Source organism: Eulemur rufifrons, chromosome 2 (genome assembly GCF_041146395.1).
Source record: "Eulemur rufifrons isolate Redbay chromosome 2, OSU_ERuf_1, whole genome shotgun sequence".
Lineage (NCBI taxonomy): Eukaryota > Metazoa > Chordata > Mammalia > Primates > Lemuridae > Eulemur > Eulemur rufifrons.
In genome coordinates, this window is record NC_090984.1 from 100,322,614 (window position 1) to 100,384,431 (window position 61,818).

General features: G+C 43.4%; 3 protein-coding genes and 1 pseudogene across 4 annotated transcripts; 3 read left to right on the forward strand and 1 right to left on the reverse strand.

Annotated features, from left to right (window-relative positions):
* Positions 1–1,093: 1,093 nt before the first annotated feature.
* On the reverse strand, positions 1,094–1,701 carry LOC138398611 (small COPII coat GTPase SAR1A pseudogene; annotated as a pseudogene).
* A 707-nt stretch (positions 1,702–2,408) lies between these two features.
* Positions 2,409–9,860, forward strand: LOC138398617 (bestrophin-2-like). The gene is given in 8 exon segments (XM_069492963.1): positions 2,409–2,493; positions 7,291–7,524; positions 7,606–7,757; positions 8,087–8,164; positions 8,681–8,833; positions 8,920–9,000; positions 9,190–9,344; positions 9,797–9,860. Coding segments are annotated over 8 exon segments (1,002 nt in total).
* A 1,452-nt stretch (positions 9,861–11,312) lies between these two features.
* ACOT4 (acyl-CoA thioesterase 4) lies at positions 11,313–15,325 on the forward strand. The gene is made up of 3 exons (XM_069465100.1): positions 11,313–11,769; positions 13,554–13,756; positions 14,547–15,325. The coding sequence occupies exons 1-3, from the start codon at positions 11,313–11,315 to the stop codon at positions 15,150–15,152; spliced, it is 1,266 nt and encodes a 421-aa protein (XP_069321201.1). The 3' UTR covers positions 15,153–15,325.
* Positions 15,326–28,855: 13,530 nt separating this feature from the next.
* On the forward strand, positions 28,856–52,603 carry LOC138395751 (peroxisomal succinyl-coenzyme A thioesterase-like). 2 transcript variants are annotated; one of them, XM_069488662.1, is made up of 4 exons: positions 28,856–29,079; positions 47,184–47,589; positions 50,230–50,432; positions 51,686–52,603. In XM_069488662.1, the coding sequence occupies exons 1-4, from the start codon at positions 28,897–28,899 to the stop codon at positions 52,289–52,291; spliced, it is 1,398 nt and encodes a 465-aa protein (XP_069344763.1). In that variant the 5' UTR covers positions 28,856–28,896; the 3' UTR covers positions 52,292–52,603. The 2 variants fall into 2 exon arrangements, with proteins under 2 accessions (XP_069344763.1, XP_069344772.1); XM_069488671.1 differs by lacking the exons at positions 47,184–47,589; positions 50,230–50,432; positions 51,686–52,603 and adding exons at positions 31,613–31,815; positions 32,606–33,384 and having other exon boundaries at positions 28,856–29,482.
* Positions 52,604–61,818: the final 9,215 nt, after the last annotated feature.

Genomic DNA, 61,818 nt, shown 5'->3' on the forward strand with positions numbered 1-61,818 from the left:
TTGGTCTCCCAAAGTGCTGGGATGAAAGTCATGTTTTATAATTGAAAATGAAAAAGGAAGGTGCTGTAGAGAGAAATGAAATTTCACAGCAGTAGAAAAGCAAAGACTGGCTGAAAGTTTAACTTTTTAAGTAAAAATAACAACAATAATAACCCACTGTATAATTAACTCCTCCATAGTGGACAATCTGCCACACATTCCATGATGAGGAATGACACCAGCTTACTACAGTGGAAACCTACTGCAACTGCAACTGCAAGGCCAGGGTTCAGCCCCCTTTCTAGTTCTTTGTACACAAGCTGATGCCACCTACTATATACAAGGCAGTTAAAGAGACAAGTGAGCTCAGAGGAGCGTCTCTCACCTACCTGCTAACTCAGCAGGAGTAAGTTCACCCAACTGAGCTCTGGCCTCCAATGTGTATCTGTACATAATTTTATAAAGTATCTAAATGCCATTCATTAGTTTAAAAAAAAGAATAGAAAATTCTTTTTTTTTTTTTTTTTTGAGACAGAGTCTCGCTCTGTTGCCCAGGCTAGAGTGAGTGCCGTGGCGTCAGCCTAGCTCACAGCAACCTCAAACTCCTGGGCTTAAGGGATCCTCCTGTCTCAGCCTCCCGAGTAGCTGGGAGTACAGGCATGCACCACCATGCCCGGCTAATTTTTTCTATATATATTTTTAGCTGTCCATATAATTTCTTTCTATTTTTTAGTAGAGGTGGGGTCTCGCTCTTGCTCAGGCTGGTCTCGAATTCCTGAGCTCAAACGATCCGCCCACCTCGGCCTCCCAGAGAGCTAGGATTACAGGCGTGAGCCACCGCGCCCGGCCAAGAATAGAAAACTCTTGACCAATAAATTGCGAACTTAAACAATTAGGAGGTATACCAATTACATTAACAGCATTTTCTTTAAAAAACCGAATCACTTTCTTTTGAAATAAACCACAGTAGTGAGAAACATTTTTCTTTTCAGGTGCCCCATGATGGCACAGAACTCTACCTGGCAAATCCTGCCACCTTTCAAGTCCTGGGATACTGACCTGCACCAGCACATGGGGCAGCATTACCTCCCAACAGTGTGGAGAAGAGCACATGTCACCACTGGGCAATAACAGAGCTTACAGAGACTTTTGGCTTCTCAAAGCCACACGTAGTTGGAGAGCTTTCCTTGTTCCATGAACATTTCCATGGGGCCAGCCCAGCATGCATCTCCTTCAGGGTCACATTCCACTTTCCAGTGGTCTGTCCATAAAGCCCAAACATCTCATGAAGTTTTTCTTCACTGATTGCACCTGTTCTGTCAGTTTTGTTACTCAAGTTAAAGATTGGCACCTTGGATATTGTTTCATCAGTCATTAAAGCATTAGCTCAACTTTGGATTCCATATTATCGTTGAGAATGATCTGCACAGTCCATTAGAAAGACAATCCCATTCATTGCTGGTAGATAATTTTTCCAAACCCAACATGCTTGCTCATGTCCACCAAGATCAAATGTTGTAAATGTCATTGCAGCAACTGTCAGCTCTTCTGACGTCAGAGGTAGTGCTGGAACATATTGACTCAATCTATCATCTTTGAGCACATGGTTTTGCCTGCATTGCCCAAACCCAAGAATACAAGTTTTCCAGATTTTATGTAGAGTCCTGGGAACTGGAGCACATTGTTGAGGCCATTGTAAATCCACTCAAAAATGAAAGACATTATTTTTTTTAATTATTATTATTTTTTTTTGAGACAGAGTCTCGCTCTTTTGCCCTGGCTAGAGTGCCGTGGCGTCAGACTAGCTCACAGCAACCTCAAACTCCTGGGCTCAAGCGATCTTCCTGCCTCAGCCTCCCAAGTAGCTGGGACTACAGGCATGTGCCACCATGCCCGGCTAATTTTTCTATATATATTTTTAGCTGTCCATATAATTTCTTTCTATTTTTAGTAGAGACGGGGTCTCACTCTTGCTCAGGCTGGTCTCGAACTCCTGAGCTCAAACAATCCGCCCGCCTCGGCCTCCCAGAGTGCTAGGATTACAGGCGTGAGCCACCATGCCCAGACTGTGTCCAATATTTTGTTTCTGTTTTTTCTTAGTTTTGTGGCGATATTACCATAGAATTTTTTTTTTTTTTTTGAGACAGAGTCTCACTCTGTTGCCTGGGCTAGAGTGCCATGGCGTCAGCCTAGCAAACAGCAACCTCAAACTCCTGGGCTCAAGTGATCCTTCTGCCTCAGCCTCCCAAGTAGCTGGGAGAAATAAAATATGGGCTTAATAGGAATTATGACTATTAATGGGGAAAATTAAGAAATCTGGAACTTGGAGGTTGACTTTGAGAAGATTGTGGTGTATTTAGATTTGAACATAGAAAACATACGGTGGAAAACAAGAAGAAATTAAACACATAGCAGTATTTCACTGCAAGATGAAAATTCTTCCTCAGTTTATCTTCTACCCTGAACATCAAGTGGGCATGAGATACCCTGTGGAAACAACTCAGGTGAGACAAGGTAAACCCATATGTGTTCCTAGCAGAAATTTTATTGACATCAGAATAGTAATAAGTATTGAAATAGAGCAAAACAAGTGGATGTTGCCAAAAATGAGAAGGAGGCAAGAAGTGTGTGTCAAAATACAATAGATTCTATTCTTTTTTGTTGTTGTTGTTGTTGTTTTTTTTTTTTTTTTTTTTTTTTTGTTGAGACAGAGTCTCACTTTGTTGCCCAGGCTAGAGTGAGTGCCGTGGTGTCCGCTTAGCTCACAGCAACCTCAAACTCCTGGGCTCAAGCGATCCTACTGCCTCAGCCTCCCGAGTAGCTGGGACTACAGGCATGCGCCACTATGCCCGGCTAATTTTTTCTATATAGATTTTTAGGTGTCCATATAATGTGTTTCTATTTTTAGTAGAGACGGGGTCTCGCTCAGGCTGGTCTCGAACTCCTGACCTTGAGCAATCCACCCGCCTCGGCCTCCCAGAGTGCTAGGATTACAGGCGTGAGCCACCGCGCCCGGACTGTTGTTTTTTTTTTTTGAGACAGAGTCTCCCTCTGTCACCTGAGCTAGAGTGCTGTGGTGTCAGCCTAGCTCACAGCAACCTCAAACTTCTGGGCTCAAGTTATCCTCCTGCCTCAGCCTCCGGAGTAGCTGGGACTACAGGTGCACACCATGACACCTGGCTAGTTTTTCTATTTTTAGTAGGGATGGGGTCTTACTCTCACTCAGGCTGGTCTCAAACTTCTGACCTCAAGCGATCCTCCTACCTCAGCCTCCCAGAGTGCTGGGATTTCAGGTGTGAGCCACCTGGCCTGGCCTAGAATCTATTTTTGATGAATCTCCAAACATGTATATTAAATACTCTTGTCAGTAGGCTCAATGAACACTCTGTCCTGATACCCTGAAGAGCTGATGCAGAGAAAAAAATGCCCACGAATGACTGGCAGCAGGTTATGGGGCTGAAGAAATCATCTATTTTTCTACACCAGGTGGGGAATCATTCAATTTTTCTATATAGGCAGGAAATGAAATAAAGTCAATATTCTCTCACACCTGTAATCTAGCACTTTGGGAGGCCGAGGTGGGTGGAAAATTTTCCTTTCTTGCTTGAAATTTTAAAAAGCTATCACTACCAGTGAGAAGTTTCCTCCACCATAGTCATAGATATTATCAGGTGCCTACTCAGCATACATTATCCCTTTCCCTTTTATAAGCATTCCTGATTTGCATTCAGGTATTGCCCTTCCCCTTGCAACTGTGGGTTTCAAGGAATGCTATACTCCACTCCAATCCAGGGGGAAATGATGGTGATCTCCAGTCTCAACATTCCATGATAGGAGAAAGAATGTGAGTTAATGCTTACTTGGAAATCTGGACATTCTCTCCGCCACTAAACATTAACAAAGAAGCACGAACGCTGATTACTCTGGCAGCCACCTTATCACATCGTGAATGGCAGAGCAGACAAAAAGAACCAGTTCTTAGTGTCATCCTTGAGCCACTGGATCAATCAAACATGAAGGGAGACCTACTCCTGACTTTTCAGCCAATAAATTTACTTATTCTGTAAAGTTTTATTTTTTAGAACAGTTTTAGGTCCACAGCAAAATTGAGCACAAGGTACAGAGATTTCCCATATACTCCCTTCCCTCAACCCATGCACAGTTCCCTTCCGTCCACCAACAACATCTCACACCAGAATGGTACATTTGTTACAACTTATTAACCTACAGTGACACATCATTATCACTCAAAGTCCCAGGTTTACTTTAGGGTTCACTCTTGGTGTCGTGCATTTTATACCTCTGGACAAATGTCTAATGCCATATGTCCACCATTATGGTATTACGGTGTAATACAGAATAGTTTCACTGCCCTAAAAACTGCCTGTGCTCCAACTATTCATCCCTCCCTCCCCCAACCCCTGGCAAACACTGATCTTTTTACTGTCTCCATAGTTTTGCCTTTTCCAGAATGTCATATAGTTGGAATAATACAGTACATAGTCTTTTCAGATTGAGTTCTTTCACTTAGTAATATGCATTTAAGGTTTCTCCCTGTCTTTTCATGGCTTAATAGCTCATTTCCTTTTAGTGCTAGATAATATTCCATTGTCTGGATGTACCACAGTTTAATTATCTATTCACCTATTGAAAGACATCTTGGTTGCTTCCAAGTTTTAGCAATTATAAATAAGGCTGTTATAAACATCTGTGTGCAGGTTTTTTGTGTGGTCATAAGTTTTCAACTCATTTGGGTAAATACCAAGGAGCCTGACTGCTGGATTGTTTGGTAAGAATATGTTTAGAAGGTGAGAAACTGCCAAATTGTCTTCTAAACTGGCTGTACCATTTTGCATTACCATCAGCAATGAATGAGAGTTCCTGTCACTCTACATCCTCACTACCATTTGGTGGTGTCAGTGTTATGGATTTTTGCCATTCTATTAGGTGGGTAATTTCTTTTATTTTTGTTTTGTTTGTTTGAGACAGAGTCTCACTCTGTCACCCAGGCTGGAATGCAGTGGCAAATTCATAGGTCACTGCAACCTCAAACTCCTGGGCTCAAGTGATCCTCCTGCCTCAGCCTCCCGAGAAGTTGAGACTACAGGTCCGCACCACCATGCCTGGCTAATTTTTCTATTTTTTTGTAGAGATAGCATCTCACTCTTGCTCAGACTGGTCTCAAACTCCTGACCTCAAGCAATCCTCCTGCCTTGGCCTCCCAAAGTGCTAGTATTACAGGTGGCAGCTACCATGCCCAGCCTGAATTATTTTTTAATTATGTTGTTGTTACTTGCACTCAGAAGAAGCCTAACTAACTTAACTGACGTGGTCATGGAATTATTAAAAGACCAACTTCATTCAAGAGGAATAAAGGGAGGGGAGAAAAAAAAATAAAAAATAAAAAATAAAAAAAAAAGAGGAATAAAATTTTAACTGATAAAAATAAAGTCATATGACACTAGAAGAAAATAAAATAGAACAAATTTAATAATGCTAGGTAGAGGAAGGTATTTCTTAACATGACACACAGCCCAGAAACCATAAAGGAAAAGACTAAGAAATTCAACATCATAAAATTCAAAAATAGGGCACAAGATAATTAATAGACAAATTACATAATGGGAGAAAACATAGCATATAACAGGTAACATATGAAAGGATATATAAAAGGTTTCTACATAGTAATAAAGAATATGGGCAAAAGATTAAAAAACACAGCTTTCAGAAGGAAAGTATGGGTTGATAATAAATATAGGAAAATAATATTGGCTCCGCTTGATGGACTAAATTCATCACTCTTTTTCCACAAATTCCTTAAAATGAAAGCAAAGACAAATTTTAAAAAAGGAATAATTCATAACAATCTTAGAAGATGAAAAAAGAATGCTATTTAATGTCCAGAAAGAACGAGGATATAGTATCCCAGAATATAAAACCAGAAGAAATGAGATCCAAAGGAATGGAGGATGTCAGAGGCCAAATATGTGCAGGAAAAAGCTACTCAAAATGGAAAAATACCACTGGGCACAGTGGCTTATGCCTGCAATCCCAGCACTTTGGGAGGCCGAGGCAGAAGGATCAGTTGAGGCCAGGAGTTTGACATTGCAGTGAACTATGATCATGCCACTGCACTCCACCCTGGGCAACAGAGCGAGACCCTCTTTCAAAAAACAAAACAAAGCAAAGCAAACAAAACAAAACAAACCCCACAAGGACATCTCTAGCCAATTGCCTAGGGCAAGGTAATTGTGTTACCCAAGTTATGCTATGCTATGCTGTGCAATCGGTGAAATCTCAGTGGCTTATGACAACACAGTTTTATTTGTCACTCTTCTCACAATATGCAACATGTTGCACAACAGTACCTATCCTCAGTAACTCTTACTCAAGCATTAATTTATGGGTTCAGGTATGTTCTATAAATGTAGCTATATCGTCTGGAAAACACTGGTTGGCTTCCAAAATTGCCATGGAAAAAGGGGCAGGGAATCATGATTTATGACCGGTGGAGAAATAGGATGTTATCATTTTTGTTCTGATCTCATTAGTAGAATTTATTTTTTTTATTTTTTTTTTATTTTTTATTTTTTTTCGGATGTCACCTGGTCATCAAGACCCCTGAGGTGTCTCCCTGATAGCTCTATCTCACCCATAAATTTATTCCTAGTCACCTCGGGGATTCTCACCTGTGTCTGCATGTGATTACTAGTGTCCCCCACCACATGCTGAGCCCCAGGGGCATGCACCAGGGACCCCATATGACTCCATACTGAGGCATTTCTCTGCCAAGTCCTGGGACCCAGACCCCAATGACCTCATGTGACCCCAGCCTCCCTCCCACCTCATGAATGGGGTGACCAGCCTATCCAGCGCTCCCTGATGGAGACCCTGTGCCCAAACCCTTCAGTAGTTCCTGGCTTAGGGGTCTTGTGTGGCTTTTGTGACAAGCCTGTCCAGGTGCCCCTGATGTAACCTCCACAAACCAGGTGCCCCCTCCTCAAGGACTAGGATGACAACCTGTCCATGTGTCCCTAACATAGGCCCTGTGGCTCCATCCCCATACTGTGATCCAAATCCCCCATCCCAGGTGACTCCCAAGTAGCCAGAGTGACTCAACCTGCTTCGACCTTTCTGACCTCAGGGCTGGATCCTCAAGCTCCCAGCCCAGAGGCCCCGCGTGGTCAGCGTGACCAGCCTGCTCGGGTACCTCTGACGGAGACCCTATGTTGCCCCTCCTCCCACGACCTGGGCCCTCAAACCCCAGGCCTTGGTGTCCCCGCTGATCCCCTATTCCTGGCTCGCCTGCAGGGTTCTACGTGACGCTGGTGGTGCACCGCTGGTGGAACCAGTACCTATGCGTGCCGCTGCCCAACGCGCTCATGTGCGTGGTAGCGGGCACGATGCACCGGCGCGATGAGCGCGGCCGTCTCTATCGGCGCACGCTCATGCGCTACGCCGGGCTCTCGGCAGTGCTTATCCTGCGCTCGGTCAGTACCGCGGTCTTCAAGCGCTTCCCCACCATAGATCACGTAGTGGAGGCGGGTGAGTCCCCGGCCGGGGGCGGAGCAGGGGCGGGCCAAGGACGGAGGGCGGAGCGAGTAACCTCTGACCTCGTTCCTCCAGGGTTTATGACCCGCGAGGAACGCAATTAGTTCGAAAACCTGAATTCGTCCTACAAGTACTGGGTGCCCTGCGTCTGGTTCTCCAACCTGGCGGCGCAGGCGCGGCGCGAGGGCCGCATCCATGACAACAGTGCCCTTAAGCTGCTGCTTGAGGTGGGCCCACCAGAAGGTCATTCATAGAGAATAACGGGGATATTATACCCCTGGAGTTGCGTCAATAGCAGGCCACGAGGCAGATCCCAGCACCCCTACCCGGTGTCCCCCAGGTGCCCACTATCACCATGGGACAGATTCCAACACCTTAAAGGGCAGCCCGTAGGTACACAGTGCTGTCACCCCAGGTGTACACTCACCACCAAATACCTTCCCTGGAACCTCCAGAAGCGCAATCCCACCTCCCACCAGGTGACCACCCACCTCCATCCCAGGTACCCACAATCTTCATGTGTTCAGGCCCCCTCATGACCTGATCCGCCCCGCAGGAGCTGAATGTGTTTCGGGGCAAGTGTGGGATGCTCCTCCACTACGACTGGATTAACGTACCCCTCGTCTACACCCAGGTAACCCCGACATGCCTCTGTTTATATTTGGTGTCAGAGATCTTGATGCACCGCTCTCAAGGGGAAACTGAGGGTCAGCTAAGACCCCATCACAGGCCAGGTGCGGTGGGTCGCGCCTGTAATCCCAGCACTTTGGGAGGTCCACGCGGGAGGGTTGCTTGAGGCCAGGAATTCAAGACCAGCCTTGGCAGTATAGCGAGAAACCATCTCTACAACAAATAAGAAAAATTAACCAGGCGTGGTGGCGGGGACCTGTGGTCTAGGTACTGGGACGAGTTAGGTGGGAGGATCGGTTGAGCTCAGGAGTTCCAGGCTGCCCTGAGCTATGGTCCTCCCACTGCACTCCAGCCTGGACGACAGAGCTAGACCTTGTCTAAAAAAAAAAGAGAGAGGGAGAGAGGGAGAGAGAGGAGAGACCCCATCTCAGTGACGCCCAATCCTGGCCCGGCTCTCTCAACGCCCCCCTGAGGCCTGGAGAAAATCCTGACCTGCAGGCCTGCCCTGCCCTGGTCCCAGGTGGTGACCATCGCAGTGTACAGCTACTTCCTGGCTTGCCTCATCGGCCACCAGTTCCTGGACCCCGCGCAGGGCTACAAAGACCACAACCTGGACCTGTGCGTGCCCATCTTTACCCTCTTGCAGTTCTTCTTCTACGCTGGCTGGCTCAAGGTGGGTGGGGTCTCCGAGGCGGGGTTCCAGGGCTGGGGCAGGCGGGGGTCCTCAAGTTTCCCCTGAACTCCCCCCTCTCCACTCAGGTAGCTGAGCAGCTCATCAACCCCTTCGGAGAGGACGACGACGACTTTGAGACCAACTTTCTGATCGACCGCAACTTCCAGGTGAGACTCCGAGTGGCGACAATCCCGGAGCGCCCAAAGTGGTCGTGGCCCCAACCCCTGCCAAGACTTGCCCAGGCCTCGCCCCAAGCCATCCGTCACTCTTTGGTCCTCACGCACCTCGAGGGGTCCATCCCGCCGTCCTGGCGTGCTGCCCAGCCCCCACCCCGCCCTGCACCTCTGTACCCGCAGGTGTAGATGCTGACGGTGGACGAGATGTACGACGACCTGGCCATGCTGGAGAAGGATCTGTACTGGGATGCCGCCGAGGCTCGCGCCCCCTACACGGCGGCCACCGCCTTTCTGCTGCAGCAACCCTCTTTCCAGGGCTCCACCTTCGACATCGCGTGAGCCAGAGGGCCGGACAGGGGGTGGGGGGCCTTAAGGCTCAGAGAGCGTGTCTTATTGAAAGGGGCTAAATTCTAGAGATTGGGATGAGAGATAAAGTCCCTAAGGATTATGAGGAGGGCAGAGGGTGAGCTAGAGTCAGGGGGCGGGGCCAAGGTCTGAGACTGGGCCACTAATTGGAAACAGAGCTAAGGGGTAAGGTCGGAGAGGACTGGAAGGGTCAGAGGTGGTACCCAAGGAGCCCGGGCGGAGCCACAACTGAGACTTTGAGGTCGAAGTTTGAGCAGAGCCATAGAATGAGACCAGGCTGTGGGTGGAGGGGACAAGGTCTCTGGGGATAAGTGAGACAAAGGGATGGGCGGAGCCAGGAAGACGAACATGCCTTGGACCCTGTTCAGTCAATCAACGAGAGGACCGAGGCCAAAGCGCTCACCCACTGTCGGTCCTGCAGGCTGCCCAAAGAGGACATGCAATTCCAGAGAATCGAGGGCTTGGATCTCATTAGTAGAATTTAGTCATTCAAACCCAGCAAGTCTACAGAGGAGGCTGGGAACTATAGTCATCCCAAGCGCCTGGAAAGAGGAAATGAACTGGTAACAATGAATTTAAAAACTGCATTCAGAATGGTGGGGCACTGGGAACCAATCAGGCTCTTCTGCAAAGACACACATAACTGAACTGCAGACCCCTGTGGCATTTAACCTTGGATTATACCTGAGACTGTGCTCTATAAAAAGTGAAGAATCTTCCAGAAGGATCTTAGTTATAAATATATAGAGGCTTAGAGACAGAACAGATCTTAAAGTTACTTAAAATCTCCACAATAGAGGGAGGTGGGTGGAGAGGGAAAGGCAGCTCTTCCTTGGGCCACTATACTATCAATAAATACCTCCAGTTCAAGAGTTATGTAGTAAACTCCTCTGGTTTGGAAATAGGGGAGAGGTTGTCCCCAGCCAGCTTGCATGCTCAATGACCAGAAGTTAAGCCTGATACTGACATTCACATGGGGTACAGATTTACACAGAGCGTATTCAGTCACTTCCCATTCAGGAGAGACCCCCAAGTGGATGCCAGAAACCGTGGACAGTACCGGACGCTACATATACTGTTTTTTCCTACACATACATTCCTATGATAAAGTTTAATTTATAAATTAGCAACAGCATTCTTGCACTTTGGGGTCATTATTAAGTAAAATAAGGGTCACTTGAACCCGAGCCTTGCAATACCTCCATGTGGATCTGATAACCTTGATGGCTGCTAAGTGACTAACAGGCGGGTAACCTATACAGCCGGAATAATCTGGACAAACGGATAATTTATATTTCGGGCCAGATAGAGCAGGACAGCACGAGATTTCATCACGCTACTCAGAACAGCCTAAAATTTAAAACCTATGAATTGTTTATTTCTGGAATTTTCCATTTAATATTTGTCCACCCCAGTTGACCACTGATAACCAAAACCACGGCAAGTATGTCTGTTGGGCTTGTGAAAATTCACTGAACTGTACACATAGGATTTGTGCATTTTTGGGGTATGCAAGTTATACTTTATTAAAGCTTTAAAAAAAAAAAAAAGCTGCCATACAGCCCACGAAGGGACTGGAATTTGGCTTGATCTCACTCACCTCTGGTCTCAGCAGGAATGTATCTCGCAAGAACTTTCGCTCCGAGAGTGGTGTGGGGCAGAGAAGCGTTCTGGGGGCCGGTTGGGGCCACACCCAAAACCTCTAGAGGCGCCTGCTCGCCCGGCCCCAGATCTCAAGAATCCTATTTCTTTTGCCTCAGAGGAGACCGGCCGTCGGGTCCACGGGTTCGAAGTGACCAGACGTCTCTCAGGGCGGCTCAGCCACCGACCGCTCCTGGTGCTGGGGAAGACAGACTCTGTCAGGAGTCAAAGCGCTCGCCTTGACCTCCGACTGGCCTCAAGACCTCGCCCTCCGGATCACCTGCTCCGGGTCCGCGATGACGGCGACACTGATTCTGAAGCCCGCGGGCCGCTGCTGCTGGGACCAGCCGGTGCGCATCGTCGTGCGCGGCCTGGCCCCCGAGCACTCGGTCACGCTGCGCGCGTCCCTGCGCGACGAGAAGGGCGCGCTCTTCCGCGCCCACGCGCGCTACCGCGCCGACGCCGCCGGCCAGCTGGACCTGGCGCGCGCGCCCGCGCTGGGCGGCAGCTTCGCGCGGCTCGAGCCCATGGGGCTGCTCTGGGCCCTGGAGCCCGAGAAGCCTTTCTGGCGCTTTTTGAAGCGCGACGTGCGGACGCCCTTCGCCGTGGAGCTGGAGGTGCTGGACGGCCACGACCCCGAGGGCGGGCGGCTGCTGGGCCGGGCGGTGCACGAGCGCGACTTCCTGCCGCCAGGAGTGAGGCGGGAGCCGGTGCGCGCGGGCCGGGTGCGCGCCACGCTCTTCCTGCCGCCAGGTGAGCCAGGGTGCGGGAGTGTGTGAGGGTCAGTGGCCTGCGCCACCGGTGGCCTCCGTGCTGCTCTAGCTGAGGTTTGGCTCTGGAGCAAGGTCAGACAAGCTGGCATTGGCTGTCAATAGCTGCTCAACCAAAATGGAGGGTTTTAATGATAGGCTCTGCACTGTGCACCTTACTTGCATTCTATCATTTAATCTCTGTAATATCCCAATGAGGTGGGTGGTGTTATTCTGCAGATGAAAAGCTAGGGTCAGACTGGTAGGTACATTGTCCTCTTTGCTATTAATCACTCCCCTACAGATCCCTGCAGGCATCAGCCCGACTGGCCTTAGGCAAAATGCTGACAGTCAAGGAGGCTGTTGCCATGTCCCCTTCTCTAGTGTCCTGGGCACACTGGGCCCCTTCTCCACTTCTTCATGTCCCTCTTTACTGCAGATCAAGTTCAGACTTCACTGCCTTCTAATCTAAAGCCATCTTTGGATATTTCTTTTTCTTTCCTCATTTTTAAGTAGACATCTGAAATAACAGTACACAGAAACGCTGAGGGTTGACGCAACACGACATAAGCTTCATTTTAAATTCTTAATTCTATGTCCAGTCCTCCAACAGAGCACTCTAAGTCAACACCATCTAAAATGTGAAATCCGTCCTTCCATGATATTTTCATTAACAAAAGACTTTTTTTTATTTGAATCTTCTAAACTGTATTTGGAACTGATAAAATGCTTGGAAATGACAAAATCTTCCTAGAGACAAGATCTTGAGCACAAAGTCTGTCTCCACCATGAAAGTTTTACATATGCTGTGCAGAACAAAATCAGCAACGAGTGATCTTTGGCACTGGAACAGGTAATTCCTTAGATATTCATGCAGTATCCAAACTGCACACCACATTACATCAGATTGCTAGATAACAGTTGAATTTTACATTTAAATGATCTTAAAAAGTTGGAAGTCCTAGCTAACTTTTTCGCATCAGTATGCTAACCTTATCATAACACTTAGTGCCTGAGGTAGAGACTGCTGTAAGAGATTTAAAAAAACACAGTTGAGAGTACAATAAAGAAAACCATTTTCAATCTTGGAAGCATATAGCTAAATGTCTTCACCTGGTTCAACACACCAACTCTGAAAGGCAGAATTCTTTTTATCTCTGTAGAGATTTTACACTGGAGTAGATCTTTTATTTGGACTCCTGGATTTTGGAACGCTATGGATTGCTTCTTTAAAAAGTATGATTGTTAACGTGGAATGTGTGTAAACCAAATCCACTTAATATCATTCTTAAAAACAACAACAGAACTACATTAGAGACAATAGCAAATAAAAATGTTTCAGCTCTTCATGATGTGTGGTAAGAATGAGGACAAGTATGCAATTCAACCTAATGATTCTAACATTTGATGGTGACTGAATTATTACAGATTTATGAGTTGAAATTTTGTTTCCAAAGTGCCGTGTATAGGTACAGGGGCTTTATTACTTTTAGGTGGTGAACAAAAGACTTGGTTACTCCCTCTTATGACAACTTAAAGATTCTTAGAATCTTGCAAATAATTTATCATAGAATCATCTGGAGGGTCAAATCATCAATGAGAAGGTACTCTGTGTTTTAGATTTTTCTCTCCCCAAGCAGCTTGTGTCCCTTTTCAGTAGGGACTCAGGCATCTGCTCTCTTTCCTTTAATTTATAGGAACCCACTAAATAATTTAGAAAGGTGTCTAAAAGGAAAGCAAATTCTTAAATTGTATAATACCTTTCGTCTATAATGTTCCATTCTCTAGGACCTGGACCCTTCCCAGGGATCATTGACATCTTTGGTCTCGGAGGGGGCCTGTTGGAATATCGAGCCAGCCTTCTGGCTGGCCATGGTTTTGCCACGTTGGCTCTAGCTTATTATGACTTTGAAGATCTCCCCAAGCAACTGGACATCATACACCTGGAGTACTTTGAAGAAGCCCTGTGCTACATGCTTCAGCACCCCCAGGTTCTCCCATGTCTTTTATTTAATCAGTCTCTCTAGAAACATCTCCATAGAGGGTGTCGCCTTTACCAGGTGCAGTGAGGCTATTCTGTTCCTCTTTCACAAAGATTTCTTTTGGAGACTTTTTGAACTTAAGGTACATATTATTTCCACTTTCTCTGCCAGATGGATTCATGGTGTAGAATTAATGGTAAAATCCATGTGAGATTCTACTTAGTAATATTAAGATGCCTTTTGTAATGCAGATTGAGCTTCTAATTTATTTTCTTTCTATGCTTGTTTTTTAATCTTTAATTTTCTGTTATCAGAGTAGATTCTCAGAATTTTATCACCCGTGTCCACTCCTTTAAGAAGCTAAGAACTACTTATTTGGGCTCCTAAGTCTTGTTTTGTAATCATTTGCCAATATATATGGATGGGGCCTGAAGAATGATTCAGATCTTGAAATAGAATTTTAGATCCACACCATTGGATACACAAGCACATTAAAACTTGGATCAGGCCTACCCAAGTGAGGCCCTGAACTTGACAGTCTCCATGAGGCTCAGCATTCTCTAGTGGATGATCCTCTGGAACATTATCAAATATGCCAGTGACTTTAAGATTTGTTTGCCATGTGTTCAGCTAGATATTTAATACATGAGAAGAAACTCCACAAATGGTCAGCTGAGGTTCAGGTTCATTCTCTTATGGGCAATTCTCAGATGAAAGCTAGCAATATTTCTAGTTGTGTTTTACAAATATATTTTTGTATTAGATGAGTTCTTGACTCTTCTCTCTTCTCTTCTTCCAGGTCAAGGGCCCAGGCATTGGGCTTTTGGGCATTTCTCTAGGGGCTGATATTTGTCTCTCCATGGCCTCATTCTTAAAGAATGTGTCAGCCACGGTTTCCATCAATGGATCTGCGTTCAGTGGAAACGGAGGCATACATTATAAACAGACTAGCATCCCACCATTGGGCTATGACCTGAGGAGAACCAAGGTAGCTTTCTCAGGCCTCCTGGACACTGTGGATGTACGGAATGATATGGTTGGATGGTGTGAGAACCCCAACATGATTCCAATAGAGAAGGCCCAGGGGCCCATCCTCTTCATTGTGGGTCAGGATGACCACATCTGGAGGAGCGAGTTATATGCTCAAGTAGCCTCTGAACGGTTGCAGGCCCATGGGAAGGAAAAACCCCAGATCATCTGTTACCCCGGGACTGGGCATTACATCGAGCCTCCTTACTTCCCCATGTGCCCAGCTTCCTTTCACATATTAGTGAACAAACCTGTGATCTCAGGCGGGGAGCCCATGCCTCATTCCAAGGCCCAGGTAGATGCTTGGAAGCAAATTCTATCCTTCTTCTGCAAACACCTGGGAAGTACCCAGAAGAGAGCTATCCCCAAACTGTAATGCATTTGTCTGTTGTTGACCTGAGAGATTCAAGGTCAGATTCTAGTCTTCAGTAACCCCGTGTGAATCAGATATGTGATGGATAACATTAAATTCACATCTTTGCCATTAATGGTGTATTGTAGGTAACTTTATTAAATAAGTTTTGTCATTAATTTTACTAATGTAACATATACTTGTAAAAGATTCAGCTATATGTATAATAACATAAAAATATAAAAAGTATCTCTATTGTTAAAATTTGTGTTTTCTTCCAATTTGTTTTAGGTAATGTTTTAAGCCATAGATGCGCTTTAAAGCTGTTGACTTTCTCTGTCACTGTAAGAATGGTCATCTAATGATTGCTTTTAAGCTACTGGTAGTAAGGTAGAATTGTCTTTCACCGAAAGGATAGAGAGAGGTGTTGATATAAGGATAGGTAGCTGACCTTTTCATTCTAGAGGTCAGAGAAGAATCCTTTGAGAGGAGTAATTGGGGGCATCTGTCTCTGGAAGAGTTAAGTCTAAAGACTGTTCCACGAATGAATGTCCCTCTCATTTCCTGGCTCTAATAACAGACCTTGGAAAATCATGGGGTGATAATCTTAGAGGAATCATTTCTCACTTTGTCTTCAGGCTACAAATCACCATTAAGTATATTTGAAGAGGTAATGGCTGAGAATTTTCCAAAACTGATGTCAAAAACATCAAGCCACATATTCAAATAGCTCTACAAACCCGGGGCAGAATAAATACAGAGAAAACCCTATCTCATACTTACCACATCACAGTAAAACTGTTCGTGGAATTTTTAGAACATAGCTGTACGTTCTGTGACATTTCTCCCATAGGTGGGAGACCTATGTCCCTTTCCTTCAAGTCTGGATGGACTTCTGACTGCTTCAATCAGAGTAGAGCAGAAGTCATGCTATGTGACTTCACAGGCTAGGTCATAAAAGGCCATGAAGATTCTACGTTGTTTGCTGGGAACATCTACTTTGGGAGCTTGAGCCACCATTTGAGAAGCTTGTCTACCTTGAGGCTGTGATGCTGTGAGGAAGCCCCAAACACATGGAGAAGCTAACTGTTGGCACTTGGCTGACAATCCCAGTTGAGGTCAGCCTCTGAGTCATCTCAGCCCAGGTGCCAGATATGTGAGTGAGAAAATCTCTAGATGATTCTAGCCCCTACCTGTTTGCATCTTCCCAGTGAAGGCTTCAGATAACCTAGAGCAGAGAAGAGGTGTCCCAGTCAAGCTCTGCCAAATTGCAGATTTGTGAGCAAGAGAGATTGTTCTTGTTTTATGTGACTAAGTGTTGAGGTATGTTTTAGTTATCTATTGTTGTGTAACAAACCGCCCCAAAACGTAGTGGATTACAACAATAACCGTGTATCCTTCTTGAGTCTGCAAAGTGGACAGGACTCAGTGGGAGTGGATCACTCCTGTTCCAAGTGGCAGTGGCTGTGGCAGTTGGCGAGGTTGGAGGATCTACTTTCATGGCAGGGATGCTGGTGCTGGCTGCCAACTGGGAGCTCAAGCAGGGCTGTGGGTTAGGGGGTTCGCAATTTCTTTCCATCTGGGCCTTTTCATTGGTTACTTGGGCTGAGTTTTAAGAATGAGCATCCCAAGACAGCAAGGCTGAATTGCATGGCCTTGGTTTGATATAATGTTGGAAGCTACATACTATCACTATTGCCTTAATCTATTGGTCAGGCAGTCAAAACGCTCACTGAAGTTCCAGAAGAATATAGAGTCCACCTCTTGAATGGAGAGTGGCCAGGTTCTAGAAGAGCATGTGGAATGGGAAGTATTGTAGCCATCTTTGGAAAATACCATCTGCCTTCTGGCTACACATTCCTCTCACATGTCAAATGTACACATCCTTCCACTAAGCCTCCTCTACCCCCTACAAATCTCATTTCAATATAGTATCACACTGAGGCTTAAGATCCATGATCTCATTATCTGTATCAGGTCCAGGTACAGAAGAGGCTTCTCGGCTGGGCATGGTGGCTCACGCCTGTAATTCTAGCAGTCTGGGAGGCCGAGGCAGGTGGATCGCTCGAGGTCAGGAGTTCAAGACCAGCCTGAGCAAGAACGAGACCCCGTCTCTACTAACTCTACTAAAAATAGAAAGAAATGATTTGGACAGCTAAAATTATATATGGAGAAAAAAATTAGCCGGGCATGGTGGCACATGCCTGTAGTCCCAGCTACTCGGGAGGCTCAGGCAGAAGGATTGCTTAAGCCCAAGAGTTGGAGGTTGCTGTGAGCTTGACGCCACAGCACTCTAGCCCTGGCAACAGAGCTAGACTCTGTCTCAAAAACAACAAACAAAAACAAAACAAAACAAAACAAAAACAGAAGAGGCTCCTCAGAACAGTTCCCTGGGTACAGCTCCTTGAGTATCATTCTTCTGAATCTGAACACTTTTGAAATAAAGGAACAAGTTAAGTGTCCTCAGAGACATGCATAAGACAATGCTTGGAGAGGTATAAGATAACCCCCACAGACATTCCTGTTCAAAAGTGGGGAAAATGGGAGGTACACGGCCATCACTGGCCCTTAGCCACTCTGAAATCTGCCTGAGAACATGCTGCCAATTCTTTCATCAGTACTCAGTTTACCCTCTATGAGTTGTTCTCTGTGGTTCTCGGTCACACCCTCTGAGTTGAAACCTTTATTTTCCATAAGAAAATGAATTAGCAATCAAATAGCCTGCTCAACCTGCTTCCTAGGTGGAAAGGATTGGGAGCCCACAGTTCTCTTTTTATTTTGCACTTTCCCATCCCCCTTTAGGTTGAGGTCATAGTGCTTCCACCAGAACACTTCTCTTAAAAACTTTCGGGGTCTTCCAAAAATCTCAGTGGGGTTCGCTCCATTAGACAGTTCATGGCTATAAATCTGTTGGAGATAAGAACATCTCTATCTTGGGCTCCCTGTGAGGATGCTACAGGACAACACCCTTAAGAGTCCCAGAAGTTTTATTTTATGGACAGGCTCAGTTTGGCACACCCTTGAGCTCTTTAGGGAGCCTTTTGTCTGTCTAAAATATTTAAAAATTTTCTTAGAGATGTGTCTCCCTATGTTGCCTAGGCTGGTCTCCAACTCCTGGCTCAAGCAATCCTCCTGCCTCCTCCTGCCTCAGCCTCCCAAGTAGTGGGGATTATATGGGGGAACCACTGTATGCAGCTCCGAGAGCTTTATTTCTTATAAAGGGTTGCAGCCTACAGGCTAGCTTTTTCCCAGGCTTGGAAGCGTAGCCTAGGGTCTGGGCACTTTAAGGCAGGGAAGGATGAGACAGGAATTTATGATGACTGAGTTGGCCAAGCATATATATTTAACAGGTTACAAGAAGAGATATGAATATTCATGAAGGGGGGACCTGCACATGTGTAATAAGGAAACATGCATGTCACATGCATTTCATGTTCACTTTGATATGGAAACTCAACATTTAAATACATTAAAATTAGGCTCTATAAATCAAAGGTGAAACAGGACACAAAGGTATCTGGGGAGTAACCTTTGTAAACCAGTCAGTACCAGTCCATGGTCTGTCATCTCTTATGTAGAATAAATACCAGTCAGTTGTGTAAATCAGTGGTGGAGCAAGTCTCTCAAAAGGGTGGTTTCTGGCCAGGCATGGTGGCTCACACTTGTAATCCTAGCACTCAGGGAGGCCAAGGTGGGAGGATTGCTTGAGGTCAGGAGTTCGAGACCAGCCTCAGCGAGAGTCAAACTCCATTTCTACTAAAAATAGAAAGAAATTAGCCAAGCAACTGAAATAGAAAAAAAACTAGCTAGGCATGGTGGCGCATGCCTGTAGTCCCAGCTACTCAGGAGGCTGAGGCAGGAGGATCACTTGAGCCTAGGAGTTTGAGGTTGCTGTGAGCTAGGCTGATGCCACGGCACTCTAGCCCAGGCAACGGAGTGAGATTGTCTCAAAAAAAAAAAAAAAAAAAGGTGGTTTCTGTTAACCTTTAGGAAAGAAAGTATAATGGATGTTAGGGAGGAGGAAGGGGGTATATAACCTGATGTGTCTGACCTCCTGTCCAGTCATGGCCAGGAATTCAGTTTTTAAGGCTTCTCTGGGGTCCCCTTAGCCAAGGGTGGGGGTCCGTTCAGTGGATGGAGGGCTTAAAATTTTTTTAAATTTTTGAGATGGGGTCTAGCTCTGTCACCCAGGCTGCAGTGCAATGGAGTGTGGCTCTGATCATAGCTCACTGCAACCTCAGACTTCTGGCCTCAAGTGATTTTCCCACCTCAGCCTCCCAAAATGTGGGGATTATAGGCATGAGCCACTGCACTCGGCCTAGAATTTTATTTTTATTTCTCACTCTACATTTTGTCTTAGGCAGCAAGAAAAAACCTGGTTACTTTCAGTATTCTGCTGGGGAAATCACCTTAAGTAGGTCATTGCATTCATTAGGTATATTTTTTAGTTTTTACCTAACAGCAGGTGTCAGTGTTGCCTCCAACTTCCAACATATTTTTCTAGCTCTCCCTTTAAGCCCTCAGTAATAGCCTTCCTGGGGCCCTTAGGCTTTCACTAATGGTCTCCTTGAGGCCCTTGAAGCTTCCACCTGCCACCTAGTCCTAAAGGTTGCTATGATTCCTGTGCATATGACTTGCTCCATAGGATGCTTAGGCTTCCTACAGCATTGAATCTGGGGTTCAATCATGAATGTATCAAGAGAGCAAGGCAGAAATACGTGGTTGTTTTTTGTTTTTTTTTTTTTTAACATGGCATTGTTCATGATCTAGCTTTTGGAAGTCACATAACATAACTTCCATTGTACTCTGTTGGTTGAGGTAGACACAAAGACCTGTTTGAGTTTAAGGAAAATGAATATAGACTCGTTTTTCTTGATAGAGGAATGGTCAAGTTCTAGAAGGCCATGTAGGATGGGAGATACTATTGCAGTTGTCTTTGGAAAATACAACCTGTCCACATAGCTGTTTGTTATGTAGCAATGAAGAACAGAAACACTGTTGAAATAAAGGTAAACAATTTAACCAGCAGCCACAGAAAAAAGACAACATGCAAAGGAGCAATATATAAGACTAACAACTAACTTCTCAACAACCATAATGGAAGCAAAAAAGCATTGGAATATCTTCAAAGTATTGAAAGAAACATCTAACAACCTAGGAGTCAATTCTAACCTAGAGGAGGATCATTAAAATTGAAGGTATTTAATTTTTTTTTTCCCCAATAGAGATAGAGTATTGCTATGTTACTCAGGCTGGTCTTGAACTCCTGGCCTCAAAGATCCTCCTGCCTCAGCCTCCTGAGTAGCTAGGATTATAGGCGTGAACCACTGTGCCCCACTTTAAAGGTAATTGTTCTTCATAGAGTATATTCAAAAAAAATTAATGACACCAAAATAAAGTCATTTTCATAAAAGTAAGAATGTAGAGAATTAATATAGTAAACCTGCAATAAAGGAAAAAGTATTCTTTTTTTTTTTTTTGAGACAGAGTCTCACTCTGTTGCCCAGAGTGCTGTGGTGTCAGCCTAGATCACAGCAACCTCAAACTCCTGGGCTCAAGCGATCCTCCTGCCTCAGCATCCCGAGTAGCTGGGACTACAGGCATGCATCACCATGCCCAGCTAATTTTTTTTTATATATGTATTTTTAGTTGTCCAGCTAATTTCTTTCTATTTTTAGTAGAGACGGGGTCTCGCTCTTGCTCAGGCTGATCTCGAACTCCTGAGCTCCAATGATCCTCCTTGCCTCTGCCTCCAAGAGTGCTAGGATTACAGGCATGAGCCACCGTGCCTAGCCATAAAGAGTATTCTTTAGGTGGAAGGAAAATAATTCTAGGTGAAAGGTTAGAGATGCATGAAGACATTAAGTGTAATAAATAGGGTAAATATGTTTTATTTACAAACAATTTACTATAGGATTTGAACTATATCAATATGTAGAATTAAACAGTATATGTAGGAAGAGGGTAAATGGAGCTGGTGTTCCAAGACGATTGAATTTTTCAGAAAGTGGCAAAAATACTGACTTATAGTAGATGTTAAAAAATCCAAAGAGACACATTGCAATAAGCTAATAGAGGAGGCACAGGGGAAAACAATATAGAACAAGCTGGATAGATAGTAAATAATAAAGTGGTACATTTACTCTCAATTATATCAGGAACCACACTGAATGCAAATGGACTGTATATTCCAATCAAGGACAACAAATAAGGTTGATTTTCCGACTATGCTCAATTCATTACTTTAAGAAAAGGGATTAGGTCATGGACAGTATTGATTTCTAGTCAGAGAATAAAAAATAGCTTAACCTCAAGAGACAGTAGGTACCTCTGCAGAATATAAAATAAACATCTAAGATAAAAGAATTATTACGTTTAACCTTGTCCTAAGAAATCATCATTGATAAATAATGAAATAAAAATCTCAAGAAGGAAAGTCACTTTAACCAATTTGGTTAAGCTCCATATCTCCTTAAGTACATTCACAATTGATTTATATTAAGTGTTAATATAGCATTCACTTTGTCACGGTGAAATAAATCTGCTTGAATTCCTTGTTGAAAGGAATTCCAAAGAAAACAGAAAACCTCTTCTCTTTTCTAGTATTGCCTCAGTCATTCCACTTCCTTCAACATATATGGAGAGCCTACTGCAGGGCAAACAGAGTTCTAAGCTCCTGGCTAAGATGAACAAAGAGAAAGTCTTTGCCATCAAGGAGCATTTACTCTAGTTGGGGAGACAGAAAATCAAGTGATAAATGCTATGAAGAATAAAGAGCAGAGTAAGGTTAGAGCATGAGGAGGGGGTGATATTTTAAACAGGCTGGTCAGGGACGGCATCTGTGAAGAAGTGGTCTTTGAGCAGCAACCCAATGGAGCATAGGGAGTGATTCATGCTCCAGGCTCAGGGGACAGTGAAGGCACAGACCTGTGGTGGAAGCATGTGCTTGTTCCGAAGCAAAGCAGGTGAGGGGAAGAGGAAGAGAAAAGGAAGTCAGAGAGGCAGCCAGCGGATGTGTTATGGGAAGCCCCTCTGGGGAGTTGAAAATAGGGAAGTGGCATGATTTAATTTTTAAATTAAGATTTAAAAATATCATTCTGGGCCGGGCGCGGTGGCTCACGCCTGTAATCCTAGCACTCTGGGAGGCCGAGGCGGGTGGATCGCTCGAGGTCAGGAGTTCGAGACCAGCCTGAGCAAGAGCGAGACCCTGTCTCTACTAAAAATAGAAAGAAATTATATGGACAACTAAAAATCTATACAGAAAAAATTAGCCGGGCATAGTGGCGCATGCCTGTAGTCCCAGCTACTCGGGAGGCTGAGGCAGTAGGATTGCTTGAGCCCAGGAGTTTGAGGTTGCTGTGAGCTAGGCTGACGCCATGGCACTCACTCTAGCCCGGGCAACAGAGTGAGACTCTGTCTCAAAAAAAAAAAAAAAAAAAAAAACCATAAAAATATCATTCTGGCTACTATCTGGAGAATCACCTGAAGGCAGTGTTAGCATTGATGCAGTGAGGCCAGTTGGGAGGCTACTGTAGTCGTCCCCATGAAAGATGATCATCTTAGACTAGTCTGGTAGTGGTGCAGGTGATGAAAAGTGGTCAGTTACATTCCAAAGTAGAGCTACCAGATTTAATTCTGGATAGAGTGTGGGATGGAAAAGACAGACAAGGATGATTCTAAGCTTTTTTTCCTCTAAGCCAATGGATGAATGGTGGTGCCATTTACTAAAACAGAGAACAGTGGGAAAAAAGCAGGTCTGGGGAGAAAAATCTAGGTTTCTTTTTTCTTTTTTGAGACATAGAGTCTTGCTCTGTTGCCCTGGCTAGAATGCCATGGTGTCATCATAGCTCACTGCAACCTCTGACTCCTGGGCTTCATCAATTCTCCTGCCTCAGCCTCTCAAGTAGCTGGGATTACAGGCATGAGCCACTACGTCCCGGCTACTTTTTCTATTTTTTGTAGAGACGGGGTCTTGCTCTTGCTCAGGCTGGTCTCAAATTCCTGGCCCAAAGCAATCCTCCCACCTTGGCCTCCCAAAATGCTAGGATTAAAGGCATGAGCCACTATGCCTGGTCAAAAAATCTAGGTTTCAATTTTTGCCACGTTAAGTTTGAGTGACCGTTGGACAGCCAAGTGAAGACTCCAAATAGGCAGCTAGACCTACAAGTCGGAATCTCAGAGGACACATCAAGCTGACAGAGGTAGATACAGGATTTCCTAAATTCTGATTTTCTCTTGAAAGCTCAAATCTCATCATGGGTGACAAAGTTGTTAATTTGAACCAATGGGCTTACTTAGTAGTAACCTTTTGAGAAAATGTCTGCCAAATATGCAAGTGTTAATGTGAATCATTTTAAATTGGCGTTCTATGAAAAAAAGTAGCTAGTTCAGTTCACAACTCAATCACATTAAGGGCTTTTACTCAAGATAACCATACTTCAATTGCAGCAGAAGTGCTTTATGTATACTTCTCAATTTGTCAAACAGATTAAAAAGAAGTGTACTCTAGGGTGAAGATTTATTAATACTTAAAGCTGTAAGTTTTACAGCTTCAACAGGAATATTTCTCATTGAAATTTCTTTTTTCCCCCTTTCTGCCAGTGGTGGTGGTAAGGAATGGAATGATTACAACACAGTTTGGTGTCACTGCCTTATTCATGCTAAGGCAGCAGCATTTTGACCCATTCTTATATCAGTGCAAATGTCAACACAGTGAAAAAGGCAAATAACATCATTAGTATAAAAATAGGTTTTTATCTTTACCCACGGGTCTATATACCACATTTTGAGAATGTTTATTCTAGTGAAACTCTTCATATATGCACCAGGAGACAAAAACTCATAGTAGAACTGCTTGTACTAGCAAAAAGCTGAAAATGGTCAAAATGGTCACTAACAATAGAATAGATTAATAAATTGTGGGCTATTAGTAAAATGTAATATGATGAAGCAGTTAAATGTATGAACTACAGTGACCCAACACATCAAATAATTGAATCTCAGAAAAATATTGAGTAAAAAAAGCAAATTGTAGAAAAATTAAGCAAGTATGTTTCCATTAAATATGTTACCCAAAACTCAAGCAAAAAAGTAAATAAATTGGACTTCATCAAAATGAAATATTTTTTGTGCTTTGAAAGTACACCATCAAGAAAGTGAAAAGATACCCTATGGAATGGGAAAAATTATTTTCAGATCATATATCTGATAGGAGATTTATATCTAGAATATATAAAGAACTCTTAGAACTCAAAAATAAGACAACCTAATATTAAACGTAACTATTAAGAATAGACATTTCCCCAGAGAAGTTATACAAATGGCCAATGAGCACATGAAAATATGTTCAACATTAGTAGCCATCAGAAAAATGCAAATTAAAATCACAACAAGACATTACTGCAACCCACTAGGGTGGCTATAATAAAAAGGCATATAATAACAAGTGTTGGTAATGACATGGAGAAATTGGAACCCTCATACACTGCTGGTGGGATTATAATATGGTGAAGCTACTTTGGAAGTCTAACATATCCACAAAGGTTAAACACAGAATTACCCTATGTCCCAGCAATGCTAGTCCTAGGTATATATCCAAGAGAAATGAGACCCTATGACCACACAAAAACTTGTACACAAATGTTCATTGAAGCATTATTCCCAATAGCCAAGAAGTGTATACAACCCAAATGTCCATCAACTGATGAATGGATAAATAAAAGTAATACATCCACACAACAGAATATTATTCAGCAATAAAGAGGGAATGAAGTACTAATACATGGGTGTATTAAGTAACATGGATGAACCTTGCAAACAATATGGTAAGTGAAAGAAGCCAGTCACAACAGACCCCGTATTATATGATCCCATTTATAAGAAATGTCCAGAATAGACAAATCTATAGAGTCAGAAAGTAGATGAGTGGTTGCCTGGGGCTGAGAGTAGAGAGAGTTAAGGGAAAATAGGAAGTGACTGCTAATTGGCACAGGGTTTTTACTTGGGGTGATGAAAATATTGAGGAATTAAGTAGTGATGACAGTTGTACAACATGGTGAATCTACTGAAAAAGCACTGAATTGTGCACTAAATAAGTGAATTGTAATGGTATGTACATCATGCCTTAGCAAGACACTATTTTTTAAAAAGTGGATGAACTCATAAGATTTGCATTCAGCTAAAATAAAAGCTTAAGTCTGATCAAGGAAAAAAGAGAATACTTTCATTTATGTAATTTTCAAAAATCAGCAAAACTAAAAAACTATTTTTTTAAGGATGCAAACATGATAAAACTATAAAGAAAACTAAGGAATTAATAAACCCAAATTGAAAGTGGTCATTACCTCTGAGTGGGAACAGGGTGGCGCACATAGAAGCTTCAGTGGTAAAGGGTCTATTACTAACACCAGGTGTTGCTCTTAGTATTTTTCTTGAAAGCCTCACATATTTTGCAGTTATTTATCTAATTTTATGTTTAATTTTTTGAGGAACCCTGAAAAAGGTATAAATCTTTAACTTTTTTAGTCTTTCATTCTCAGACCAGAGAATGTAAGTAACCTCTCATCCTTTTCCAGGGGGCGGGGCGGGGGGCGGGGGGGGGGGGGTGGCAAAGTCTAAGGGTCTGAACACAGCTGGATCCAGGCACTAAAGTCAATGTCCAGGTTGGTCAGCAATGCCAGCCTTGCCTGGAAACAACAGATCGTGACCACCTGAATAGCAGGACCTGGGTCAACTAGACAGAGTCTTAGGCCTGGAAATATTCCCTACTGTCAGGATAAATTGGTTTGTTTCACAAGGAGATGATGACCAGTATGTCTGTGGGCCTATTAGTAATCCAGGACTTGAAGTACCCCTTTTAAAAATTATGTTAATGACTAATAATGTAGCCAGAATTTGGGGATCAGGAAAAATGGAATTAATTGAACTGTGTGGATGAAGGAGATTAAGTAGCAGTGGAGAGGATGAGCAAATGTTTTGGTTACATGGATTGCTTTTGTACAGCTTGAGTTAAAGTTCTAAGTGTGCCCATCACCCACATAGTATACATTGTACCTGTTAGGTATGATTTCACCCATACCCTCCTCCCCTTACAAACACTCTTAAATACAAGTTTTTGATAACTTTAAGATCATATTATTTGGACTGGAGAAGAATTTCCAGGACTCTAACAAAGAGACTGACTTGTTTATGAAACTGCTAACCTAAGCAGGATAAAAATTAAGTGAATACCAAGAAAGTACCTTGCCAGATTCTCATGCTAAATCAGCCAGTACTAAAATTCTTTAGATATGCCATTTTGAATGAACTCCATGGTCCAAATCAAATGACCTATGATAATCCATCTCATAAACAGCACTATGCACCTAAATTGGAGAAATAAAATTGGCATTTAAGAGAATATAAATCCAATGTTAAGTGTGACTCTTGGAGAGCGTGGACAGCCACTGGGTCCTTCCTGAGTCTTTAAAGCTTCCATTAGTAAAAGCTGTATACTCCATGACTCATCATGGAAGAGATAAAATGATCCAAATTATTTTATATGTGTGTGTGTGTGTGTGTGTGGTGTGACTGTTCTAAATGGCTAAAATGATCTGTGACCAATGTTTAGTTTGTCAAACCCATAATTCTGGGAAGACAAAGCTTTGGATACATTTCTGCTACCTGATGGACCATTTGAACATTTATAGAAGGATTTCATTCAATTGTCATTTTCAATACATGCTTTTTAGTTATATAGAAGCTTTCTTATGCAAGAAGGCCAATGCTACAAGAGTAGCTAAAATTATTAGGAAACGTGTTTCCCTTCTTGGGCTCACTGCTTGAACAGATATTTGTATACCCAGTATATTTGCAATAGTCAAAGGTAGAAGCAACCCAAGTGTCCATCGATAGATGAATGGATAAACAAAATGTGGTATTTACATACAACAGAGTGTCAATCAGCCTTAAAAGGGAGTAAAATTCTGATACATGCTTCAAGTAGATGGATCCACCTTGAAGACATTATGTTAAGTGAAATAAGCCAGACATAAAAGAACAAATATCGTATGATTCCACTTATACAATGTACCTAGAAGAGTCAAATTCATAGAGACAGAAAGTGTAATAGTGGTTCCCAGGGGGTGGGAGGAGGGAAGACTGGGGAGTTATTTCTTGATGGGTGAAGAGATTCAGTTTGGGATGATGAAGAAGTTCTGGAGATGGATGGTGGTGAAGGTTATACAACAATGTGAATGTACTTAATGTGACTGAATCGTACACTTAAAAATGGTTAAAATGGCCAGGTGCAGTTGCATGAGCCTATAATCCCAGTTACTTGGGAGGCTGAGGTGAGAGGATCCCTTGAGTCCAGGAGTTTGAGGGTGCAGTGAGCTATGATCACATCAGGGCACTCCAGCCTGGGGAACAAAGTGAGACCCTATGTCAAAAAAAAAAAAAAAATGCATTTTTAATGGTTAAAATGGTACTGCATAAAAAAAATTTTAGAAGATTAAAATGGTAGGTTTTATGATTGTATATTTTACCTCAATTTAAAAAAAAACAAAACTCTATTTAATTATAAAAAACACTTAGATTTTCTGATAGAAATTCTGGACCAAGCAGAAAATTAAAACCATACACAATACCCCACAGCCTAAGAAACAACAGTTTGGGGTAGTTTTGACTAGTTTTTAAAAAATGTATTAATATCTTTTAAAAAAATATATACTTGAAAGATGGCCTTACTAATAACCTATCAACAGAGGAAAATAAACTATCAAACAGAAATTAAGAGAAATAAACTCACAGCACATAACTGCCTCTTTGAAGAGGAAACTCACAACACAACTACCCTCTTTGCTTGGTTTAATTAAAACACCTGGGGCCTAACTTGTTATCTCTAATCTTTGCCTAAATGGAGCAAAATGAGAGCCCAGTATGAAAAATAATAACTGTTACCCCATTTGGCTATTTTTACACCTGTAAGGAATGAGGCTCAGAGGCCACACAGCTAGTAAGAAGCCAGTGTCCTCAGATGTGAGACTGCGGGGAAAGATAGGCTACACAGAGAACACACACGCAAACACCGTGGTGCAGACTTTGAAAGACAAGGCCTCTGGGCAGGGCGCGCTGGCTCGCACCTGCAATCCTAGCACTCTGGGAGGCCGACGTGGGAGGATCACTTGAGGTCAGGAGTTCCAGACCAGCCTGAGTAAGAGCGACCGGTCTCTACTAAAAATAGAAAAACTTAGCCTGGTGTGGTGGCACACGCCTGTAGTCCCAGCTACTCGGGAAGCTGAGGCAGAAGGATAGCTTGAGCCCAGGAGTTTGAGGTTGCTGTGAGCTAGACTGATGCCAGGACACTCTAGTCCCTAGCTGGGGATGGAGCGAGACTCTGTCTGTCTCTCACACGCAGCCTCTAATTAATAACAAGTGTGAATTACTCAATAACGTGATAAAACTCAATTCCAGTCCTGAATTCCTCTTAGGTGACTGGTGACTTTGCTACCTGGCAGGTTCCTCAAGAGCCAGCACAGTCTTCGCAGGCCAGTGAGCTTCTGAAAAGTAGCAGTAGGAAGTTGTTTTCCAACATAAAGAGGCTTTCGATACAGGAGACCTTAGGCAAGTTCACGTGTGTCTATATTCGCTCTCGCTGACGGACAGGGCTTTTCCAGCTCAGATTAGCAACTGCTGCCCTAGTGGGCACTTAGCCAGCAGATAGACAGCCCTGGAGGATCTCGGCCACATCCGTGTTCGGTTGTTCCCACGCCTGAAATCAAGGCGCAAAATGATGACCTCGTCTCTTGCTGTCCTGCGAGCGTCCGGACTGTGCCGAGGGAGCCTGAAAAGTTGGGCGCAGTTGCTGGGGGCTCCACCGCTGAAACTACATGGCCAAATCTCTTGGGTTCCTGTCCGTATGGCGGCGACGCTGATCCTGGAGCCCGCGGGCCGCTGCTGCTGGGACCAGCCGGTTCGCATCGTCGTGTGCGGCCTGGCCCCCGAGCACTCGGTCACGCTGCGCGCGTCCCTGCGCGACGAGAAGGGCGCGCTCTTCCGCGCCCACGCGCGCTACCGCGCCGACGCCGCCGGCCAGCTGGACCTGGCGCGCGCGCCCGCGCTGGGCGGCAGCTTCGCGGGGCTCGAGCCCATGGGGCTGCTCTGGGCCCTGGAGCCCGAGAAGCCTTTCTGGCGCTTTTTGAAGCGCGACGTGCGGACGCCCTTCGCCGTGGAGCTGGAGGTGCTGGACGGCCACGACCCCGAGGGCGGGCGGCTGCTGGGCCGGGCGGTGCACGAGCGCGACTTCCTGCCGCCAGGAGTGAGGCGGGAGCCGGTGCGCGCGGGCCGGGTGCGCGCCACGCTCTTCCTGCCGCCAGGTGAGCCAGGGTGCGGGAGTGTGTGAGGGTCAGTGGCCTGCGCCACCGGTGGCCTCCGTGCTGCTCTAGCTGAGGTTTGGCTCTGGAGCAAGGTCAGACAAGCTGGCATTGGCTGTCAATAGCTGCTCAACCAAAATGGAGGGTTTTAATGATAGGCTCTGCACTGTGCACCTTACTTGCATTCTATCATTTAATCTCTGTAATATCCCAATGAGGTGGGTGGTGTTATTCTGCAGATGAAAAGCTAGGGTCAGACTGGTAGGTACATTGTCCTCTTTGCTATTAATCACTCCCCTACAGATCCCTGCAGGCATCAGCCCGACTGGCCTTAGGCAAAATGCTGACAGTCAAGGAGGCTGTTGCCATGTCCCCTTCTCTAGTGTCCTGGGCACACTGGGCCCCTTCTCCACTTCTTCATGTCCCTCTTTACTGCAGATCAAGTTCAGACTTCACTGCCTTCTAATCTAAAGCCATCTTTGGATATTTCTTTTTCTTTCCTCATTTTTAAGTAGACATCTGAAATAACAGTACACAGAAACGCTGAGGGTTGACGCAACACGACATAAGCTTCATTTTAAATTCTTAATTCTATGTCCAGTCCTCCAACAGAGCACTCTAAGTCAACACCATCTAAAATGTGAAATCCGTCCTTCCATGATATTTTCATTAACAAAAGACTTTTTTTTATTTGAATCTTCTAAACTGTATTTGGAACTGATAAAATGCTTGGAAATGACAAAATCTTCCTAGAGACAAGATCTTGAGCACAAAGTCTGTCTCCACCATGAAAGTTTTACATATGCTGTGCAGAACAAAATCAGCAACGAGTGATCTTTGGCACTGGAACAGGTAATTCCTTAGATATTGATGCAGTATCCAAACTGCACACCACATTACATCAGATTGCTGGAGAACAGTTGAATTTTACATTTAAATGATCTTAAAAAGTTGGAAGTCCTAGCTAACTTTTTCGCATCAGTATGCTAACCTTATCATAACACTTAGTGCCTGAGGTAGAGACTGCTGTAAGAGATTTAAAAAAACACAGTTGAGAGTACAATAAAGAAAACCATTTTCAATCTTGGAAGCATATAGCCAAATATCTTCACCTGGTTCAACAAGCCAACTCTGAAAGGCAGAATTCTTTTTATCTCTGTAGAGATTTTACACTGGAGTAGATCTTTTATTTGGACTCCTGGATTTTGGAACGCTATGGATTGCTTCTTTAAAAAGTATGATTGTTAACGTGGAATGTGTGTAAACCAAATCCACTTAATATCATTCTTAAAAACAACAACAGAACTACATTAGAGACAATAGCAAATAAAAATGTTTCAGCTCTTCATGATGTGTGGTAAGAATGAGGACAAGTATGCAATTCAACCTAATGATTCTAACATTTGATGGTGACTGAATTATTACAGATTTATGAGTTGAAATTTTGTTTCCAAAGTGCCGTGTATAGGTACAGGGGCTTTATTACTTTTAGGTGGTGAACAAAAGACTTGGTTACTCCCTCTTATGACAACTTAAAGATTCTTAGAATCTTGCAAATAATTTATCATAGAATCATCTGGAGGGTCAAATCATCAATGAGAAGGTACTCTGTGTTTTAGATTTTTCTCTCCCCAAGCAGCTTGTGTCCCTTTTCAGTAGGGACTCAGGCATCTGCTCTCTTTCCTTTAATTTATAGGAACCCACTAAATAATTTAGAAAGGTGTCTAAAAGGAAAGCAAATTCTTTTTTTTTTTTGAGACAGAGTCTCACTCTGTTGCCCGGGCTAGAGTGAGTGCCGTGGCGTCAGTCTAGCTCACAGCAACCTCAAACTCCTGGGCTTAAGCGATCCTACTGGCTCAGCCTCCCGAGTAGCTGGGACTACAGGCATGCACCACCATGCCCGGCTAATTTTTTGTATATATATATTTTAGTTGTCCATGTAATTTCTTTCTATTTTTAGTAGAGACGGGGTCTCACTCTTGCTCAGGCTGGTCTCGAACTCCTGACCTCGAGCGATCCACCCGCCTCGGCCTCCCAGAGTGCTAGGATTACAGGCGTGAGCCACCACGCCCGGCCGGAAAGCAAATTCTTAAATTGTATAATACCTTTCGTCTATAATGTTCCATTCTCTAGGACCTGGACCCTTCCCAGGGATCATTGACATCTTTGGTCTCGGAGGGGGCCTGTTGGAATATCGAGCCAGCCTTCTGGCTGGCCATGGTTTTGCCACGTTGGCTCTAGCTTATTATGACTTTGAAGATCTCCCCAAGCAACTGGACATCATACACCTGGAGTACTTTGAAGAAGCCCTGTGCTACATGCTTCAGCACCCCCAGGTTCTCCCATGTCTTTTATTTAATCAGTCTCTCTAGAAACATCTCCATAGAGGGTGTCGCCTTTACCAGGTGCAGTGAGGCTATTCTGTTCCTCTTTCACAAAGATTTCTTTTGGAGACTTTTTGAACTTAAGGTACATATTATTTCCACTTTCTCTGCCAGATGGATTCATGGTGTAGAATTAATGGTAAAATCCATGTGAGATTCTACTTAGTAATATTAAGATGCCTTTTGTAATGCAGATTGAGCTTCTAATTTATTTTCTTTCTATGCTTGTTTTTTAATCTTTAATTTTCTGTTATCAGAGTAGATTCTCAGAATTTTATCACCCGTGTCCACTCCTTTAAGAAGCTAAGAACTACTTATTTGGGCTCCTAAGTCTTGTTTTGTAATCATTTGCCAATATATATGGATGGGGCCTGAAGAATGATTCAGATCTTGAAATAGAATTTTAGATCCACACCATTGGATACACAAGCACATTAAAACTTGGATCAGGCCTACCCAAGTGAGGCCCTGAACTTGACAGTCTCCATGAGGCTCAGCATTCTCTAGTGGATGATCCTCTGGAACATTATCAAATATGCCAGTGACTTTAAGATTTGTTTGCCATGTGTTCAGCTAGATATTTAATACATGAGAAGAAACTCCACAAATGGTCAGCTGAGGTTCAGGTTCATTCTCTTATGGGCAATTCTCAGATGAAAGCTAGCAATATTTCTAGTTGTGTTTTACAAATATATTTTTGTATTAGATGAGTTCTTGACTCTTCTCTCTTCTCTTCTTCCAGGTCAAGGGCCCAGGCATTGGGCTTTTGGGCATTTCTCTAGGGGCTGATATTTGTCTCTCCATGGCCTCATTCTTAAAGAATGTGTCAGCCACGGTTTCCATCAATGGATCTGCGTTCAGTGGAAACGGAGGCATACATTATAAACAGACTAGCATCCCACCATTGGGCTATGACCTGAGGAGAACCAAGGTAGCTTTCTCAGGCCTCCTGGACACTGTGGATGTACGGAATGATATGGTTGGATGGTGTGAGAACCCCAACATGATTCCAATAGAGAAGGCCCAGGGGCCCATCCTCTTCATTGTGGGTCAGGATGACCACATCTGGAGGAGCGAGTTATATGCTCAAGTAGCCTCTGAACGGTTGCAGGCCCATGGGAAGGAAAAACCCCAGATCATCTGTTACCCCGGGACTGGGCATTACATCGAGCCTCCTTACTTCCCCATGTGCCCAGCTTCCTTTCACATATTAGTGAACAAACCTGTGATCTCAGGCGGGGAGCCCATGCCTCATTCCAAGGCCCAGGTAGATGCTTGGAAGCAAATTCTATCCTTCTTCTGCAAACACCTGGGAAGTACCCAGAAGAGAGCTATCCCCAAACTGTAATGCATTTGTCTGTTGTTGACCTGAGAGATTCAAGGTCAGATTCTAGTCTTCAGTAACCCCGTGTGAATCAGATATGTGATGGATAACATTAAATTCACATCTTTGCCATTAATGGTGTATTGTAGGTAACTTTATTAAATAAGTTTTGTCATTAATTTTACTAATGTAACATATACTTGTAAAAGATTCAGCTATATGTATAATAACATAAAAATATAAAAAGTATCTCTATTGTTAAAATTTGTGTTTTCTTCCAATTTGTTTTAGGTAATGTTTTAAGCCATAGATGCGCTTTAAAGCTGTTGACTTTCTCTGTCACTGTAAGAGTGGTCATCTAATGATTGCTTTTAAGCTACTGGTAGTAAGGTAGAATTGTCTTTCACCGAAAGGATAGAGAGAGGTGTTGATATAAGGATAGGTAGCTGACCTTTTCATTCTAGAGGTCAGAGAAGAATCCTTTGAGAGGAGTAATTGGGGGCATCTGTCTCTGGAAGAGTTAAGTCTAAAGACTGTTCCACGAATGAATGTCCCTCTCATTTCCTGGCTCTAATAACAGACCTTGGAAAATCATGGGATGATAATCTTAGAGGAATCATTTCTCACTTTGTCTTCAGGCTACAAATCACCATTAAGTATATTTGAAGAGGTAATGGCTGAGAATTTTCCAAAACTGATGTCAAAGACATCAAGCCACATATTCAAATAGCTCTACAAACCCCGGGCAGAATAAATACAGAGAAAACCCTATCTCATACTTACCACATCACAGTAAAACTGTTCGTGGAATTTTTAGAACATAGCTGTACGTTCTGTGACATTTCTCCCATAGGTGGGAGACCTATGTCCCTTTCCTTCAAGTCTGGATGGACTTCTGACTGCTTCAATCAGAGTAGAGCAGAAGTCATGCTATGTGACTTCACAGGCTAGGTCATAAAAGGCCATGAAGATTCTACGTTGTTTGCTGGGAACATCTACTTTGGGAGCTTGAGCCACCATTTGAGAAGCTTGTCTACCTTGAGGCTGTGATACTGTGAGGAAGCCCCAAACACATGGCGAAGCTAACTGTTGGCACTTGGCTGACAATCCCAGTTGAGGTCAGCCTCTGAGTCATCTCAGCCCAGGTGCCAGATATGTGAGTGAGAAAATCTCTAGATGATTCTAGCCCCTACCTGTTTGCATCTTCCCAGTGAAGGCTTCAGATAACCTAGAGCAGAGAAGAGGTGTCCCAGTCAAGCTCTGCCAAATTGCAGATTTGTGAGCAAGAGAGATTGTTCTTGTTTTATGTGACTAAGTGTTGAGGTATGTTTTAGTTATCTATTGTTGTGTAACAAACTGCCCCAAAACGTAGTGGATTACAACAATAACCGTGTATCCTTCTTGAGTCTGCAAAGTGGACAGGACTCAGTGGGAGTGGATCACTCCTGTTCCAAGTGGCAGTGGCTGTGGCAGTTGGTGAGGTTGGAGGATCTACTTTCATGGCAGGGATGCTGGTGCTGGCTGCCTACTGGGAGCTCAAGCAGGGCTGTGGGTTAGGGGGTTCTCAATTTCTCAATTTCTTTCCATCTGGGCCTTTTCATTGGCTACTTGGACTGAGTTTCAAGAATGAGCATCCCAAGACAGCAAGGCTCAACTGTATGTCCTTCATTTGACAGTATTGGAAGCTACATACTATCACTCTTGCCATACTCTATGGGTCAGGCAGTCAAAATGCTCACCGAAGTTCAAGGAGAACATGGAGGCCACCTTTTGAATGGAGAGTGGAATGGTGATATTTTGAGAGGAAGGTCTGTTTGAGGAGAAGATTTAGAATTAAAAGCTTGGCGTAAGAAGATGAGGAAATGAGGGCACAGCATCTCTGACTGTTTTTTTCCTGGACTTGTAAGAGGAAAAAAAAAAAAAAAAACCAGGGTGGGACACCTGTAATCCCAGAACTTTGGGAGGCTGAGGTGGGAGGATCACTTGCCGCCAGGAGTTTGAGACCAGCCTGGGCAACAAAGCTAGACCCCATTTCTACAAAAAAAATTTTTAAAAACAGCGAGCCATGGTGGTGTGCACCTGTAGTCCCAGCCACTCAGAAGGCTGAGGCAGGAGAATCACTTGAGCCCAGGAGTTGGAGGTTGCAGGGAGCTGTGATCCAGCCACTATACTGCAGCCTGGGCAACAGAGTAAGACCCTGTCTCTAAAAAAGCATTTTTTTAAAAAAAAAAGGAAAGAAAACAGAGCAAGCAGGGAGAAATAAGCTAGCCTCTCCCCAGACCAGATCCCCTGGCTGCTTTTCTCTACAGGATGTTGAAGGGCAGATTTATTTAGTCCTCCATAAATCGCCTCAGACTCACCTAGTAATCAGTAGCGGTAGGCCAGGCGCGGTGGCTCACGCCTGTAATCCTAGCACTCTGGGAGGCCGAGGCGGGTGGATCACTCAAGGTCAGGAGTTGGAGACCAGCCTGAGCAAGAGCGAGACCCCGTCTCTACTAAAAATAGAAAGAAATTATATGGACAACTAAAAATATATATGTAGAAAAATTAGCTGGGCATAGTGGTGCATGCCTGTAGTCCCAGCTACTCGGGAGGCTGAGACAGGAGGATCCCTTGAGCTCAGGAGTTTGAGGTTGCTGTGAGCTAGGCTGACGCCACGGCACTCACTCTAGCCTGGGCAACAAAGTGAGACTCTGTCTCAAAAAGAAAAAAGAAAAATCAGTAGTGGTAAAGTAGGAAGGCTAACAGGGTCGAGTTAATGGACACCATATTGAGAAGGGGCCTAATGGCTCACTAGAAAATCCAGCTCTCAGTATAATATACAACCAGACTTCTGAACAATCTATGTTATATTGGCTATTAGGATTATAGGATAAATCCTATATAGGCAGGAGGACATTTGTTGGGGCTCAGAAAACAATACCCCAAAATATGGGACTTCAATATGCTAAACTAAAGAAGCAGCCCCTAGGTCTCTCTAATACTCACCCCCCCAACACACACACACAATTCTCTCTCTCCCAAAGCAGAGGATGAGGCTATTCTTTGAAGTTTCCTTATCTACCTAGAAAACGGACCACCGATGAGTAACACAATTGCCTTGGATTCCTCCTTGAAATTTCATTAACCAGAGAAGATTAAAATTCATACCACAGAGGAAAAGATTGAAAACTAAACACCACATCTAGAGTCCAGATGAACTTTGTCCCAAACCTTTCTCTTTTCTCCAGGTCCATGCAATTCCCAAAGAGAATCATTCACTAACCATTGTCTGAGCATTGGGCCCATTTGTTCCTTCTAAAAATCATTTATTAACCCTTGTTAACATAAAATCTTTAGACAAATTAAATTTAACAGTTTAATTGAGCAAAGAACAATTTGTGAACCAGGCATCCCCTGAACCAGAATAGGTTCAGAGTGACACAAATACTGCCTCATGGTCAGAAAGGATTTATGGACAGAAAAAGGAAAGTGATTTACAGAAAATGGAAGTGAGGTACAGAAACAGCTGAATTGGTTACAGCTTGGCACTTGCCTTATTTGAACATGGTTTGAAGAGTTGGCTGCCTGTGATTGGCCAAAACTCAGTGATTGGTTCAAGAGTGGGTTACACTTTGTTTACACATCCAGTTAGGTTCACTGTTTACAGTAAAACTTTTAGGCTAAACTTACAATATATAAGGAAGCAGCTTTAGGCTAAACTGAATTTAATAGTTCCCCCATTTTGGTCAACCTTTTTCAATTTGGAGAGATTGACCAAAATTTTAGGTATTGATGTCACTCTGTCACCATCAAAAATGTACTTATTTAGTCTCAGATCTCACTGCGAAATACAAAAACAGTGAGTTTTGTAAGATGGGAACAAGGACTTTAGGTTACTTTTTTTTGTAAGAGTTAGAGCAGAGGGGAATGTCCTTATGATGAAATCTCCTGTTTTCAGGAGAGAAAAAAACAAAACCTGATCTGTTTTGGGATCTATCTGCTTCCTTAAAGTTTCAGTTAGATTATATTACATTTAGCATGAGTGACTCCATTTTTGTTTGGTCTGGTCTGGTGGGGCCTAGTGCATGAGATCAGTCCAAAACAATAGCCTCCCATAATTTTGCCAAATAATTCCCCCCTTGAGAGCATTAACAAAACTTAGGGCTTTAGCACTACTCTCAGTTACCATCATTTTGAGTTTTCAGTCTCTGCATGTCATTCATAAGCTATGGTGTCCTCATAATCACACATTTTTTGAATTTTTGTCATTCCAGGCAAGCACCTGTAGTCCCAGCTACTCGAGAGGCTGAGGCAAGAGAATAGCTTGAGCCCAAGAGTTTGAGGTTGCTGTGAGCCGGGCTGATGCCATGGCACTCTAGCCCCGGCAGCAGAGCAAGACTCTGTCTCAAAAATAAATAAATAAATAAATAAAAATAATTCAGGAAAGACCAAGTGGCTGTCCAGGTTCTCCATGTGTCCAATAGCTCTCCTCTTCAGCTGCCTATTGTTAGTTCATTTTCAGTGAACCTTTAGAGAGCAGAGGGGAAGCTTTCCTTTGGTTCCTACAGATTCAAACTGACGAGGCTGAAGTAGGAAGGGAGAGTCTTACAAAGAAGACTCTCCTTGAAAGTGACATTACAAGAGTTAGATGCTCTGTTCTGTGTCTGATGAGACTATGGAGATTACCATGACCCTAATTATGAGATGCTGGGGAACAACTACAGTCATGGAGAATTGTAATAGAAACAATCAGTAATGATCAAAAAGAGCCCATTTAAATCAGCCTGAGGCAGACTACCCAGTTGCCCAAATGATCTAATTTTCACTAAAATATAAAGAAATTGGCATTCTTATTTTCCCAAAGATTTATGTCCTGCTTTTCCAAATAGTTAGATGCAGAGCTATTGCAGGGAATGGATAGTGTTGGTGGTGAATAGTCAGAGAAATGGTGTAATATTGTGATATTATAAGAAATACTGTACATGTTTGATCTCTGCCCTTTGTTCTTGGCAAACAGCTCCTAAAAACCTTAGAATCTCCAAAGTGGGCCAGGCATGGTGGCTCACACCTGTAATTCTAGCACTCTGAGAGGCCAAAGCAGGAGGATCACTTGAGGCCAGGAGTTCGAGACCAGCCTGAGCAAGAGGGAGACCCTGTGTCCACAAAAAATAGAAAAATTAGCTGGCACCTGTAGTCCCAGCTACTTGGGAGGCTGAGGCAGGAGGGTCACTTGAACCCGGGAGTTTGAGGTTGCAGTGAGCTATGATCATGCCACTGCACTCTACCCAGGGCGACAGACCAAGACTCTGTTTCAAAAAAAAAAGAATCTCCAAAGCGGTAAGTATCTTTTTGTATGCTAATGAAGGACTGGTGGCTATGGGCTCTGGATAATCCAAATAATCTCAGAATGGGGGCTTGTTGCCAGGGGAACCAACCATGTGGTTAGATGGTTGGAACTTTCAGTCCCACTCTCTGACCTAGGAGAGGAGAGTGGGGGGGTGAAGGTTGATTACCAATGGCCAGTGACTTACCAATTATGCCTATATAATGAAACCTTCATAAAAAAAAACAAAAGAACAGTGTTCAGGGAGCTTCTGGATGGCTGTAAACGTGGAAGTACCTGGAGGTTACAGCTCCCCGCAGTGGGTATGGACACTCCACACCTTCCTTCATGCTTTGTTCTATGCATCTCTTCCCTCTGGCTGTTCACTTATAACCTTTGTAATATCCTTCATAATAAATGGGTAAAATGTAAAGTGAAGTGTTTCCCTGAGATCTGTGAGCAAATTAATCAAACCTAAGAAGGGAGTCCTGGGGCTTTTGATTGGCATCTGAAGTGGGGGGCAGTCTTGTGGGACTGAGCTCTCAATCTGCAGAATCTGATGCTATCACCGCGTTGATAGTGTCAGAACTGAGTTAAATCATAAGACACCCAGTTGATGTCTGTCTACTGCAGAATTGATTGTATGAATGATGTTTCAGGAAAATTCCCATACCTCTTGTTTCCGAAATGTTGTGTTGAGTGACTGTGTAAGAGAGTAGGAAAAACACTTTGGTTTTTCCTGTATCTTTAATAGCTTGCAAAAAAGAATGCATTTTTGTGGGTTAGTGTCTCATTCTATTTATACAGCACCTGCTTGGTCCAGCTATCTTGTCATGCTTACTGGTGATTTAATAAAATTACAAAAGTTGGCCAGGAGCGGTGGCTCACGCCTATAATCCTAGCACTCTGGGAGGCTGAGGCGGGACAATCGTTTGAGGCCAGGAGTTGGAGACCAGCCTGGGAAATAGTGAGAGCCCCATCTCTAAAAAAAAAAAAAATTTAAAAATTAACAGAGCATGATGGCTCACACCTGTATGTAGTCCCAGCTACTCAGGAGGCTGAGGCAGGAGGATCGCCTGAGCCCAGGAGTTTGAGGTTGAGGTTGCAGTGAGCTATGATCACGCCACTGCACTCTAGCCCAGGCAACACAGAAAGACCCCAAACAAACAAACAAAAAAATTACAAAAGTCATTGATCCAGCACCTAAAAGAGTTAATCTCTCAAACTTCCCAGTATCAGCTGCAGCTGGGACAAACAAGCACTCAGCTTGGTAACTTCCACAGTTCGAAGTTCTGGGAACTGAGCCAAAAGAGGGCTCACGAGGATAATGACAAAGCTGTTTTTGTACCTGGACAGCCATGTTCTGAAAACCATCCCTTCCATTTAACCTAATCTCTCTGAACTTAGGGAGCCTTCCCTTAAAGACTAAGGATGAGCCCCCTACAAGTGAGAGATATGTGAGTGACCCCAATGTCTTTTATTTTTTTAGAGACAGGGTCTCCATCTGTTGCCCAGGCTGGAGTGCAGTGGTGCAATCATAGATCACTGCAGCCTTGAACTCCTAGGCTCAAGCGATCCTCTCGCTGCAGCCTTCCAAGTCCCTGGGACTACAGGCACAAGCCACTGCACCTGGCTCAATGTCCTTTCTCTCCAGATCCGTTATAATATCAGATTCCTCTGGAGCAACTGTATGCCTGAGTCCAGAGAATTAAGTCAAGAATTTCAAAGGATTTTAAACACAGCATCAGAGATAATGCAAATTCCTAGAAATCTCAATCAAACACTAAGTGAGGATATGAAGAGGAAAGATCTGAGGTAGACAGGCTTTAATAACCCTACAAGTTGGAAACAGAAGGCCAAAGATGTCTTCTATGGTGGCTTCATCACTACCTGAAATTGTTTTGTTTCGGGTTTTTTAAAAAACTTTCCTTTTTTTTTTTTTTTTTTTTTGAGACAGAGTCTCGCTCTGTTGCCCGGGCTAGAGTGCTGTGGCATCAGCCTAGCTCACAGCAACCTCAAACTCCTGGGCTCAAGCAATCCTCCTGCCTCAGCCTCCCGAGTAGCTGGGACTACAGGCATGTGCCACCATGCCCAGCTAATTTTTTCTATATATATTTTTAGCTGTCCAGATAATTTCTTTCTATTTTTAGTAGAGACGACGTCTTGCTCTTGCTCAGGCTGGTCTTGAACTCCTTTCCTCAAGCGATCCTCCCACCTCGGCTTCCCACAGTGCTATGATTACAGGCGTGAGCCACCCCACCCAGCCTAAAAAACTTTCCATTTTGAAATAATTTTCCACTTGCAAAAATGTTGCAAAAATAGTATAATTCTTTATAATCCTCATCCAGCTTCTTCAAATGTTGACATCTTATATACCATAGTACAAATATCCTTCAAAATCAGGGAATTAACATTGATATGATACTATAAACCGTGAATGTATTCTTGAAATTGAGTTATTGTTATCTTAAGGAAAGGACTTACTCAAGTGAGTAGTACACTGTACAAACATGGAAACATGCAGAGCTCTCTTGTCCCATACAAATTGTAAATATGAGATAGTACCAGACCCAGTGTCACGAGTGAAATCACAGCTGATATTGGAGTAACTGGAAGTCTGTCCCCACCTCCAGTCTTCCTCCTTTTAACTCTCATTTGGCTTATTGTCAAAGCAGATGGATGTCAGATGTTAAGATGTTCAGAGGATTACTGAAAACCAGATAAAGTTGTTAACAGTGGGTGACATTGTTTCTCTATAGCAAGATCTCTCTAGATCATCCCTAAATTGCATCCTTTTATTGATCTTACTAGTGCACTGTTTTCAGTCCCAATGTATGTTTTAGACACCAACAGCAGTTTGCCCTTACTTGGCAGCCAGTGATTTATCTTTACAGTCTTGCCTCAAGAAATCTTGATTCTCTATTGTTGTCATAATCACTCAAGGTGGGATTTAAACAGGTGTCCTCAACCCAATTCAGATAATGAAAGTAATCATTGTATTGATGGCATACAGATCAGGGGTAACTCAGAAGCAACTGTTTCTGAAGCTTAGCCTTCTGATGGGGTTCAGGACACACTACCCCAAAATAAGGCACCTTGGCATTTAAGAAAGCAAAAGCAGAGAAGTCACTTTCACCTCCCCCTCTGCATTTTCCCTTGAACAAGGTCAAAAAACCTTCATTACAGAGGTGCCCTCTCTGTACCCAGAGGAGAGGAACATCCTTATCCTCAACAGAGATGCCAAGAAGAATCTGAACAAACAGGTCTCAGCTAGCCTTCCCTCAGTTTGTTACCCGTTAGATCATACCCCCTTTCTCCAATCATACTTCTACGTGATTGTCCACTCTTCATTGAACTTAGCCTAAAAGTGCACAAATTCATCTGTTTCTCTGGGTCTTCATTTCTGAAGGTTCCCATGTCACATAGAGCTTATATTTGTGTGCTTTCCTCTTATTAATCTGTCTTTTGTTATGGGGGTCTCAGCCATGAACCTAGTAACCAGTAAGAAAAAAAGTGTTTTCTTCCCTACACTTTCTGTATTGAATTTATGACTAAAAGTCAGTGGGCTTTAATCATGGAGACGTTCAGAGACCCGCTCTGAGAGAAACTTTCTGGGAGTGTCATTATCTGGGTTAACCAGAGAAATTCTACCTTAGATCAGGCAAAGGATTTTGCCTATCCATGAAGTCCTCACCCCTAATAGAAGGGCACAGAAATTAATGTTTATGGTTAATACTAGAGACAGACAGCATTTCATATATCTGGGTATTAAGCTCACCACTTGATTGAGTCACTAAGCAAGCACTGGAATTCATATGGGGCCACTCTCCTGCCGTGAGTACAAAGTCCTTTCTTATTGAAACTGATTCTTTTGCAGATTCTGGGCACCCGCTGACAGTTGGGCTGTACAGTACCTACTTCTTCCATAGAGTTCCTAGGTACAGAATTCCCCAAGGAGGGTGCATCTGAATGCCCATCCCAGGCCACCACTTCAGCTGCTTTTCCCTCATGAAAAGTCCTTTCTATGCCTCTTCATAGCAGTTTACCTGAAGCTCTGATTGTCTTCCCAGGATTATGAGTTTGTTTGTTTGTTTGTTTCTTTCTTTCTTTGGCTGCATCAAACAACTGGAAGGATTATAGGTTTGACAAACTAAACATTGGTCATTAATCATTTTAGCATTTTAGAGCAGTCACCACCACACACACATATACATTTTACAATTTGTATCATTTTATCTCTTCCATGATGAGTCATGGAGTGTATAGCTTTTAATAATGAGTGCTTTAAAAGCCTTTAAAGACTTTAAGAGCTTTCAAAGACTCAGGAAGGACCAACTGGCTGTCCAAACTCTCCAGGAATCCATGCTTAACATTGGATTTATATCCTCTTAAATGCCAATTTTGTTTCTCCAATTTAGGTGCATAGTGCTGTTTACAAGATGGGTTATCATAGGTCATTTGACTTGGACCACAGAGTTCATTCAAAACTGCATATCCTAAAGATTTTAGTAATGGCTGATTTAGCATGAGAATCTGCTGAGAGACTTTCTGGGTATTCAATTAATTTTTGTCCTACTTACATTAGCAGTTTTATAAACCAGTCAGTCTCTTTGTCGGAGTTTTGGAAATACTTTCTAAGTCCAAATGATATGATCCTAAAGTTATCAAAAATTTGTATTTAAGAGTGCTCGTCAGGGTCCTTTCCACCCTTTCATAAACCTCCTTGAAGACACAACACTCTAGGATTATATACTTGCTTGTGAGGGGTTTTCAGGAAATGCATCAGAATTAAGTAATTATCCCAGAAAAATGGATGGCTTAAAAAAATTTTTTAAAAAGGAATTAAGTAATTAACTGTAAATTAAATGAGTTAAAATGTTTACAGTTAAAGACACAATTGACAAGGAAATTTAGTTATTTCTGTGGCCTATAATAATTTAACATAATAACCATAATTATGATTGAAAACATGTCAGAATTTTAGGAATATCATACAATATGGAACATATATTAATAACATATGCATAAAAGTATAACTGGAAGGCAAAACATCATTTGTTATTTGACAATGCTTCCCATATAATTTAACATACCAAATAAGCCTGTTTATTATCACTCTTTTGGATGCTGCAGGGGCCTTCGGTAATATCCCAAAGTTAGTATGAGGTCAAAAGGCTTAATTTTGAATTTCAAATTTGATTTTTGGAAGCCTGTCAAATATGTCAAAGGTTTAAAACATTTGATCAAAAAAGAATCACAGGTCACTGTAAAATAATAGTCATTCATTTAGCCATAGTGATAATTAAAAGGTTTTTTTTTTTTTTTTGAGACAGAGTCTCACTCTGTTGCCCAGGCTAGAGTGAGCGCCGTGGCGTCAGCCTAGCTCACAGCAACCTCAGACTCCTGAGCTCAAGGGATCCTCTTGTCTCAGCCTCCCGAGTAGCTGGGACTACAGGCATGCACCACCATGCCCGGCTAATTTTTTCTATATATATATTTTTAGCTGTCCATATAATTTCTTTCTATTTTTAGTAGAGATGGGGTCTCGCTCTTGCTCAGGCTGGTCTCGAACTCCTGAGCTCAAACGATCCGCCCACCTCGGCCTCCCAGAGTGCTAGGATTACAGGCGTGAGCCACCGCGCCCGGCCATTAAAAGGTTTTAAAACCCCAAATCCTTTATTCTTTGATAGAGAGGAGTCTCGGTTTTCCAGACGATCAAAAGATCTACCAAGGACAGCATGAACCAGAATCTGTCTCTCCTCTTCCCTCCTTTTTTTTTTGGTTAGAATTCCATGAGTCTATTAATAGAAACCGTGGGCTCAATTGAGGGTACCGTGAACTATTTATTAAATTTCCTCCTTTGTAAACTGAGCTTTGATTGATAAATTATATCATATTTATTGATTGGTATTTAATGGATTTCTTGGTCATTCTTTGAAAAATAAACCTGTAGATGTATGCAGCTCAATATTTTTTCCTCACAGGGTTCATAAATCCTGCTGAGAAAGAGGAAAAGCACCAGAGAAAGCAGAAGAGGAAATTTTTTAAAAAGGCAAAGCAAGGAACATTTGAACACATAGCTCTGACATGCTTCAGATTACCAGACTGGGAGAACAAATGGTAAAGTAGAAGCTGCCTTTGGGGCCTTTTCCATTCCCCTTTCATCCCCTCCACTGCTAGTTAATCTCCTTCATCCACACAGATCAATTAATTCCATTTTTCCTGATTCCCCAAATTCTGGCTAGATATTAGTCATTAACACTATTTTTAAAAGGGGTACTTCAAGTCCTGGATTTCTAATAGTATAATTTCAGGCCCACAGATATACTGGTCATCGTCCATCATCTCCTTGTGAAACAAATTAATTTATCCTGACAGCAGGAAAGATCTCTGGGCCTAAGGCTCTGTCTAGTCGTCTAGCAGGTCATGCTATTCACCATCTGTTGTTTCTAGGCAAGGCTGGCATTGCTACTAAGTTGGGCATTGACTTTAGTGTCTGGCTCTAGCTGTGCTCAGACCTGCGGACCCCCAGAAAAGGGTGAGAGGATACATTCTCCGGTATGAAACTGAAAGACTAAAAATATTAAAGATTTCAACCTCGTTCAAGGTCCCTCAAAAAATTAAACATAGAATTACTATGTGATCCAACAATTCCACTTCTAGGTATATACCCAAAAGAACTGAAAGCAGGAACTTGAACAGCTACTTGTACATCCATGTTCATAGCAGTATATTTGCAATAGTCAAAGGTGGAAGCAACCCAAGTGTCCATCGATAGGTGAATGGATAAACAAAATGTGGTATACACATACAACAGAGTGTCATTCAGCCTTAAAAAAGAGTGAAATTCTCATACATGCTTCAAGTAGATGATCAACCTTGAAGATAATTATGCTAAGTGAAATAAGCCAGACATAAAAGAACAACTATTGTATGATTCCACTTATACAAGGTATCTAAAATAGTCAAATTCATAGAGACAGAAAGTGTAATAGTGGTTCCCAGGGGCTAGGGCAGTGGGGGAGGGGGGTTCGGAGGGAGGAATGGGAGTTATATTTTGATGGGTAAGGAGTCTCAGTTTCGGATGATGAAGAAGTTCTGGAGATGGATGGTAGTGAAGGTCGTACAACAATGTGAATGTACTCAATGCGACTCAATCATACACTTAAAGATGGTTAAAATGGCCGGGTGCAGTTGCACAAGCCTACAATCCCAGCTACTTGCAAGGCTGAAGTGGGAGGATCCCTTGAGCCCAGGAGTTTGAGGGTACAGTGAGCTATAATTGCATCATTACAGCACTCCAGCCTGGGGAACAAAGTGAGACCCCATGTCTAAAAAAAATGTTTTTTTAATGGTTAAAATGGTACTGCATAAAAAAATAGTCATAAAATTATTAAGATGACAAATTTAATGGCTGCATATTTTACAATATTAAAATCAAAACTGTTTAATTATAAAAGCCATTTAGATTTTCTGATAGAAATTCTGGACAAAGAAGAAAATTAAAACTACCCATAACACCCCAAGGCTTAAAAAACAACACTTTGGGGTAGTTTTTTTACTAGTTTTTTTTTATGTACTAGTATCTTTTTAAAAAATACACTGTTCTCTAACCTGCTTATTTTTCAATCTCGTGAAAATTTTCTCATCATATATTCTTCTGCTATATCATTTGAAATGGCTACATCTCTTCCATTATATGACATCACAATTACATTGGTTAAGCTAAATGTATATTGCTAGTTTTTTTCCAACTTTTCCTCCATTAAAATATGATAAACATCCTACAGGCCGGGCGCCATGGCTCACACCTGTAATCCTAGCACTCTGGGAGGCTGAGGCGGGAGGATCACTTGAGGTCAGGAGTTCGAGACCATCCTGAGCAAGAGCGAGACCCCGTCTCTACTAAAAAATAGAAAGAAATTAGCTGGACAACTAAAAATATATATAGAAAAAATTAGCCCGGTATGGTGGCGCATACCTGTAGTCCCAGCTACTCGGGAGGCTGAGGCAGAAGGATTGCTTGAGCCCAGGAGTTTGAGGTTGCTGTGAGCTAGGCTGATGCCGGGCCACTCTAGCCCCTAGCTGGCGATGGAGCGAGACTCTGTCTCAAAAAAAAAAAAAAAAAAAGCCGCTAATTAATAACAAGTGTGAGTGTGAGTTACTCAATAACGGGATAAAACTCAATTCCAGTCCTGAATTCCTCTTAGGTGACTGGTGACTTTGCTACCTGGCAGGTTCCTCAAGAGCCAGCACAGTCTTCGCAGGCCAATGAGCTTCTGAAAAGCAGCAGTAGGAAGTTGTTTTCCAACATAAAGAGGCTTTCGATACAGGAGACCTTAGGCAAGTTCACGTGTGTCTATATTAGCTCTCGCTGACGGACAGGGCTTTTCCAGCTCAGATTAGCAACTGCTCTGCCCTAGTGGGCACTTAGCCAGCAGACAGACAGCCCTGGAGGATCTCGGCCACATCCAAGTTCGGTTGTTCCCACGTCTGAAATCAAGGCGCAGATTTGTGGCCTCGTCGCTTGCTGTCCTGCAAGCGTCCGGACTGTGCCGAGGGGGCCTGAAAAGTTGGGCGCAGTTGCTGGGGGCTCCACCGCTGAGACTACGTGGCCGGATCACTTAAGCTCCTGTCCGTATGGCGGCGACGCTGATCTTAGAACCCGCGGGCCGCTGCTGCTGGGACCAGCCGGTGCGCATCGTCGTGCGCGGCCTGGCCCCCGAGCACTCGGTCACGCTGCGCGCGTCCCTGCGCGACGAGAAGGGCGCGCTCTTCCGCGCCCACGCGCGCTACCGCGCCGACGCCGCCGGCCAGCTGGACTTGGCGCGCGCGCCCGCGCTGGGCGGCAGCTTCGCGGGGCTCGAGCCCATGGGGCTGCTCTGGGCCCTGGAGCCCGAGAAGCCCTTGGTGCGGCTGGTGAAGCGCGACGTGAGGACGCCCTTCGCCGTGGAGCTGGAGGTGCTGGACGGCCACGATCCCGAGGGCGGGCGGCTGCTGGGCCGGGCGGTGCACGAGCGCGACTTCCTGCCGCCAGGAGTGAGGCGGGAGCCGGTGCGCGCGGGCCGGGTGCGCGCCACGCTCTTCCTGCCGCCAGGTGAGCCACTGGTTGTTCCAAGCCAGGTCAATTCCCTGAGACCTCTGCCGGCCCCTTGCCTGGCCTGGGAACCATATAACTGTGGAACTCCCCAAATCTCGTCTCTGCGCTCCAGAGTGTCATAGATTCTCAATGGAAGTTTTTCCTTTTTAAGTTTTATGTCTCTCCCTGGATGCACTGCCATTTTCTTTGCTGTATGCTAAAGAGTGCATTCAACTTACTGAGAGCCATCATGTGCCAGCCATGTGGCTGTGTTTTGAATACCGTTATAGGCAAAGGCCTATGCTAGTGTGCAAGAGTGATTTTTGCCTCCGTTCACATCAAGCTTCCAGAGAGGCTAAAACTCACAGAGGCAGTTCCCCATAATCATTAAAAAACAGACTCTCACAAAATTCCCTGACAGTCTTCTCTCCTCTGTCATAAACATTTTGCCCCTTCCCTGGGAAACATTTGGCAATATCTGGAGACATTTTTGGTGGTCACACCTGAAGGAGGAGGTGCTATTGGCATCTAGCAGGTAGAGGCCAGAGATGCTGCTAAATATCCCACAATGTACAGAACAGCCTCCAGAACAAAGAATTCTCATGCGCCAAATGTCTGTAGTGCTGCAATTGAGAAACCCTAGTCTAGGTGAAAACAGAGTGCTTGCTAGGTAAAAGTGGCCTGAAAACAAGACCTGTGGCCCACCCCTTCCAACCAAATTCCTGACTTAAACCCTGCTATATATAAAAATGTTAGTGTTGCCACAGTGCACAGAATCCCTAAACTGAATTCTGTAATTATTCTCCAAAACAAGAGACTCTTCTTTAATTTGTACGGCTTTTGAACAACTCCTAACCTTAACTAGTGGCTGCCTGTTACACTGTGAATTCCTGGGGCTGCAACTGGGTCTTACATATATCATATCTTTATATTCCTGGAAGCTTTCACAGGGATATAGTAGGAGCTCCAGTCATACTGACTGATTCAGTAAGGATCTTCTAAAGCCTTCCATTAACAACAAAGAAACCCTTACCACCCTGTCATGGTATCTGATAGTCCAGTCAATCCTGTGTTAACTACTATTTCAATGTCTACTATGTGGATCATTTTAAATGTATTGTTTTCTCAAAGGCTTTTATAAATAATGTGGAAAGGTTTGATCATTTAACAAATATGGGCCGGGCGTGGTGGCTCACGCTAGGATTACGCCTGTAATCCTAGCACTCTGGGAGGCCGAGGCGGGTGGATTGCTCGAGGTCAGGAGTTCGAGGTCAGGAGTTCGAGACCAGCCTGAGAAAGAGTTAGACCCCGTCTCTACTAAAAATAGAAAGAAACTATCTGGACAACTAAAAATATATAGAAAAAATTAGCCAGGCATGGTGGTGCATGCCTGTAGTCCCAGCTACTCGGGAGGCTGAGGCAGGAGGATTGCTTAAGTCCAGGAGTTTGAGGTTGCTGTGAGCTAGGCTGACGCCATGGCACTCTAGCCAGGTCAAAAGAGCCAGACTCTGTCTCCAAAAAAAAAAAAATATATATATATATGTATGAAGACTATGCTAAAGTATTGGGATGCAGTAGCTAACAAAGTCACATACAGGCCTCACTGTACTTATGGTCTAATAGAGGATACAGACAGTTATCCTTGCACCTATAACACATTGTGACAGGTGCTATGATAGAGGAGGTACAGGCCCATCGAGCTATTGGAAATATATAGAAGGCCATCTAACACAATTCATCCTTGGGGGGATCTGGGAAGTCTTTCAGGAAGGGAGATCTAAATCAGGCTTGAAGATTAAGGAGTCAACCAATCAAAAAGTGGGGGCCGGGCGCGGTGGCTCACGCCTGTAATCCTAGCACTCTGGGAGGCCGAGGTGGGCGGATCGTTTGAGCTCAAGAGTTCGAGACCAGCCTGAGCAAGAGCGAGACCCCATCTCTACTAAAAATAGAAAGAAATTATATGGACAGCTAAAAATATATATATAAAAAATTAGCCGGGCATGGTGGTGCATGCCTGTAGTCCCAGCTACTCGGGAGGCTGAGACAGGAGGATCCCTTGAGCTCAGGAGTTTGAGGTTGCTGTGAGCTAGGCTGACACCATGGCACTCACTCTAGCCTGGGCAACAAAGTGAGACTCTGTCTCAAAAAAAAAAAAAAAAGTGGGAAGGGAGAGAGAATAGTATTCTAGGCAAAGGAAGTGGTGTATACGAATATTCAGGGGCCAAAGAGAACATGGCATGGTAGGGATGGCATTCTTTAGGGCTGGAGCAGGGTGTTTAAGGAGGTGGGGGATGTATTCTAATAATCCCCTGTATATGTAGAGCACTATACAGCTATCAGAGCACTCTCAAATGGATATTGTTTTTGAGGAAAATGAGAATGAATATTTGGTGGAAAATCTACATCACATCATGTTATTTCTAACTTGGTTTATTTATATATTGTTATTGTTTGTGAAAATTTATGAAAAATTCTAAAGAAAATAAGACATTTTGTTCCCCCTTGCCCTAAAAAGAAAAGTAAAAAAGCTCCTTCTTCTATCAGCATCTCCACCTCCAACCCCCCAGCTTCAAAAACTTCTTTGCTGGCTGCCAAACTGTGAAAGCAGAGATGTCTTTAGAGAGTCTAAAGCTCCTTGTGATTTGTGGTATTTTCTAGGCGAGGGGCCCTCCCCTGGGATCATTGATCTGTTTGGAAGTGGTGGTGGCCTTTGTGAATATAGGGCCAGCCTCCTGGCCGGGCATGGTTTTGCTGTGCTTGCTCTGGCTTATTTCAGATTTGAAGATCTCCCTGAATATTTGAATGACATGAATCTGGAGTACTTTGAAGAAGCTGTGGACTTTATGCTGCAGCATCCAAAGGTAGGTTCCAGTGATCACGTGCATGCAGAGGAGGGGGGTAGAGTGGACACTGCTGAATCCAGAAGCCCTCCCAGGACACTGGGCACTAGAAATAGGCCAGGAGACACCAAGCCTCCTTCAAAAGTGACCATGATTATTATTTCCATTTTCACCCTTCTGTCTCTAATCCCTTAAGACTTGACTATTTACTTCCCTTTGTGATCGTTTACCATCATTCAAAGAGCACTGGATAAAAAGTTATCAACTTTGAGAACTTTTCTTCTGTATCTACCACAAAGTGGCCTTATGATACTGAATAAGGCAGTTGCTCTCTCCGGGGTTTAATTTTTCTCATTGAGAAGATTAATGTAAATGTATAGAGGGAAAAGTGACTATAAAGAGACATTTTAGAGAAAATTGGTGACATTTGGATAGGAATGGTATATTTTATGATATTAAGTAATCATTAATTTTATTAGGTGTGATAATGGTATTATGGTTTTGTGAAGAATGTCCTTATCTGACAATAGGAAAAAAATTATAGAACATTTTGGTATGATTCTAAATGGAATGATACATTCTCTTTGCTACTATCCAAATTTAAACATTCTAATATTTAGAAGTAAGATGTTCTGCAAGGTCCTCTCACCCACCCCCAATGCCCTTGGTATCTGGAACCCCAGAATTCTCTGCCAAAGAGCCCTGATTCTGCTTCTAGGCCCCAAGCCCCTTCTCTGGGTCTATCAGTATGTATACACCTAGGCCTTAAACATGCAGGCTGGGGTGACCACACACTTGTGTGAAAAGCCCCTCAAGGTCCATGAAGGAGCGAGGGATGGCAGAGAAGGAGGGTGGGCCGGGGTCCAGGGGCTGGCTCTTCCCTTTGCCATTTTCCAGTACAGAAGTCCAGTGAGTTCCAAGATTTTAAATTTGAGCCTGACCTTACAAGATGTTATGGTGATATATTTATCAAGATAGGAAAAAGAATATATTTTATTTAACAGTTTTTTTCACTTGATTTATAACTTCTAAATATTTAAGTTAGGGTATATGGGCCACTCTTGATTAGGATAGACTCATAAATATTAGGCGATGGACTGTGTACTAGGAAATCAATTGATTTGCTTATTAGAAGATACTTTGAACTTTGTATATTATTGTATAAGGAAGGAAATAAATGATATTTAAGAAAGCTACTTGGAGAATGTAAAATCATTGTTTATGTCCTCCATTTATGAATTCTAGGCTTGTGTCTTTCTCTGTCTCCTCATCAGGTGAAAGGCCCTAATGTTGGACTTCTTGGCTTCTCCAAAGGAGGTGACCTGTGTCTCTCAATGGCTTCTTTCCTGAAGGGCATCACAGCCACTGTACTTATCAATTCCTGTGTGGCCAACACAATAGCTCCTCTGCATTACAAGGATATGATTATTCCTAATCTTGGCAATGATCTAGGAAAACTAAAAATCACTGAGGCAGGACATTTCACTTTGTTGGATGTTTGGAACAATCCTCTGGAAGAACCCAATCACTTAAGTCTTATTCCATTGGAAAAGGCCCAGGGTCCCTTCCTGTTTATCGTTGGCATGGATGATCACAACTGGAAGAGTGAATTCTATGCTCATATAGCCTCTGAAAGATTACAAGCCCATGGGAAAGAGAGACCCCAGATAATCTGCTACCCAGAAACAGGTCATTGTATTGACCCACCTTATTTTCCTCTTTTTAGAGCCTCTGTGCACACAGTGGTCAACAAAGCAGTAGTCTATGGAGGTGAGCCAAGGGCTCACTCAAGGGCACAGGTAGATGCCTGGCAGCAAATTCAAATTTTCTTCCATAAACATCTCAATTGTAAAAAATCCATCAGGCACAGCAAAATATAACATTGCAACCACAGACCAGATACCATTAATAAAAATCGTATTCATACAACTTGTGTTGGGTTTTCCAGAGCACCTAGGAACCAACCTGCTCAGTTTCTTTGTCAGGTCCTGCTAGATTCTCAGCCTTTGCAACCTGCCTTCCTTCACTGCTGGATCCACCCTTCTCTCCCCAGAACTTACCTTGATCTCATCTTTAGGACCAATCTTAACCTTAAGCAAGAAAAATCTACGAAGTGCTTGCCCAACTCTCAAGTGCTGGCCTAGCTTCAGCCTGTGTCCCATTTCTGAGAACTGAGTTTATGTATTGCTGTGGAGTCCCATATCCCCTTTGGGCCCTAAATGACCACATCTGAGCCTTGGGCACTGGCCCACTCGAGTCCCTTAAGGGAAGGATTCTGCCTTATTCTTGCCAGTACACATTCCTGAACATTTACTCAAGACTTTTCCCTGAACCCCAGTCTGAAGATTGGGAGCATTGTACCTGTCAATATGCTTTCCTTTATGTTTACCACCTGTCTGGATTCCTGGTCACTGTATGGTAATTGCCTGCCTGGAGGAATGCCTTGATGCCAAGATTTTCAGTACTATACCTTGTGGGCCATGGCCTTCAGTTTTCGATGTCATGTTTTTTTTTTTTTTTGAGTCAGAGTCTCGCTCTGTTGCCCGGGCTAGAGTGAGTGCCGTGGCATCAGCCTAGCTCACAGCAACCTCAAACTCCTGGGCTTAAGCGATCCTACTGCCTCAGCCTCTCGAGTAGCTGGGACTACAGGCATGCGCCACCATGCCCGGCTAATTTTTTCTATATATGTTTTTAGTTGTCCATATAATTTCTTTCTATTTTTAGTAGAGACGGGGTCTCGCTCTTGCTCAGGCTGGTCTCGAACTCCTGACCTCGAGCGTCGATGTCATGTTATACTTGCCAAATCAGTCTTCCTTCCAGCACCATCTGTTCCTATTACCTTCTTACTGGGAAGGACTGGGACCAATCTGCCTCAACTCACAGCAGTGTACTGGGCACTATCTAGAATCAGAAGAGACCAGAGTAGAGGGTCTTCCCTTAGCAGAAGACAATTTTTCTGAGACTTCAGGGCACAATTCCATGGTTTTTCTAGGCACATACAAAATCTTTCACCAGTTCAAGTCTATCTAAGCAAATGCCTGTGAGATCTCATCTAAGGAAAAGAAAGATTCTTAGAAGTAACTTAATTTTGAACAATTGTTAAAACTATGTTGAAGAGCCAGGCTCAGTGATTCCTTTTTTTTTTTTTTTTTTTTTTGAGACAGAGTCTCACTGTGTTGCCCAGGCTAGAGTGCCGTGGCATCAGCCTAGCTCACAGCAACCTCAAACTCCTGGGCTCAAGCAATCCTCCTGCCTCAGCCTCCCGAGTAGCTGGGACTACAGGCATGAGCCACCATACCTGCCTAATTTTTTCTATATATATTTTTAGCTGTCCATATAATTTCTTTCTATTTTTAGTAGAGACGGGGTCTCGCTCTTGCTCACTGGTCTAGAACTCCTGAGCTCGAATGATCCACCTGCCTCAGGCTCCCAGAGTGCTAGGATTACAGGCATGAGCCACCGCGTCTGGCCTAGGCTCAGTGATTCATACCTGTAATTCTAACACTTTGGGAAGCTGAGGTGGGAGGATCACTTGAGGCCAGGAATTTGAGACCAGCCTGGACAATGTAATGAGACCTTGTTTCTACAAAAAATTTAAAAAACTAGCTGGGCATGGTGGTATGTGCCTGTAGTCCTAGCTTCTCAGGAGGCTGAGGTAGGAGGATCACAGAAGTTCCACATTGCAGTAAGCTGTGATTATGCCACTGCACTCTAGCCTGGGTGACAGAGTGAGACCTTATCTCAAACCCCGCCCCCCCCCAACTCTGTATCAAGTGTAGTCATTCACCATGTAGTCTAATTTTCTATGATGTGAATTCTGGGAGCCTCTGTTTTAACTCACTACCAGGTGGACTTGCTACTCTAGAAATGCTCTTGGGATGGGAAATCACAGGAAGAAGTTATAAGGAAAGTGACTGGAAGAGTGAGAGAAGTGGAGGCCAAAAAGGTAGCCCCAGAAGCCATACATGAGGATGATGACTAGACATCACCCCTACCCAGGAAACCTCCCAACTGAGAAGATAATTTTTACATCCCAACCCTGTCAGCTCATCCCCCACCAATCAGCAGACCCAATTCCCTAACCCTTTGCCCACCAAACTATCTTTAAAAACCATTTCTCCCAAGTTCTCAGGGAGATGGATTTCAGAAATCCTTCCCATCTCCTCACATGGTACCTGCAATATTAAACTCTTTCTCTGCTGCAAACCCTGTTTTCTCAGTGTATTGGCTTCCTCTTGAGCAGTGGGCAATGAACCTGGTTGGGCTATAACAAGATCCCATCTCTACAAAAAATGGAAAAATTACCTGGGCGTGGTGGCCTGTGCCTGTAGTCCCAGCTACTTGGGAGGCTGAGGCAGGATCAGTTTGAGGTTGCAGTGAGTTATGATGATGCCACTTCACTCTAGCCCCAGCCTCAAAAAAAAAAAAAAAAAAAAAAAAGCTTATGGAAGGCATTGTACTTTTTTAAGTGCTAACATGCTAACATGCAGATATGCATAAAATCCAATATTCATGGCCAACATAATGATGGATTTGGAGGAAAAAGTCAAAATTACTTATTTTTCTAAAGTTGGAGGGTTACTCACCTCTCTTTCTCTCCATATATACATATATATATATATATATATATATATATAATTTAGCTAAAGGACCAAAGACAGAAAGACTTTAATAAGTATTTTTCAAAGACAGCAGGATTGTTGGATGGATCTAAACCAAAAACTCTTGGTCCAACGGCCATATGCTTTCAGTGGCAGATATATTAGATCGAGAAATAGGACACATGACAATTATGATTTTATTTATGGGTAAGTGGAATAAGATTTGAAAATGAGATTTCCCCCTCAAATTTAGGATTTATATACATGTTACTGAGAGGTCAGCACTTGTCCCTGAGGCAGGATCAGAAGAACCAGGACAAGTGGTTGAGGAAAAGGAGTTTATTAATTTGCCAGCAAATGAGGAGAATAGAGACTCCCATCTAAAAATGCCGTTGTCCTACTCATAAGCAGAAATACAGAATTTTTAAAGGGAGGGTTTCCAGCTTCAGGCTATTGCTGTTTAACCATAGTTGATTTTGACAGGTCCCATCTCCAGGGAAGACAACCTCTTGTGACTTCCTCCGCCTGGAACCTCCTCCCAGAAAATTCTGTTGAGCCATCTCCTGTGGTAGGAAGAACAAAGGACACTCCCAACCACAGGCCTGAGGCAAGGATGTAGGTTTTAATTCCCAAAAAGAGTGGGGGAGGTTTCAAAAAGACAGAAAACATTTTTACCCTTTCTCAGGCCATTCCCTCTGTTGCATACACACTCTTCTTCCTTGACAAGTGGTTTAATGAAATGTGCTCACGTGGGTTAATTAACCTCATCTTACACATGCATTTTAATTAAGAATTCTATAGTAAAGAAATTTTAAGTTACATGTATCAATACATTCTTTACTATAAAAGATTCAAGAAATACAAATAAATTAAGAGATCCTCTGAACTCATCACTCAATCCCAGTCTTCTCCCAAGGATCATTACTGTTATCAACTTAAGGTGTACCTTCCAGAACCATTTTGTATGCATATACATCCAAATCTGAAGATGAATGAAAAAATACGGTTTTATTTTGTGGGTTCAATGTCTTCTCTTAAAAAAACAAATGTTATATACTGTAAGCTTTTTTCTGCATACAAAAATATACATTGTTAATACTTGTACCAGGCCATAGGACAACAGAACTTCTTTCTTCAGAGTATATACATTTGTAGTTCAGTTTTCTGACTGAAAAGCAAAATTTGTGCTTTCTCCTCCCCTCGTCCCCTTCGTCCCCTTCGTCCCAACTAGGCTGGGTTTAGGGCTTTGTGGGCATTCAAGTCAGGGGACTTTCTGTAGTTTCTACTCTCAATCCCTACCATTTTATAGTTCAATTCAGTGTCTCATCTGAAACGTTTAAACTTTAACTTTGACTGTCTTTCTTAATCCTGGGCAAAAAACAGTTTCAAGGAAGGAAAGGAATTGGCAGAAGCCTCGCACACTTGGCCTCTTTCAATCAGGTTTAGGGAATAGTGTCCCCTGGTGGCAAGTGAGGGACTTTAGAGAAGACGACGGGCTGGCATTTTCTGTCAGAAATCAGGAACTTCTCCACACATCGAGGGGTAAACTCACCGTGAGATCCTGCCTCTTTCAGGCGGTCCCACCACAGGACCTCCAAGAGCACGAACGCGCGTCGCCCCCAGTCCAAGTCGCCCCTTCTTGCAGCCCTTTGTTAGGCGGCGACCCAGGGACTAGCCCAGGTCCTAACGCGGGGCCACGCCCCTCCGGACCACGCCCCGCCCGGCGGGCCCTCACCGCAAGCGCTGACCCTCCTGGGCCGCCCAGTCGGCTGCCTGGGTCAAAGACGCGATGATCGCGGCAGCATCTGTCGGGCAGCCCTAGCCGTGCTCCGAGCCTCAGGGGTTCCCCTCCAGCCCCGGACGTCGATGTCCACATCGTCCTTTTTCTCCCAAAAGGCCGTGACTCTGACTGTCACGCCCAAGACTGGGCTGGCCGACGAGCTCCTGGATATTGAAGTGGAAGACTTAGGCCCCTGGGGAACGGCTCACCCTGCAGGGATCAGCCGTCAGCTACCCAGGCCGCCTCTTCCACTCGCTCGCCCACTACGAGGCGGACAGCCACGGGAGGCTGGACCTGGCCCGGGACCCGGCTCTGGGCGGTGACTTCTTGGCCGTGGAGCCCATGGGGCTTCTGTGGAGTCTCTCGCCGGCCACTTCGGAGGATCCCTGCCTCAGCCGGATGCCCAGGGGCGTGATGAAAATCCCGCTCAAAGTGGAGGTGACCGTCCACCTCGCGCCGCAGCAGCCGGCAGGGCCGCCGGGCCCCGCGCTGGCCTCTGCGCAGGTGCAGCGCTGGTTGTCCTCCCCCGAGCTGCGCCGAGCTCTTCTGCAGGCCGGTGGCCTGCGGGGCGTCTTCCTGCCCCCAGGTGCTGGGGGCCTTTTGCGCAGGGGGCCTGGCGGCGGATTAAGGTGCTGACTGGCTGGCCTGTGAAAGCTGATTTGCCTAGCTAATTAGTCATCTGAAAACAAAGCGAGCTCCTTAATTCCATTATTTTGTCTCCGAAACGTTGGGTGGTACGTTCATTCCTCAAAATGGTGGCTAAATTGAATCTGAATACCTCTCTTCTGCCAGCTGCCCACCCTCCAGACCCCTAGTGCTTGCAGACGCTTTTCCTTGCGAGCATACACCTTGCATGTTTGCTGTACTAAGCATAAAATTGCTGTAAGGTTTCCAGCATTAAGTGCTTGTTTGCCTATCTCTACTAGGTAGAGCTTTGTGTTAATTTATAATAACTTTTCCCGTTATCATTTCTTGTTAAAAATGACAAGAATAGGCCGGGCGTGGTGGCTCACGCCTGTAATCCTAGCACCCTGAGAGGCGGAGGCGGGAGGATTGCTTGAGCTCAGGAGTTCCAGACCAGCCTGAGCAAGAGAGAGAGCCCCGTCTCTACTAAAAATAAAAAGAAATCAGCCAGGCGTGGTGGCACAAGCCTGTAGTCCCAGCTACTAGGGAGGCTGAGGCAGGAGGATAGCATGAGCCCAGGAGTTTGAGGTTGCTGCGAGGCACTCTAGGCCCTTTTTTTGAGACTGTCTCAAAAAAAAAAAATCATAAAAAAAACACAATAATTTAACATTTCTTGTTAAAAATGACAAGAATACAAAACTTTTATTGGTACAGTTTGAGTATCCCTCATTTAAAATGCTTGGGACCAGAAGTGTTTCAGATTTCGAATTTTTTCAGATTTTGGAATATTTGCACATACATAGTGGGCTATCTTAGGGATGGAACCCAAGTCTAAACACGAAATTCATTTGTTTCATATACACCTTATACAGATAGCCTGAAGATAATTTAGTACAGTATTTTAAAATAATTTTGTAATGAAACAAAGTTTGTGCACCTTGAACAATCAGAAAGCAAAGATACCAGGTGTGGAATTTTCCACTTGTGGCATCATGTGGGTGCTCAAAAAGTTTTTGGATTTTGTAGCATTTTGGTTTTATGATATTCTTGATTAAAGGTGCTCAACTTGTATCTCTTCAAGCCCCCAAATGAATGAAGTCCTGTAATACTGTTCACTTTTTTATCCTGGCTGCATGTTAGGATAAATACCTTTTTTTTTTTTTTTGAGACAGAGTCTCACTCTGTTGCCCAGGCTAGAGTGAGTGCCGTGGCGTCAGCCTAGCTCACAGCAACCTCAAACTCCTGAGCTCAAGCGATCCTCCTGTCTCAGCCTCCCTAGTAGCTGGAACTACAGGCATGCACCACCATGCCCGGCTAATTTTTTCTATGTATATTTTTAGCTGTCTATATAATTTCTTTCTATTTTTAGTAGAGATGGGGTCTCGCTCTTACTCAGGCTGGTCTCGAACTCCTGAGCTCAAATGATCCGCCCACCTCGGCCTCCCAGAGTGCTAGGATTACAGGCGTGAGCCACCGCGCCCGGCCAAAAAGAGGTTTATTTTAAAACAAACCAAAAACACAATGAGGAGAGAAGTAGGTTTTTTGTCAAATAACTATAATGGTAATTATAATCTGAGAGATTGACTATTGAAATTTGATACAATGCTCCTCTAATTTGAATTGATAAATCTCTAGACTATATAAACAACCTTATGAATTAGTGCCTACACTAGGGTTTAAGTTCTTTTTTATTATTATAAGGTATGTAACTTTTAGTTATTTTGCTTAATCTCTAATCATCGTTAAATGTGACAATTTTTCTTCTCTTTTAATTCACGTTTTTAAAAATTAAAGATTTCTTAATATACTGTATTTGGTTCTGTTTTTTATCATTTAACACTATTTTACCTATACTTTTCAAAGGGTTTGCTAGATTTTCTGAATGTTGGGACACTGTTTCAGTAATATTTTTAAACTTTCTCTCAACTTTCTTTTATCAAGGCCCAACATAAGAACAAGCAGACACAAAGCCATATTCTCTGATGAACAGTTGTTGTAATCTATTTTGTTATTTTGCAGGATATAAAAGAACAAAGGAAGGATCCAAGTTACATAATTCTTTTGTTTGCTGTGTGAATGTTTTTAATTTTTGAGAATCTGCAACTCGGAATGTTCTTGATGTGAAATGTACCAAGATATTGTGAATTAATTTGAAGAGAGTAAATTTCTGATGACATATAGTTTATATAGTGGTAAATAAACATTCATGGTTAAAGTTTTCTACTGCAATGACTAGGAAGTAGACTTCTGAGCCAACACAAAGATAAGATTGATTTATTAATGATATTTTATCATCAATATCATTCCATATTGTATAATCCATAGCTTTTAGTAAAATGAATTGTCTTTTGGGTTATCAGACATGTTTGAGGATTAGATTCCCATTACAGACAAATAAAATTGGTAGAGACATTGGCAGGCAAGGAAGAATTCTAGTTAGGAGAGGTCGGGCGGTATGGAGGTCTTCTGAAAAACACTACAAGAACAGAAGTTGGATATGTTATGAATACACATTTTTATTTTCTTTAATAAACATTTTAGTATTTCCTATTTAAAAAAACTGATTAAATTACCTTTTTAAAAATGAAATTTGTTTTATTTCAAAATTTAAAACATCCACATTTTAGAATATAGAAAAGAAAATCAGAAAAGACAAAAATGAAACATTGCAAAAAACAGACCATAAAAAAAGAAAATGAACATTGTATTAGTTTTCGCAGGCTTCCATAATAAAATACCATAGAATGAGTGGCTTAAACAACAGAAATTTATTTTCTCATAGTTCTGGAGGCTGGAAGTCTAAAATCAAATTGCTGGCAGGGCTGATTTCCAGTGAGGTCCTCACATGGCCTTTTTCTGTGCTGGTTTTCCTGGTGTCTCCTATTCTTATGAAAACACCAGTGCAGTTGGAGTATTGCTCCATCACTAGGGCTCATTTAACCTTAATTACCTCCTTAAAGGACCTGTCTCCAAATACTGCCACATTGGGGCTTAGGTCTTTAGCATATGCATTTTGGGGAGACAGAGTTCAGTCCCTAACAAACATTAAACCCTTATAATATCCTTTTAGATATACGTTTGTGTACATATGTGTGTGTGATATATATTTAAAGACAATCATACCAATTTATTTTGTTTGGTAACAACATTTTTACTTAAAATATCATGACTATCTTCACATATGAATAGATACAGTTCAGCAATTTTTTTTTTTTTTTTTTTTTGAGACAGAGCCTCGCTCTGTTGCTGGGACTAGACTGCAGTGGCTGTCATCATTGCTCATCATAGCTCACTGCAACCTCCAACTCCTGGGCTCAAGCGATCTTCCAGCCTCAGCCTCCCAGAGTGCTAAGATTACAGGCGTGAGCCACCTCAGCAATATTTTTAATGGAAGTGAAACAGGGAACTGGCAGGTACTGCTTTGGGCATTGCTTTAGGCATTGCCTCAGTCAGGAAGTCTCAAAACATAGTTTCGAACTACTCTGATCAGAACAGGGTGGAGGCAGGGCAAGTTCCAACAGGCTAGAACCAAGATGGTGGAGAAATTGACTACCTCTTGACTTTACAGCTTCATTATACATTTCATTACCATAAAAGTTTCTAAGAACACCTCCCACTCCCATCAGGCACCTGACACCGTGACACTTCCTGCTTAACCAACTTTAGTCAAAAGGAGGGTGTCACCCTAATTCAAGGAAAACACCACCTCTCCATGAATGTTCCTCCTCTTGTTAGGCTATAATTAAGCCATTGCTTAAATAGAGGGGCAACAGGAACCATGGGGCCAGTTCTCTTCTGCAGGGAGAACTAACCTCTCTGCTCTGTCTGTGGAGTAGACTTTCTATAGTTTCTGAATAAATCTTGCTTTCACTTTATACTGTCAGCTTGCTCCTGAATACCTTCTTGCACCAAGCCAAGGACCCACTTGGGCTTCAAGTGGCTCCCAGCGTTGGGAGTCACTTTCCTGTGTCAGAAGTATATTATTTCATTGTTTGCACGTTCACTACGACTAACCAATTCTCTTTTGTTCACATTTGGGTTGATTTTTATCCTTGTTACTAAAGCTTTGAACCCACATCTCTGTGAAGAATATCTGTTTCTTCAGGATGAAGTACTAGAAGTGGAACTGCTGGGTCACAGAGTTTTTGAAGCTTTTAATACATATTGCCTACAGCCCTCCAGAAAGGCTGCATCAATTATTAACAGCAGTGTATTTGTGCGTCCCTGTTTCTCCATACTCCTAACAACTTTATCAATCTTTTTTTTTTTTCTTTTTACCATATTTAGCTAATTTGGTAGGTGGGAGAAAAAAGACACCTCAGTTACGTAAAACCAATATTTTGTTATATTTTAAATGTGGAATCGCGCTTTCAGCCACCCCTCTGGCTCCCTGGACGGTTCC

Excerpts from the sequence above, each read along its gene's own strand:
- ACOT4 (XM_069465100.1), top strand. The coding sequence starts at position 11,313 with ATGACGGCGACACTGATTCTGAAGCCCGCGGGCCGCTGCTGCTGGGAC. Across the intron at positions 11,770-13,553 it reads CACGCTCTTCCTGCCGCCAG|GACCTGGACCCTTCCCAGGG; the intron begins GTGAGCCAGGGT and ends TCCATTCTCTAG. Across the intron at positions 13,757-14,546 it reads ACATGCTTCAGCACCCCCAG|GTCAAGGGCCCAGGCATTGG; the intron begins GTTCTCCCATGT and ends CTCTTCTTCCAG.
- LOC138395751 (XM_069488662.1), top strand. The coding sequence starts at position 28,897 with ATGATGACCTCGTCTCTTGCTGTCCTGCGAGCGTCCGGACTGTGCCGA. Across the intron at positions 29,080-47,183 it reads GCTGCTGCTGGGACCAGCCG|CCGGTGCGCATCGTCGTGCG; the intron begins GTTCGCATCGTC and ends TGCTGGGACCAG. Across the intron at positions 50,433-51,685 it reads TTATGCTGCAGCATCCAAAG|GTGAAAGGCCCTAATGTTGG; the intron begins GTAGGTTCCAGT and ends TCTCCTCATCAG.